The sequence below is a fragment of the Cynocephalus volans genome, chromosome 5 (assembly GCF_027409185.1).
Source record: "Cynocephalus volans isolate mCynVol1 chromosome 5, mCynVol1.pri, whole genome shotgun sequence".
Taxonomy (NCBI): domain Eukaryota; kingdom Metazoa; phylum Chordata; class Mammalia; order Dermoptera; family Cynocephalidae; genus Cynocephalus; species Cynocephalus volans.
In genome coordinates, this window is record NC_084464.1 from 144815913 (window position 1) to 144888001 (window position 72089).

Below are 72089 nucleotides of genomic sequence, written 5' to 3' on the forward strand. Positions count from 1 at the left end.
AGGTGGCTTTTTATTTCTTTGTTTTTTTAAACTGGAGAATTTTCAGAATATTTATCTGGTCACATTGCCAGAAGGGAAAGTCCAAAATTGTTTCTAAATATCACAGCAAGTTAAGGATAAAATAGGTGTTGTTTCAGTAAAATCATTCCAGGTAGCTACCCTTGATAGGCTTATTGAATGCTAGTTCCTGCTCATGAAGAATGTTCATTCAGCAACCTAATTGCTACCGTTTACTATAATAGGCCAACTTGATCATGGATCCTCCAGTCCCACTCAAATCTTCAGATTGCAGTCCATGCCGAGATCTGACCAAAATCTCATTCTGACCCAGAACAACCCAGCCAAGCCACTCCCAAATTCATAACACACAGAAACTGTGAAATATAATAAGTGCTTGTTGTTATTTTAAGCCACTAAACTTTGGGATAATTTATTACACAGCAGTGATAACCAACACACAATGTCATTGTTAAACTATTAAAATCCATTATTTTTCTGACAGAAAATATGTACCTAAGTCTCTAAGTTAAAATCAGTTTGACACTTTAGTTTCTTCGTGGATAGTACAATCAGACCTTAAGCAACATATTTGGATGAATAAATAAATAAGGGCCAAACCTTGATCATTCCCTGAGGCAATCAAACAAATGCCCAGAAGCAAATCTCATGCTTGACTCAATAGGAAAATATACACTCCCTGTGAAGATAGGCACTACAAGAAACTGATGAACACGTTTCTCATATTCTTTTTCTCAGGAGAACTATAAACATCTAACTAACAGAGCTCCTGTACTTTGTGTGCACATTTACATTTTCTCCTGGAAAACAGAGCAGTACAGAATTTGCAAATGACACTTTTGGATTCATTGTGATTTCAAGTAGCACTATTAGCTGAGATAATAATAATAAATTATATCATTATTTAATGCGACACCATTCAGCATTTTTTTCCCAGGTTTAATGTTAAGGCTTAGAAGAAATCATATTGAAAAAATATAATAGTTTGCAATGAAGTTACAAATGTCTCTACATGGTGAATATAATGATCACTGTTAATGCTTAAAATATATGACAATCTTTTAAATGGAGCTCTCTTTGCTTGATCTACTTTTCATTACAGTGTGCAGGTAACAATAAAGGCTGTTAAGAAGTGGTATATTTGATCATAGTCCATGAGACCCAAAGAAGATCCTCTATTTATTTAAATAAAAATTATTGTTGAGATTTTCAAGATGGCGGCGGCTGCGGAAGCTGGCGCGGAGCAGCTGAGGTGGAAAAGGCGGCCACTGGGCCTCAGGCAGCCGGGAAACTTGTGGACCTTCCTCTGGCCATCTCTTAAGGGAGGACCGCTGCTGCTGGCCGGTCGTGGGGGCTCAACGCCACTTTGCCCCCGGCAGGAGAAGCTGCCTCATTTACAGGCAACAGCTTTGAAGTGTGGAGCAGGAAAAGAACTGATTCTTAGCTGCAAAAGCGAGTCTTGAAACAGGGAACACAGCGCCAGGGCTGCTGTGGATGCAGCCAGGATCCCGGAGGCTGGGGCCGCACTGAAGGAGGCCAGCTGCCCTATCCAGGATTCGAGGTTTCAGGCCGGCATTAAAGAAGATTCCTGGGAGCGCCCGAGCGGCGCCGTGACTGAACAGCCTGAGGCGGCAGCGCCGAGAACACGGAAGGCAACAAACCAGAGACAGAGCGAGCGCCCGACCTGGCACAGCACTGTGAGTGATCCCTGGCACAGCTCTGTTCGGGGGGTGGATGCCCACACGGCTCCCGCCTGCACCACCAGGCCACTCACTGCCCCGGTGCTGCCTCCATTTTCCCAGGTGCGGGCAGCTCCGCCCTGCTCGGCCATCACTGAGCCCATTTGCTTGGCCTGGCACGGGGCTTTCCGGACCCTGCGGGCCGGCCTCCTCTCCCACTCCCTCCGCGGTTCTCTGGCGGGGCTGGGGGTGTGGGGCATCCCGACCAGTGTTGGGAGGGCTAGGAAATACGGGCGGGCCGACTGTCACTCCACCACACCCTGGACTCCGGCCCTGGTAAACTTCCTGTTACTGGGAGGCAGATACCATCTCTGCGACCACCAGTTTGGAAAAAAGCCTAACGAATTTCTGGTTGGGAATAGTGTGGTAGGAGAGTTCCCAGGTCCGCTTGAACCTGCCGGAGAGCAGGCTGCAGGCGGGCACTAGACTCGGTTTATACCGGGGGGATACAAAGGTGAACAAGACCCGAGAAAGATCTACACAGTGCTACAAAGGCACCCAGAGAGACCGGTCGTCTGTGCCTAGCAGAAACCTGGTAGACTTCCTGGGCGAGGCTGTGCTGAGCAGGGTCTTGAAGGCCCAGCTGATAGACGAGGGGTGCAGAAGACACACCCCAGCCCAGCACAGTGTGCACAGAGGGGGGAGACGTGCGGCCAGGGAGGCGGAGACTCAACAGAAACCAGACACCCAGTGGGGTCGCCACTGCACGATCTAACAGCCTGGGCCAGAGCACACGGAACGGGGAGAAGTCCTGTACAGAAAGTGAAAGCTCAACAGAGATCACACACCCTGTGGTACGTGATCCACCAGCCCAGCAGAGTACAAGCTGACCAGAAAGGTGGATCCCCGGAGAAGCCCAAGACCCGAGGCAACCACACACACAAGACACTAGAGGCCAACTGAGCAGTCACGGCGGGAGCCATACCAAATTGGCAACCACAGCAACATCCTAGTTAGTCATTAGTCTCAAACCGGTGGACTGTGAAACCCCCTGCCACAATGAATAAACACCAAAAAAAAGACACCAGAAATACAAAAAATCAAGAAAGTACACCACCAAAAGTTAATAAATCTCATACTCTAGATCCTATAGAACAAGAAGCCCTTGAAATAACTGACAAGGAATTTCGAGTGATAATTCTAAGGAAACTGAATGAGATACAAGAAAACTCAGCTAGACATCATGATGAAATGAGGAAAAGTATACAGGATCTGAAAGAGGAAATATACAAGGAAATCAATGTCCTGAAAAAAAATGTAGGAGAACTTGCTGAACTGAAGAAGTTATTCAGCGAAATAAAAAACACAACAGAGAGTTTAACCAGCAGGCTTGTCGAAGTTGAAGAGAGAACCTCTGAACTTGAAGATGGGCTGTTTGAAATAACACAAGCAGACAAAAAGAAAGAAAAAAGAATCAAGGACATGGAAGAAAATCTGAGAGAGATATCAGACAACCTCAAGCGCTCAAATATCCGAGTCATGGGTATTCCAGAAGGGGAGGAAAATGGAGATTCCATTGAAAACATATTCAACAAAATAGTGGCAGAAAACTTCCCAGGTATAGGAAAAATCACAGATCTTCAGATCCAGGAAGCTCAACGATCTCCAAACGTATTCAACGCAAAAAGGCCTTCTCCAAGACATGTCATAGTCAAATTGGCAAAACTCAGAGACAAAGAGAGAATCTTAAAAGCTGCAAGAGAGAAGCGTCAAATCACCTATAAGGGAGCCCCAATCAGGTTAACATCAGACTTTTCATCACAAACCCTAAAAGCTAGAAAGGAATGGGATGATATTTTCAAAATACTAAAAGACAAAGATTGCCAGCCAAGAATACTCTACCCTGCAAGGCTATCCTTCCGAAATGAGGGGCAAATAGTATATTTCTCAGACAAACAAAAACTGCGGGAGTTCACTACCACAAGACCACCCTTACAAGAAATCCTCAAGGGAGTACTGGGTTTGGTTCCTGAAAAATAACTACCACTGCCATAAAAACCTAAGAAAAATCTAAACCCGCTAGTACAATAAAAATGGCATTCATGAAGAGAAAACAAGCTAACAAAAACACTATCTACAACCTAAGGAACCAACAAACAAAGAAACCAAACAGTAAATCAGAAAGCAAGGAACAAAAGACACCTAAGACAACCAAACAACCAATAAAATGCTAGGAATAAATCAACACCTTTCAATAACAACTCTTAATGTTAAAGGCTTAAATTCCCCAATTAAAAGACACAGACTGGCTGACTGGATCAAAAAGCAGGACCCAACTATATGCTGCCTACAAGAGACCCACCTCACCCATAAAGACTCACACAGACTAAGAGTGAAAGGATGGAAAAAGATTTACCATGCAAACAGAAAAGAAAAACGAGCTGGAGTGGCTATTCTTATATCTGACAAAATAGACTTTAAACTAAAAACCATAAAAAGAGACAATGAGGGACACTACTTAATGATAAAAGGACTGATCCATCAAGAAGACATAACAATCATAAATATGTACGCACCCAATGTTGGAGCAGCCAGATTTATAAAACAAACTCTATTAGACCTAAAGAAGGAAATAGACACTAATACCATAATAGCAGGGGACCTGAACACTCCACTGTCAATATTAGACAGATCATCTAGACAAAGAATCAGTAGAGAAATACAAGATCTAAACAAGACTCTAGACCAATTGGAATTGGCAGATATCTACAGAACATTCCACCCAACAACCTCAGAATATTCATTCTTCTCATCAGCACATGGATCATTCTCCAGGATAGATCACATATTAGGTCACAAATCAAGTCTCAATAAATTCAAAAAAGTTGGAATTATCCCATGTATCTTTTCAGACCACAATGGATTAAAACTAGAAATTAATAACAAACAAAACTCTGGAAACTATACAAACACATGGAAATTAAACAGCATTCTACTTAATGACATATGGGTCCAAGAAGAAATAAAGCAGGAAATCAAAAAGTTTATTGAAACTAATGAAAACAATGATACATCATACCAAAACCTGTGGGATACTGCAAAAGCAGTATTGAGGGGAAAATTTATTGCATTAAATGCTCACTTCAGAAGAATGGAAAGATGGCAAGTGAACAACCTAACACTTCACCTTAAAGAACTAGAAAAACAAGAACAATCCAATCCTAAAGTTAGCAGACGGAAAGAAATCATTAAGATCAGAGCAGAACTGAATGAAATTGAAAACCAAAATCAATTCAAAAGATCAACGAATCAAAAAGTTGGTTTTTTGAAAAGATAAATAAAATTGACAAACCATTAGCATGGCTAACAAAAAAAAGAAGAGAGAAGACTCAAATAACAAAAATTAGAAATGAAAAAGGCGATATTACAACTGATTCATCTGAAATACAAGGAATCATTCGAGACTACTACAAACAACTATACGCCAACAAATTTGAAAATCTGGAGGAAATGGATAAATTTCTGGACACACACAAGCTCCCAAAACTGAACCGTGAAGATGTAGAAAATTTGAACAGACCAATAACAATAAAGGAGATTGAAGCTGTTATCAGAAGGCTCCCAACAAAGAAAAGCCCAGGACCAGATGGATTCACAGCAGAATTTTACCAAACATTCAAAGAGGAATTGACACCGATTCTTTACAAACTATTCCAAAAGATTGAAACGGATGCAAATCTCCCAAACTCATTCTATGAAGCAAACATCATCCTGATACCAAAACCAGGTAAAGATATAACCAAAAAAGAAAACTACAGGCCGATATCCTTGATGAATATACATGCAAAAATCCTCACTAAAATACTAGCAAACAGAATACAGCAACACATACGAAAAATTATTCATCACGATCAAGTGGGATTCATCCCAGGGATGCAAGGTTGGTTCAACATAAGCAAATCAATAAATGTGATACACCATATTAATAAACTCAAACACAAGGACCATATGATCATCTCTATAGATGCTGAAAAAGCATTTGATAAAGTTCAGCACTCATTCATGACAAAGACCCTCTATAAGTTAGGTATAGAGGGAAAGTATCTCAACATAATTAAAGCCATATATGCCAAACCCACTGCCAATATCATCCTGAATGGGGAAAAGCTGAAAGCTTTTCCTTTAAGAACAGGAACTAGACAAGGATGCCCACTCTCACCACTCCTATTCAACATAGTGTTGGAAGTACTAGCCAGAGCAATCAGAGAAGAGAAGGAAATAAAGGGCATCCAGATTGGAAAAGATGAAGTCAAACTGTCCCTGTTTGCAGATGACATGATCCTATATATCGAACAGCCTAAAACCTCTACAAAAAAATGTTGGAATTGATAAATGATTTCAGCACAGTAGCAGGATACAAAATCAACACACAAAAATCAGTAGCATTTCTTTTCTCCAATAGTGAACATGCAGAAGGAGAAATCAAGAAAGCCTGCCCATTTACAATAGCCACCAAAAAAATAAAATACTTAGGAATTGAGTTAACCAAGGAGGTGAAAAATCTCTATAATGAGAACTACAAACCACTGCTGAGAGAAATTAGAGAGGATACAAGAAGATGGAAAGATATTCCATGCTCTTGGATTGGAAGAATCAACATAGTGAAAATGTCCATACTACCCAAAGTGATATACAAATTCAATGCAATCCCCATCAAAATTCCAAAGACATTTTTCTCAGAAATGGAAAAAACTATTCAGACATTTATATGGAACAATAAAAGACCACGAATAGCCAAAGCAATGCTGAGCAAAAAAAATAAAGCTGGAGGCATAACACTACCTGACTTTAAGCTATACTACAAAGCTATAATAACCAAAACAGTATGGTACTGGCATAAAAACAGACACACTGACCAATGGAATAGAATAGAGAATCCAGAAATCAACCCAAACACTTACTGCCATCTGATCTTTGACAAAAGCACCAAGCCTATTCATTGGGGAAGGGACTGCCTCTTCAGCAAGTGGTGCTGGGATAACTGGATATCGATATGCAGGAGAATGAAACTAGATCCATACCTCTCACCGTATACTAAAATCAACTCAAAATGGATTAAGGCTTTAAATGTACACCCTGAGACAATAAAACTTCTTAAAGAAAACATAGGAGAAACACTTCAGGAAATAGGACTGGGCACAGACTTCATGAATACGACCCCAAAAGCACGGGCAACCAAAGGAAAAATAAACAAATGGGATTATATCAAACTAAAAAGCTTCTGCACAGCAAAAGAAACAATTAACAGAGTTAAAAGACAACCAACAGAGTGGGAGAAAATATTTGCAAAATATACATCTGACAAAGGATTAATATCCAGAATATATAAGGAACTCAAACAACTTTACAAGAAGAAAACAAGCAACCCAATTAAAAAATGGGCAAAAGAGCTAAGTAGGCATTTCTCTAAGGAAGATATACAAATGGCCAACAGACATATGAAAAAATGCTCAACATCACTCAGCATCCGGGAAATGCAAATCAAAACCACATTGAGATACCATCTAACCCCAGTTAGGATGGCTAAAATCCAAAAGACTATGAACGATAAATGCTGGCGAGGCTGCGGAGAAAAAGGAACTCTCATACATTGTTGGTGGGACTGCAAAATGGTGCAGCCTCTATGGAAAATGGTATGGAGGTTCCTTAAACAATTGCAAATAGATCTACCATACGACCCAGCCATCCCACTGTTGGGAATATACCCAGAGGAATGGAAATCATCAAGTCGAAGGTATACCTGTTCCCCAATGTTCATCGCAGCACTCTTTACAATAGCCAAGAGTTGGAACCAGCCCAAATGCCCATCATCAGATGAGTGGATACGGAAAATGTGTTACATCTACACAATGGAATACTACTCAGCTGTAAAAACGAATGAAATACTGCCATTTGCAACAACATGGATGGACCTTGAGAGAATTATATTAAGTGAAACAAGTCAGGCACAGAAAGAGAAATACCACATGTTCTCACTCATTGGAGGGAGCTAAAAATTAATATATAAATTCACACACACACATACACACACACACACACACAAACCGGGGGGTGGGGGAGAAGATATAACAACCACAATTATTTGAAGTTGATACAACAAGCAAACAGAAAGGACATTGTTGGGGGGGAGGGGGGGAGGGAGAAGGGAGGGAGGTTTTGGTGATGGGGAGCAATAATCAGCTACAATGTATATCGACAAAATAAAATTTTAAAAAATAAATAAATAAATAAATAAATAAATAAAAATTATTGTTGCTAATGTAAAATGAAAAAAATATTCTGTGTAATCTTTACTTGGAGAAAATAAGGAGCTCTGGCCCATTAGTAAGCATAATGCATGAAAACCTCACATACACTTGGAGAAAAGGCTTTGTTCAGAAAAAACAACATACAGCTATTTAAAGCAGAAATTTCCTGAAACTAGATGACAGAAAATACAAGGATCCATTTTGCTTTAAGAATCTTTTTCTTTTGGGCCAAGCCCGTGGCGCACTTGGTAGAGTGCTGCGCTGGGAGCGCGGCGACGCTCCCGCCGCGGGTTCAGATCCTATATAGGAATGACGGGTGCACTCACTGGCTGAGTGCCGGTCATGAAAAAATGACAAAAAAAAAAAAAAAAGAATCTTTTTCTTTTAAACCACTATCAATAACTACAGTCAGCTTTCAGCTCTCTCTTTGTCACTCATCCATACTCTTTGTTTCTTTGCATTGATTATTTATGCCTTAAATTATAGCTACTCTTTCCTCTTTTATCTGTGGCTTAAAGAACAGCTTCAAGGACAAGTGTGAAAAGAAATGTCTGAATGAGGTACTTGGCAGTGCACAGATAGCTCCTGATGTGAGTTAGATTTGTCCCCCAAAAGTTCACTTAGTAGAAACTTGACCCTCATTATAACAGTGTTATGAAGGTGGGAAACTGATTATGGTGTTTGAAAGGTGGGGCCTTTGGGAGGTGATTAGATTGTGAGGTCTGTGCCATCATGAATAGATTAATCCATCCATGGAGAAATGGGCCTGATTCTGATGGCTTGAAAAGGACAGTGAGTGAGCAGGTGAACTCTCCTGCTCAGCCCATTCTCACCATGTGATACCCTGAGTTGCTGTAAAGAGTCATCCAACCAGGGAGGAGACCTTCACCAGATGTGCCTCCTGGTCTGCGGACTTCCCAGTCTCCAAAACTGTAAAAAATAATTTTTTAAAAATAAATCACCCAGTGTCAGGTTTTCTGACAGAAACAGACTAATACAGCTCCATAAGAAATAAAACTGTTGTCCTGACACACACCTTAGGACCTATCATTCTCTTAGTTCACATAATCCTCATCAATGTATTTCCTATATGTTAGTACTGTACCTACACAATGTCAATTAGAAGAGCAAATGGATAACCATAAGCTCATCAAAGTTTTTTCTTTCCTTTTTTTAAAAAGAAGAAAAAAATCAAAGCAGTGTTTCTTAGCATGGAATAGTCATTATTATTTAAACCTGTTTCCTAAGGTTGGAAGTAGCTTTAAAAATCATTAAGTTAAACACACTATCCGGTGTTTGAAATCTTGCTGTAGCATAAAAGCCAATTGTGTAGTTAGTCCATGTTTGAATTCCTTCAGCATCAGTCAGCTCTGAACAAACTCAGGTAGCTTATTCAATCTTTACTTAACTGTCACAGGAAGAAAGTTTCTACACCTTTCCTGAACAAAGATAGGTAATTTGATTTTCCCTCCCTTAAAACAAAGCTAGAAACTTAAGAAAAGTTTTTTTAGTCTCTTATTTTTGAGATTGGTATTTGAAAAGGTGAGAGAATCATCACTCTATGATTTCTCTAAAATGTAAGTGGTGGTATTATTTCATTTATTCTCTTACCTAAAAGTAATGATTAAAAAGACCTCATACTGTTGTTAAGGAAGTGAATCATCCAGGGATAAAATTTGCTGCAATATTTAAGGGTGACTTTGGATCAGAACTCCAGAGAAAAACGAGCAATTCCATGTTAGTCAAGAACAAGTCGTAATGGTAAACAAGGGTGCCTGAGCACAGACTTCCACACGATAGTCTTGAAAACATTAGCTTCCTCATCATGACTTGCTTTGTACCTAATTTATCTTTCATGCCATTCTGGCTAACACCACAATCAAACCCTTCATCTCTAGTTTGTTTTTATGGTATCTCACACATCCAGTAATGGACCTCTGCTTCTTGGAGGTTTGCCTCATAGAAACTATCTGAATAACAATAGTAGTTCTATCTGGGTTTCTAAAAGTCTGTCTGAGATGGAGAAGCAGCATTAAGAAGTTACACTAACAAACATATCTTTCTAATGAGAAGACTATATCTTATGATGCCATGCAAAAGTTAAAAAAATAAATTTGTTATGTTGAATGTCAGTTTTGCATACTACTGATGGGATTGAGCTTTTAGATGGATAGGTTGGTTCCTTTGGAAATCACCCAGAGTGTCACATACCTGATCAGAAACAGCTGAGAATGGTTACAGAAATTCTGAAGAATAAATGGACTTTTCTGCTGTTTGTTTGTAATGATTTAGAATGCAGATAACAGTATTTAGGTAACAAATATTTAGTTCTGCAATACACTTAGTAAGGCTTAAATTTCAGCCCCCTACCCCCCAAATGTATTAACCCTTGTCAAAGCTTTGAGAGGTATCTTCATGATTTTGCACTATTTTTCTAATAAAACACACCAGACTTCTTATGAACTTTGGTTTCCATGAAACCTATATCTCCCTGTGCACTGAGTACTGAGTGACTAGATATTCTGAAACATTTTTTAAAAAATCTATGTTCACCATCCTCAAAAGGGTAACAATCCTGTTGAAGAAATAATATTTATACACATCAAAGAATTGTCTGTTATCATGTAAAAAGTTTGGAGTGAGAAGATAAAATCTCCAAATCCCAGCTTTATCATTTATATTCTGCTATAAGATCATGGCCAAATAAATTACTTGTCTGATTCTTTTTATTCATACTAAAAAAGATGCACATAATACTTAAATGACAAGGTAGCTGAGGGGATTTAAAGAAATAAATATGTAGAAGCAAAATGTCTTGCATTTACCATGTCCACATAAATGTTATCTGAATCACCAAATCTCATGTTATATAAAACCAAAAAGTTTAATTTAACCCTGTCCCCTTGTTCCATGTTTAGATTCTCACTACAATATCCCAAAGTCATGATTGTCTATACTCTGAATATATCCGGTGATTAGGACTATGGCAGGCCACTTTATATAATCAATGACTTAAATATATGGAATAAATTTTTTGGTTTTTATTTTCATTTTTTTGTTGTTGTTTTGGTATCCAGATATAGGTGTCTGGTTCCCAACATTTAAAAAAAAAATACTGGCACTGAGGACTGGAGTATAGGCTAGAAATTCCCTTTGGACTATCCCAGCATGTGGATAGCAGTAAAAACCAATGGAGCAGTGGGTTTCTCATCACACGTTACTGCATGACAAAGGAAGGTTGCCTGGGATCCAACCTTGGGCCAGTCAATGAAATTATGATGGAAACATTTATAATGCCTGAGAAGGAATGATCAGAGAGAAGAGAGGTCACCAGGAGAGAGCAGTGACATGAGACTACTTTAAAACCAAAGAGAAGTTTTAAGAAGAGGAAGTGGATGGTAACTTCAAATGCTGCTAAGAAATTATTCTAAAACATGTTCTGATGATTATGAACCAAATTTATGATCTACAAGATTGTTAGTGAAGTGGCAGGTAATGGAGTGGGATTGAGTTGTGAGGCAAGAGTGGAAACAGAAAGCATGGGTGGGACAGGGCAGCAGCCCAGCGGCACTTCCGAAACACATGTGAGTGAATCACAAACTGCTGGAAAGGGAGCAGGCAGGGTTGAAAATACTTATAAAGGAGGTAACAATACATGGATTGAGGTGTTGGTCCTGAAGCAGAGAAAGGCAAAAAGACCCACAGCACAAAACTCGGGTTAACCCTGAGCAAGTGAAGGGACGGTTCTGCTCTTAACATTAGAGAAAATGGTACAATGAGATATTTCTAGAGAAGTTCACAGCTTTGGGGCCAAAAAGTCAAGAGATTTCATGCTTGTGAGCTTCAAGCAGGCTCAGAATTTCTGAGCATCTACTGATATGTGGACCAGGGCAGCAACTGCAGCCAGTGCTTGCAGATTCCAAATTGAGAATTCCTGAGAGGTTTTCCCAAGAGATGAAGCTGAACACGAGTTGCAGCAGGTTGGAGGAGGGAATGTCCCCAGAAAAGACTCTGCCCAGGAACTTGAAGTAGGAGATGCTAAGGATACTCACCTCGAAACTTTATCTTCTAAATATATTTAAAATCTGTCAATCTCTGTCTACTTCCACTACCAAGACCTAGTTTAAACTCCAATATTCCCTTCCACATACAGCTGGCTGCAGAATGCCTCTCAATGGGTCTCTCCATCCACTTTTGACCCCTCCCACTGGCTCTTCACACTATAACCAGGCTTAACTTTATTTATTTATTTACTTTTTATCTCCTTTATTTCCTCCAGAACCATAAAAAATATATATATGTTTCTTGAAGATATCTTTTGCGGTTATATTTTCATGCATCAGCCTTCACTTTAGTTGTTCTGAATTCTTCAAGTCCAAAAATTCACCTCCAAAGACATTCCTCTTTTTAAAGACTATTGCAAAGCAGCAGCAATAATTCAACCATGGGAACAGAGGCATCCCGGAGATTTCACTCAGCATCTGGGGGGGGGCTGGAAGAAGGGAGCACCAGGTACTCAGGATTATGTGGTCAGGGCTGCACAGCTGTGGAAGCAATTGATGAAACTCATTGTAGAATAATCAAGATGGGAGTCAGATGCTTTAGGTGAAATTTTAAAGAGGAATCCTCTGTCTTCTTCCTGAAGCAAATATTCTGTTGGTTTGTTGCCTAGATGATCTGTCCAATGCTGAGAGGTGTGTTCAGGTCCCCCAATATTATCATAGAGTAGATGGTTCTTCTGTCACTCTGGAATGGGCTTTGTGGAGAGAGACATCCTCTTCTTGTCTTTGGTCTCTGCTGGTGTCAATGCACTCCAGCGGCTGGAGGACCATCTGCGTGGTGGTTGTGGCATCTAGCCACTTTTGCAACAGCTGTGGTTATTGTGGTGGCTGTGGTGGGCCACTCACATGGAGGTAATGTTTTTGGCATGCTCCTTGGCACTGGTGGTATGCCTGGTTGTGGGGGGGTGGGGTCTGATCCCTGGCTCCATACCTCAGGGGCCTGGTTGGGCCCCAAGGCACTGGCAGTGTGTCTGGTTGTGGGTGGGTGGTCTGGTCCCCAAATCTATGCCTCAGGTCCCCTGGCAGGCCCTGAGGCACTGTTGGTGTGCCTGGGCTGGAATTAATTTTTTTGTCCTTTGCTTAATTCCAAAATTGGGGAGCTTCCTGTGGGAACCAGGTTGAGCTAAATTGCTGCTTTGCTGCTGTTTCCCTAAGGAAGGCTTTTTGTACAGCTCAGGGTTTAATGCTTGACCTTATAGGTACTTCTGGCTCTCCAGAGACCCGGTGCACCTGGGTTGTGTAGAAACTCTGATCTGGGCCTGAGTTTTTTCATCAAACTGCACCCCATGTAATTCTATATTCCTGACCAGTCTCCTCTGAGTGGTCCTGCACCGATTGGGGGTTGGATTGGCTGTCCTTGCTGTGTCCCAGAGTTCTCCCAGTGGGCCTGTCTCCCCCACTGCCCATGCTGCAAACACTTCCCATGGGATGGGTTGTGCATTTGTCCCTTGCAATGACTCACCAGCCTCTGAGTGGCTCCTTTTTTTCAGTTATTCTGGCTCCTCGCTCCTGTTTGGGTCCACGGGAACCCTATTAGTGGTCCTGCTGGCCTGCGGGCCATCAAGGCCCTCTTCTCCCCTGCCACCTCCAAGCAACTTTATCTGAAGGGCACAGATGTGGCTTTTGCTGGCTCCTGTTCTGTGCACTTAGCAGCTCCAGCTGTAAAGCAGCCATGGCCCAAAATGCTCTGAGCAGTTTTTTCTTTCTTTCATCGTAGCTTCTCCCGCCTTCATAAACTCTGTAGGTCTCTCCTCCTCTTCCCCTGAGCTCTAGTGGCACCAGCTTGGCTGTTATTGCTTTTTTATAGTTGTAAATTGGTTGATTTGTGGGAGAGACTGATGTTGGAGACCGTCTATTCTGCCATCTTGACTAGAAGTCCAGGCTTAACTTTTAAAAGTGCAAATCTGATCTTGTGTCTTTTCTGAATCAAATGTATAATGTTTTCACATTGCTCTTGAGATAAAGAAAAAAAAATTAGCATGGCATGCAGGTCTTTCCACAGCCCTGCTGCCTTTCTCATCTATTCCACGCCACCTCCCTCTCTGAGTTCCAGCTGAGTTGGCCTTTTCAGCATAATATGTTTTTTCCTAACTCGTGCTGTTCCCATTACCTGTTCTGGCACAGTTAAACCCTATGTATGCATTATTCAGATTAAGTTCAAAATTCATTTTCTGAAGGGATCCTTCTTAATGCTTCTATATAGTCTCATACTTATACTTTCAAATCATAAGCTTACCATAGCTTATAATTACCAATGTTTATCATTATTTGATTAATGTCTGTATCCTCAACTAGACTATTAGTTTCTTAAGGAGAGCATTCATGTCTGTTCTTATTCATCATTCTCTACGAGCACAAAGTCAGTGCTGGGCTCATAGCAGACACTTTGGAAATATTGTTTTATGCATGAATGAATGAATGATTTAGTGTTAGCCAGTGGCTTTGAGATATGGGTTTTGCCTAATGGAAGACCATAGTTCATACTCTACCAATTTCACAACTGCTTTATAAAGAGTAAGCAAAACTCTACAGAGAAAAATTGTTTATATGCTATTGTCTTTATCAGGGTTACAGGGGAGCCCTTCATAGAAATGTGTACAGTGGGGAAAGGAATTAATTTAACCAAGATAAAGAGTTCCATTAGGAATCGAGCTGAAGCCTGCAGTGTGCTCTTTCTTCTGGGTCTTTTCTCTCTGTTCCTTGGAGCATGAAAGCAAAGGGGCCTGATTGATGACTGCCTTTCTGCTCACATCCTGACAGCATAAAATCATTCCTGGTAACATGAAAAGATGTTTCTTTTAGCCCACTGGCATATGAACTCAGAAAAATTATAGTTTCCAAATGAAGTAGACTTTGGTGTAACAGACATCTGTTTATATAACAATTTATGTAATTAGAGTTTGGTAAAAAAACTTGTGAGCTGGTATGACAGAATTTCCTTGAAAGCTGTAGAACAATCATTTATATGGATGTTCCAACTGTTCAGAGAGATAGTCATCAAAACATCCCTCATCAAAGCCCTTTGACTGAAGTAAATAAAATAGGAGCGGCAGTCTTGATTCCAGAACATGTAAATCCTGTTCTGTTTGATTTCTATGGCTTGAATTTTGATGTTAAAACCCAAGTAGGGGTGAGAAAACTGCAAAGACGAAACAACTTAGAAGTCATAACTTCAGCCACACAATCTGAGCAATGTGGTGGCTAATGATTTATCTGAATATCTGATAACTACACTGAGCCATGCATACATGTGGAACAGAATTGTCCACCAGCAAGGGCATGGAGGGCTACTGACCAGTCTCTCTCCTGGTCTACCTCAAATGGTGCAGTAGCATTTTCCAGGCTAGTCAGTAGACAAAGGGATAGGACAGTAAGGGTGGCTCCTGTGGATCTACTCCAAATTTGCTCATGTAAACTTCTGACTCCTGAGATCTGCAGACCTTATTTATATATATTTCTAATGCTCTCCCTTGTATTCCTACAGGCTCAGATTTCTACCTTCCAAGGATGAACAGAGCTAATAAATTCCTCTCTAGCATAGGAGAAAATGACCTTCTACTAGACCCACAAATTTGTCTTCAAAATTACTTGTTCACAGTTTGCCTTCATCGGCTTTCGCCCTTCTAACAAATGTTCTCAACCCTAATTGGTCTAATTGGTCTGAGAAACATAGACAGTGCCCATAGTCATCCCTCCACCCTTTTAAAAAACGAACAAAAAGGAAAGAGAAAATGGAAACAGAGTACACTGCCTTTATCGAAGGCATTCACAGTGTAGAATTGTCATGTGGTTTTACGCAATGTTTTTGCAGCTCAAAGTTAGTGGGCTAGCCAGAGGTGGGAAAGGGAGAGGTAGAGGGGGGTTAGCAAGAAATTGGTAAAGGGATACAAAATATGGTCACATTGTGTAATGTTCAATATACTAACTATCCTGATTTGAGCATCATATATTACACATAGGTATTGATATTCAATGCTGTACAATCAATTATATTTCAATTTTAAAAAAAGTTAATGGGCTAGCATTGATGATTGGGGTAGCTCAGGTTTGGTTTGTAGAAAATGTCAGGTGGGTTAGATGTATACATTCTATAAATCCTATTTGTTGGTAAGGGTATACGTGAAGATGCTAGAAAATTTGACTAGGCTCATCAGTCATTTCAATGAGCTACATTTCATGTGTGGCAGTATTCAATGATTCACATGATATTTGCAATAATAATAACTAACATTTTCTAAATGCTCACGATGTACCAGGTACCATGCTATTAGTCACTTAACTTTTACAAACAGATGTTGAGAGGTTTAGTGATATAGATTCAGACTCCTGCTATTACTGAGTCATAATAGTAACCACAAAAGTCCTAACATTCAAATGAATTTAGAATGAACCTGATAGAAAAAAACTTTGAAATTTTGCTTTGTGTCCAAATTATGGATCTGACAATATTCCTAGGGGTACTACAGTGTTGCTTTGTGTTGCTTTGCCCCCCACAGATTTGTCACCCCAATTCCCCTGGGTGATGGAGATGCAAAGGATTACTCAAAGCCCATCTCTTCTGAGCAGTGAGAGGCCCCAAAGCAGTTAACTTCCCTGGGAACGCTTCCTCGGGAAATTAACCCTGATTTGGGGTTCTCTTCCTGCATTTGTTTTCCAGACCAGGAAGTTACAGGAAGAGAACATAGGTGGGGTTGTAGTTTAACAGTATAGGCTGGTAACTTTCAGTGAAACAAGCCAGATGACATTCCAGTAAGGCTATCAACAAAAGCTTGTTCTTTGCAAACATTCTTTCCTATAGCAATTTCTCAGTATCTTTACATAACAATCAGTAACTAGTCTGTCCTTGAGCCGGCAACCTTGCTGTGCCAAAAATCTTTATCTTACAACAGAGACTTATAGCCTGAGAAAACTTCCTGTCCTCTGCGAGGTCAATATTTGAAACTGCAAGGCTTTGGAAAACCAGGCCCTATGAAGTACATATGCTTTATAGTATATTCCACACTACAGAAGGTTGTTTACCTGAATGGCCGTGGATATTTTCAAGGAGGAATAGCCTTAAATGGCCACATGTGGTCTTTACTCTCCTGCTTTTTGTTGTTCCAATTAATTATTCTACTTCCTGAATTGTTTCTGTCTGTAGTATTGTGTGGCCACCTGGTGGAACTGCCACTGGTAGGGAACACTGAGGTAACTGTTAGACTTGCCTGTCCCAAATCACGAAGCTGGACTTCACTTCAGAAACTCTAGAGAAGAAACTTAGCATTTGGCGGCAATTATTTAGACAATACCTATTTTTACCTCGTGGGAAGGGGTTAGGGAGGAATGGGTTTGAAGAATATTGTTCTGTTGGGTGGGAATGCATCTGCATGATGCTTATGAAGTTTTTCTTCTCCGTCTGAGCCTAAACCACTCATCACCTATTCCCCATCTTCCATGACATATAAGAAGGTTAGTAAAATCTCCGAGTCATTTCTGTCTTAGTTTTTGTTTTGTTTTGTTTTGTTTGAGTAATCCAGAGTCCCAAGGACAAGATCTTGAAGAGGATAGGGATAGGTAGAAGTAACAGCTGGCGATGTTACTTATTATTCTCATTTTATAGATGTGGAGGCTCAGACTGGAAGAGTTTAAATACTTGTCCAAGGTCTTGAGCTTCAGAAGAAGGGAGAGTTGGGAATTGAACACTGAACAGCTGAACTGTAAAGCTCTTGCCCTTAAACAATAGAAGATATTTTTATCATCCAACTGGGCACTGAGGGCATCAAGGCAAAGAAGGCATGAATACAGGTAAAGGTAAGAGTTTGAAAGTGGGATAAAGCACAAAGCGATCTCTTTGAGAGTCAATAAGAAAGGCAGGTGTGAAAGAGTTTATTCAAAGGAAAGAAACCCTTTGGAGTAGGTGTCAAGCTGAACTAAGGTGGCAATGAGGAAGAAATGGGAATTCCTCTGATGTCTGAGCATCTTCCTGCTGTCCAGGGTTGCCAGCCAGACGGAACATAGCCAAGTTTGCCTTCCAAGGCCGCCATCTGCCATACAGCTCTGGCCAAGTCCACTCCCAGGCTGCCTTGTTTCCAGAGTTCTTTGCTTTTGCAAAGTCATCCCAAGGTGAGCCACAGAGAAGTGTCCTCTGAATGACAGCACAACCCCAAATAAATGACTTCCCTGAAGAAGAGATGACAGCTGAGGAAGTGGCTCCCAGGGAGGACATCTCACTCACTCACCTGCACTCTCTTCCTCATCCCCAAACAGCACAAGTCAGCTGCCCTCTGCTCTCCATCTGGCAAAAGGGGGAGAGGAGTGGCAGCCTTATTAAACATGGGCACAGTGCCAGCCCTGCTCAGGCTGTCTTTATTATTCTATCTTGGGAAAGCACCTTGAAAATAAACAGTGACTGTCTCCAATCATGTATGTAGTACTTAGCAAATGGAAAATGGTTAATAAAAGTCAGTAAATCCTACATAAATCACGTCTATTAATATATTTGTTTGATACAAATTGACTATGCCAGTCAATAAGAAAACTAACATCATGGGATGTTAGGTTTTCACTGAATAATTATTATATTGACTTGAACAATGATTTTAATGCAGATTCATGGTAAGTAATATTTATTACAAATATGCATTAAAATGATTTTGAATGCATAATTAGTTTGTAGAGCACTGATTATAAATGAAGGAAAAATTAATTTTAGCTTTAGCTTTGCCACATCCCATTTAAATGTTTTTTAATGATGCTCCCATTACAAGGCTAACATATAATTCATAAATGAAAACCCTAATCTACAGATGATCATCTGTCCTTTCTATTAAAATTATTCAATAAATGTTAGTATTAATATAGTACAAAGAGTGGGTAGAGGAAAACTTTAATGTGGTAGGGTTTTTTTCCTGGTCCATTTAATATTGGCATTTATAATTTTTTATTTTGAAATAATTTCAAATTTATGGAAAGTCACGAGTATAGTGCAGAGAATTCCTATATATTTACCCTGATTACCCAGCTGTTAAAATTTTACCATATGTGCTTCATCTCTCTTTCTCTGTCGTTTATCTCAAGTGACAAAGTTATTTTCAAACTTCAAGTACAAATCCCAATTGGTTGAACATGAGAAGGAATTACCTGGACAGAAGACCCCCTGAAAAGGGCATCATACTAAGAGTTGACTGGCTTTGATTCCTACTATGAAATATGCTTTCTGTGGGTTGACTGAATTGTATCCCCCAAAGTCCATATATTAGAAGCTTAATCCCCACTGTAACTTTTGAGGGTGGGAAATCCTATTATGGTAATTGAAAAGTGGGGTCTTGAAGAGGTGATTAGATTGTAGAACCGTGTAGTAGTGAATGGATTAATAATGGTGGTCAGGAGCATGGTTTAGAAGGCTTTAAAAGTAGAGTGAATGAGAAGATTGGTCCCTCACTCTCTCTGCTCTGCCATTTTCTGCCATGTGAGACCCCCGTGTCACTGTCTCCACCATCAAGGCCTTCACCACCTGGACTTTGGACTTCCCAGACTCTGAAACTGTAAGAAATAAATTTTGTTTTCTGTGTAAATCACCTAGTTTCAGGTATTTTGTTAAAGCAACAGAAACAGACTAATACAATGCCCCTCCAACTGAAGTTATTACTTGCAACAGTTAATCTACTGTCAAGAAATATTGAAAAATAAGGCAGAACCGGCATCAAAGGGCCTTATGGTAGAATAGCGAATTTCCCTTTGGTACAAGGAAAATGGTTGATTTGTGTTGTGTTGGAGTATGGTATGTAATTTTTGTATGTTTTTTAATGAGCTCCTTGTAGTGTAAATAGGAGATCTAATCACTGATTTTGATATAAAAATTATTAGATCACTTTTGGGAAGAATTTTTAATAATTATTCATACGCCTTATTTTTTGATCCAGGAATTCCACTCCTGGCATTTTTCCTCAAATAAATAATTCTAAGTAAAGCAAAAGCCTGAGACACAAAATGTTTATTACATCATGATTTGTAATAGTAAAAACAAAAACAAAACACCTAAAAGTCTAAAAGTACAGGAAAGTCAAGGTAAATTATTGCATATCCAGAGGGTAGAATGGTATACAGCTATCAATAAAATCTATTCATTAAAAATGTGTTAGCAATGCAAAGTACTTATGTAGAGAAATTTAGTAAAATATCAGTTTTATTTTATTATTTTTGTTCTTAATGATTTTTTAGTTTTTATTTATTCATTTCTGAAACATAATTGATTATACACATTTGTGGGGGTACAGAGTTGAAGATCAATACCTGTGTACAATATGTGTTGATTTTTTTAAAATTAATTAATTAATTAATTAATTTTTTTTTCTCAGTTTCTTCTTTTTTTTATTTTTATTTTTTAATTTTTATTTTGTCGATATACGTTGTGGCTGATTATTGCTCCCCATCACCAAAACCTCCCTCCCTCCTCCCTCACCCCTTCCCCCCCAACAATGTCTTTTCTGTTTGCTTGTCATATCAACTTCAAGTAATTGTGGTTGTTATATCTTCTTCCCACCCACCCCCCCGGTTTTGTGTGTGTGTGTGTGTGTGAATTTATATATTAATTTTTAGCTCTCACCAATAAGTGAGAACATGTGGTATTTCTCTTTCTGTGCCTGACTTGTTTCACTTAATATAATTCTCTCAAGGTCCATCCATGTTGTTGCAAATGGCAGTATTTCATTCGTTTTTATAGCTGAGTAGTATTCCATTGTATAGATGTAACACATTTTCCGTATCCACTCATCTGATGATGGGCATTTGGGCTGGTTCCAACTCCTGGCTATTGTAAAGAGTGCTGCGATGAACATTGGGGAACAGGTATACCTTCGACTTGATGATTTCCATTCCTCTGGGTATATTCCCAACAGTGGGATAGCTGGGTCGTATGGTAGATCTATCTGCAATTGTTTGAGGAACCTCCATACCATTTTCCATAGAGGCTGCACCATTTTGCAGTCCCACCAACAATGTATGAGAGTTCCTTTTTCTCCACAACCTCGCCAGCATTTATCATTCAGGGTCTTTTGTATCTTAACCATCCTAACTGGGGTTACATGGTATCTCAGTGTGGTTTTGATTTGCATTTCCCAGATGCTGAGAGACGTTGAGCATTTTTTCATATGTCTGTTGGCCATTTGGATATCTTCCTTAGAGAAATGCCTACTTAGCTCTTTTGCCCAGTTTTTAATTGGGTTGCTTGTTTTCTTCTTGTAAAGTTGTTTGAGTTCCTTGTATATTCTGGATATTAATCCTTTGTCAGATATATATTTTGCAAATATTTTCTCCCACTCTGTTGGTTGTCTTTTAACTCTGTTAATTGTTTCTTTTGCTGTGCAGAAGCTTTTTAGTTTGATATAATCCCATTTGTTTATTTTTCCTTTGGTTGCCCATGCTTTTGGGGTCGTATTCATGAAGTCTGTGCCCAGTCCTATTTCCTGAAGTGTTTCTCCTATGTTTTCTTTAAGAAGTTTTATTGTTTCAGGGTGTATATTTAAATCCTTAATCCATTTTGAGTTGATTTTAGTATACGGTGAGAGGTATGGATCTAGTTTCATTCTCCTGCTTATGGATATCCAGTTATCCCAGCATCATTTGTTGAAGAGGCAGTCCCTTCCCCAGTGAATAGGCTTGGTGCCTTTGTCAAAGATCATATGGCAGTAAGTGTGTGGGTTGATTTCTGGATTCTCTATTCTATTCCATTGGTCAGTGTGTCTGTTTTTATTCCAGTACCATACTGTTTTGGTTATTATAGCTTTGTAGTATAGCTTAAAGTCAGGTAGTGTTATGCCTCCAGCTTTATATTTTTAGTCAGCATTGCTTTGGCTATGCGTGGTCTTTTATTGTTCCATATAAATGTCTGGATAGTTTTTTCCATTTCTGAGAAAAATGTCGTTGGAATTTTGATGGGGATTGCATTGAATTTGTATATCACTTTGGGTAGTATGGACATTTTCACTATGTTGATTCTTCCAATACAAGAGCATGGGATATCTTTCCATCTTCTTGTATCCTCTCTAATTTCTCTCAGCAGTGGTTTGTAGTTCTCATTATAGAGATTTTTCACCTCCTTGGTTAACTCAATTCCTAAGTATTTTATTTTGTTGGTGGCTATTGTAAATGGGCAGGCTTTCTTGATTTCTCGTTCTGCGTGTTCACTATTGGATAAAAGAAATGCTACTGATTTTTGAGTGTTGATTTTGTATCCTGCTACTGTGCTGAAGTCATTTATCAATTCCAAGAGTTTTTTTGTAGAGGTTTTAGGCTGTTCAATATATAGGATCATGTCATCTGCAAACAGGGACAGTTTGACTTCATCTTTTCCAATCTGGATGCCCTTTATTTCCTTCTCTTCTCTGATTGCTCTGGCTAGTACTTCCAACACTATGTTGAATAGGAGTGGTGAGAGTGGGCATCCTTGTCTAGTTCCTGTTCTTAAAGGAAAAGCTTTCAGCTTTTCCCCATTCAGGATATATTGGCAGTGGGTTTGGCATATATGGCTTTAATTATGTTGAGATACTTTCCCTCTATACCTAACTTATAGAGAGTCTTTGTCATGAATGAGTGCTGAACTTTATCAAATGCTTTTTCAGCATCTATAGAGATGGTCATATGGTCCTTGTGTTTGAGTTTACTGATATGGTGCATCACATTTACTGATTTGCATATGTTGAACCAACCTTGCATCCCTGCGATGAATCCCACTTGATCGTGGTGAATAATTTTACGTATGTGTTGCTGTATTCTGTTTGCTAGTATTTTAGTGAGGATTTTTGCATCTATATTCATCAAGGATATTGGCCTATAGTTTTCTTTTTTGGTTATATCTTTACCTGGTTTTGGTATCAGGATGATGTTTGCTTCATAGAATGAGTTTGGGAGATTTGCGTCCATTTCAATCTTTTGGAATAGTTTGTAAAGAATCCGTGTCAATTCCTGTTTGAATGTTTGGTAAAATTCTGCTGTGAATCCATCTGGTCCTGGGATTTTCTTTGTTGGGAGCCTTCTGATAACAGCTTCAATCTCCTTTATTGTTATTGGTCTGTTCAAATTTTCTACGTCTTCATGGTTCAGTTTTGGGAGCTTGTGTGTGTCCAGAAATTTATCCATTTCCTCCAGATTTTCAAATTTGTTGGCGTATAGTTGTTTATAGTAGTCTCAAATGATTCCTTGTATTTCATATGAATCAGTTTTAATATCGCCTTTTTCATTTCGAATTTTTGTTATTTGGGTCTTCTCTCTTCTTTTTTTTGTTAGCCATGCTAATGGTTTGTCAATTTTATTTATCTTTTCAAAAAACCAACTTTTTGATTCGTTGATCTTTTGAATTGTTTTTTGGTTTTCAGTTTCATTCAGTTCTGCTCTGATCTTAATGATTTCTTTCCATCTGCTAACTTTAGGTTTGGATTGTTCTTGTTTTTCTAGTTCTTTAAGGTGAAGTGTTAGGTTGTTCACTTGCCATCTTTCCATTCTTCTGAAGTGAGCAATTAATGCAATAAATTTCCCCCTTAATACTGCTTTTGCAGTATCCCACAGGTTTTGGTATGATGTATCATTGTTTTCATTAGTTTCAATAAATTTTTTGATTTCCTGCTTGATTTCTTCTTGGACCCATATGTCATTAAGTAGAGTGCTGTTTAATTTCCATGTGTTTGTATAGTTTCCAGAGTTTCGTTTGTTATTAATTTCTAGTTTTAATCCATTGTGGTCTGAGAAGATACATGGGATAATTCCAATTTTTTTGAATTTATTGAGACTTGATTTGTGACCTAATATGTGATCTATCCTTGAGAATGATCCATATGCTGATGAGAAGAATGAATATTCTGAGGTTGTTGGATGGAATGTTCTGTAGATATCTGCCAAATCCAATTGTTCTAGAGTCTTGTTTAGATCTTGTGTTTCTCTACTGATTCTTTGCCTAGATGATCTGTCTAATATTGACAGTGGGGTGTTCAGGTCCCCTGCTATTATGGTATTAGTGTCTATTTCCTTCTTTAGGTCTAATAGAGTTTGTTTTATAAATCTGGCTGCTCCAACATTGGGTGCGTACATATTAATGATTGTTATGTCTTCTTGATGGATCAGTCCTTTTATCATTAAGTAGTGTCCCTCATTGTCTCTTTTTATGGTTTTTAGTTTAAACTCTATTTTGTCAGATATAAGAATAGCTACTCGATCTCATTTTTATTTTCTGTTTGCATGGTAAATCTTTTTCCATCCTTTCACTCTTAGTCTGTGTGAATCTTCATGGGTGAGGCAGGTCTCTTGTAGGCAGCATATAGTTGGGTCCTCCTTTTTTTTTTTTTTTAATTTTATTTTGTCGATATACATTGTGGCTGATTATTGCTCCCCATCACCAAAACCTCCCTCCAATCTCCCTCCCCCCCACCCCCCAACAATGTCCTTTCTGTTTGCTTGTCGTATCAACTTCAAGTAGTTGTAGTTGTTATATCTTCTTCCCCCCCCCCCGGTTTGTGTGCATGTGTGTGTGTGTGTGTGTGTGTGTGTGTGTGTGTGTGTATTTATTTATTAATTTTTAGCTCCCACCAATAAGTGAGAACATGTGGTATTTCTCTTTCTGTGCCTGACTTGTTTCACCTAATATAATTCTCTCAAGGTCCATCCATGTTGTTGCAAATGGCAGTATTTCATTCGTTTAAATAGCTGAGTAGTATTCCATTGTGTAGATGTACCACATTTTCCGTATCTACTCATCTGATGATGGACATTTGGGCTGGTTCCAACTCTTGGCTCCTTTTTGATCCAGTCAGCCAGTTTGTGTCTTTTGATTGGGGAATTTAAGCCTTTTACATTAAGAGTTGTTAATGAAAGGTATTGATTTATTCCTAGCATTTTATTGGTTGTTTGGTTGTCTTAGGTGTCTTTTGTTCCTTGCTTTCTGATTTACTGTTTGGTTTCTGTGTTTGTTGGTTCCTTAGGTTGTAGATAGTGTTTTTGTTTGCTTGTTTTCTCTTCATGAATGCCATTTTCATTATACTAGTGGGTTTTGTTTTTTCTTGGGTTTTTATGGCAGTGGTAGTTATTTTTCAGGAACCAAACCCAGTACCCCCTTGAGGATTTCTTGTAAGGGTGCTCGTGTGGTAGTGAACTCCCGCAGTTTTTGTTTGTATGAGAAATATACTATTTGCCCCTCATTTCGGAAGGATAGCCTTGCAGGGTAGAGTATTCTTGGCTGGCAATCTTTGTCTTTCCATATTTTGAATTTATCATCCCATTCCTTTCTAGCTTTTAGGGTTTGTGATGAAAATTCTGATGTTAGCCTGATTGGGGCTCCCTTATAGGTGATTTGACACTTCTCTCTTGCAACTTTTAAGATTCTCTCTTTGTCTCTGAGTTTTGCCAATTTGACTATGACATGTCTTGGAGAAGGCCTTTTTGGGTTGAATACGTTTGGAGATCGTTGAGCTTCCTGGATCTGAAGATCTGTGATTTTTCCTATACCTGGGAAGTTTTCTGTCACTATTTTGTTCAATATGTTTTCAATGGAATCTCCATTTTCCTCCCCTTCTGGAATACCCATGACTCGGATATTTGAGCATTTAAGGTTGTCTAATATCTCTCTCAGATTTTCTGCAATGTCTTTGATATTTTTTTCTTTCTTTTTGTCTGCTTGTGTTATTTCAAACAGCCCATCTTCAAGTTCAGAGGTTCTCTCTTCAACTTTGACAAGCCTGCTGGTTAAACTCTCCATTGTGTTTTTTATTTTGCTGAATAACTTCTTCAGTTCAGCAAGTTCTGCTACATTTTTTTTCAGGAAATTGATTTCCTTGTACATTTTCTCTTTCAGATCCTGTATACTTTTCCTCATTTCATCATGATGTCTTGCTGAGTTTTCTTGTTTCTCATTCAGTTTCCTTAGAATTATCACTCGAAATTCCTTGTCAGTCATTTCAAGGGCTTCTTGTTCTATAGGATCTAGAGTTTGAGATTTATTAACTTTTGCTGGTGTACCTTCTTGATTTTTTGTATTTCTGGTATCTTTTTTTTTATGTTTATTCATTGTGGCAGGGGGTTTCACAGTCCACCGGTTTGAGACTATTGACTAACTAAGATGTTGCTGTGGTTGCCAATTTCATATGGCTACCTCCGTGACTGCTCAGTTGGCCTCTAGTGCCTTGTGTGTATGGTTGCCTCGGGTCTTGAGCCTCTCCAGGGAGCCACCTTTCTGGTCAGGTTGGGCTCTGCTGGGCTGCTGGAACACGTACCACAGGGTGTGTGATCTCTGTTGAGCTTTCACTTCCCGTGCAGGACTTCTCCCTGTTCCGTGTACTCTGGCCCAGGCTGTTGGATCGTGCAGTGGCAACCCCACAGGGTGTGTGGTTTCTGTCGAGTCTCCGCCTCCCTGGCCACACGTCTCTCCACTCTGTGCGCACTGGGCTGGGCTGGGACGTGTCTTCTGCAACCCTCGTCTATCAGCTGGGCCTTCAAGACCCTGCTCGGCACCGCCTCGCCCAGGAAGTCTACCAGGTTTCTGGTAGGCACAGATGACCAGTTGCTCTGGGTGCCTTTGTAGCACTGTGTAGATCTTTCTCGGGACTTGTTCACCTTTGTATCCCCCCGGTATAGATCGAGTCTAGCGTCCGCCTGCAGCCTGCTCTCCGGCAGGTTCAAACGGACTTGCGAACTCTCCTACCACACTATTCCCAACCAGAAATTGGTTAGGCGTTTTTCCGAACAGGTGGCTGCAGAGATGGTATCTGCCTCCCAGTAACAGGGAGTTTACCAGGCCGGAGTCCAGGGTGTGGTGGAGTGACAGTCAGCCCCGCCCGTACTTCCTTGCCCTCCCAACACTGGCTGGGGATGCCCCATGCCACCAGCCTCACCAGAGAACCACGGAGGGAGTGGGAGGGGGGGCCGGCCTGCAGGCCCCGGTAAGCCCCGCACCAGGGCAAACAAGTGGGAACGCTCAGTGAGGAACCGAGCGGAGCCGGGCCGGAGCTGCCAGCACCTGGGAAAATGGAGGCAGCCCTGGGGCGGTGAGTGAACCGGTGATGCAGGCGTAAGCCAGGTGGGCATCAGCCCCCCGAGCAGGGCTGGGCCAGGGGTCACTCACAGGGCTGTGCCAAGTCGGGTGCTCACTCTCTGCCTCTGGTTTGTCGCCTTCCCCCAGGATCTTGTCTGCATCCACAGCAGCCCTGACGCCGTGTTCCCTGTTTAGAGACTCGCTTTTGCATCTAAGTAACAGTTCTTTTCCTGCTCCATACTTCAAAGCTATTGCCTGTAAATGAGGCAGCCTCTCCTGCCGGGGGCAAAGTGGCGGTCACCCCCCACGACCGGCAACCAGCAGCGGTCCTCCCTTAAGAGATGGCAAGAGGAAGGTCCACAAGTTTCCCGGCTGCCTGAGGCCCAGTGGCCACCTTTTCTACCTCAGCTACTCCGCGTCAACCGCCGCAGCCACCGCCATCTTGAAAAACTTAATTGAGTTTTGATCAGGGTGCCAAGGCCATTCAATACAGAAAAATAGTCTTTTCAACAAATGGCATTGGAACTTATAAGGTTGCTGTGAGGACTAAAGCATTCCACAGAATTCCTGACACATGGCAAATGCCCAATAAAGAATAACTGGTATTTGTAATAGCAGTATTAAAAATAATTAAGCTTACCCCCACCTTCTCCTAGGGAGTTGAATGTGGCCTCAGTGGCAAGAGAAGTTCCCTGTTGTAAATTCTCCAGAGCACTTTGGAAGGTAATAGTGACCACCCCAGTTTCAGCACCAGGTGCCAAGGATCCAAGGTCAAATGGCCTCCAGCAGACCACGAAGTTGTGTTCCCAAAGAAGAGATAAAATCAGTGGGAACAATCAGCCGTGACTATGAAGAAAAGTCCCACAATAGGGCATTTATATACTGGATGCTGGTAGCGTGGCTCAGTCCAAGTCCAAAGGCCTCAAAACCAGGGAAGGTGATGGTGTCCTTGGTATAAGTCCTGGAACCCAAAAGCTGAACAGTCTCGAGCTCTGATGTCCATGGACAGGAGAGAAGAGTGTGTCCCAGCTCCAGCGGATCAAGAGCCAATATGTGTTGATTAAATCAGGATAATTAGTATACTTATCTTTACAAAATGTAATCATTCTTTGTTACTATTAACCAAACTCTTGCAACATGGATGAACTTGAAAAAAAATATTTTAAGTGAAACAAGCCAGGCATAGAAAGAGAAATACCACATGTCTTCATTCATACATGGGAACTAATAAATAAAAATAAATAAATAAGAGATACCCAAGGACCCCAGCAGCCATGGGCAGCCACCTGTCCAACCAACAGACGGCAGAAAATGTGCTCAGGGACGTCAGCAGACATTGGGCAGCCCCACCACTGCTGCAGACACTGATGCCTCACATGTGGACCACTGCAGCCACTGCCACAGCCACTTCCACCACAAAGATGGCTCACTTCTACAGCAGCAGCCACCACCACCATGCAGGTGAGCCACCAAATGCTCGACTGCATTGACACAAGGAGAGTCACCAGCAGAGTTTAGGGAAAGAGGTGAGCGAGCACAGACCCACAATGCAGTTGACACAGGGAGAATTTTGCTGCCACATGTGGCAGCACACCTGGGGGTGGGAGATACATGCACAGCTCTCATGAATGCCTTGATCTGGGAAGAGACACACACAGAGCCTACCAAGAGGGCAGAAACCAAGATACACAGATAGAGAAAGGTAGAAAATTCCCAATCATCACTGACCCATTCCCCGACCCAAAAGGAGCCTCTGCTTGTAGGAAATAAGAGAACCCCCCATCCCCAAGGTCACCCATTCAAACTGAAGAGCTACAGTATCCCCAATGCACCCTTTAGGGTCATGGAACACTAGCTAGGGTGCCAAAAAGCCTGCCCACAGTCACCCAACCGAACCAAAAGTGGCAGGGGACCCAGGGACTTCTCCCAAGAACTTGAGAGCTCACCCATGTTCCCAATGAACCAATACAGCATCACTAACCTCAGCAAGAAAATAGTAAGCGCCCCAATGCCTGTGCTACAGAGGCACTCACACACAACTGCAACACTGAATACAACCAAGGTACCCACATGGAGACTACACTGCTGAATCTACCTGGAAACAATACTAAAACACCCTATTCAATGGTCAGTATATCGGTCAAGATGGCAGAATAGACAGTCCCCAGCATCACTCTCTCCCACAAATCAACCAATTTACAACTATTAAAAAGCCACAACAGCCAATCTGGAGCCACTAGAGGTCAGGGGAAGAGGAGGAGAGACCTACAGAGTTCATGAAGGTAGGAGAAGCCACGATGAGAGAAAAAAAACCACTTGGACCATTTCAACCCCCAGCTGCATCCAGGCTGGAGCTGCTGAGTGCATGAAGCAGGAGATGGCAACAGCCTCAGCTGTGTCCTCCAGATGAAGTTTCTTGGAGGTGGCAAGGGAGAAGAGGACCTTGGTGAACCCCAGGACAGCAAGACTACTAATAGGGTTCCCATGGACCCACATAAGAGTGAGGGGCCACAAAAACTGAGGAAAAAGAGCCACTCAGAGGCTGGTGAGTCATCACAAGGTACTGATGCATGGCCTGTCCCATGGGAAGTGTTTGGAGCACAGACAATGGGGGAGACAGGCCTACCGGGAGAACACTGGGGCACAGCAAGGACAGCTGATCTGCACCCCTATCAGTGAAAGACCACTCAGACTGGTCAGGAGTATAGAATTGCAAGTGGTATAGTTTGATGAAAAGACTCAGGCCCAGACCAGAGATTCGGATCTCTTGAGAGTCAAAAGTACCTATAAAGTCAACCATTAAAACCTGAGCTGCACAAAAAGCCTTCCCTAGGAAATCAGCTGCAAAGCAGCAATCTAGCTCTAACACAGAGCTTAAGTACTGGTTCCCACAGGAAGTTTCCCCATTTTATTTTATTTTATTTTATTTTTTTTATTTATTTATTTTTTAATTTTATTTTGTCGATATACATTGTAGCTGATTATTGCTCCCCATCAAAAAAACCTCCCTCCCTTCTCCCTCCCCCCCTCCCCCCCAACAATGTCCTTTCTGTTTGCTTGTCGTATCAACTTCAAATAATTGTGGTTGTTATATCTTCTTCCCCCCCCCACCGGTTTGTGTGTGTGTGTGTGTGTGTGTGTGAATTTATATATTAATTTTTAGCTCCCACCAATAACTGAGAACATGTGGTATTTCTCTTTCTGTGCCTGACTTGTTTCACTTAATATAATTCTCTCAAGGTCCATCCATGTTGTTGCAAATGGCAGTATTTCATTCATTTTTATAGCTGAGTAGTATTCCATTGTGTAGATGTACCACATTTTCCGTATCTACTCATCTGATGATGGGCATTTGGGCTGGTTCCAACTCTTGGCTATTGTAAAGAGTGCTGCGATAAACATTGGGGAACAGGTATACCTTCGAATTGATGATTTCCATTCCTCTGGGTATATTCCCAACAGTGGGATAGCTGGGTCGTATGGTAGATCTATCTGCAATTATTTGAGGAACCTCCATACCATTTTCCATAGAGGCTGCACCATTTTGCAGTCCCACCAACAATGTATGAGAGTTCCTTTTTCTCCGCAGCCTCGCCAGCATTTATCGTTCATAGTCTTTTGGATTTTAGCCATCCTAACTGGGGTTAGATGGTATCTCAATGTGGTTTTGATTTGCCTTTCCCGGATGCTGAGTGATGTTGAGCATTTTTTCATATGTCTGTTGGCCATTTGGATATCTTCCTTAGAGAAATGCCTACTTAGCTCTTTTGCCCAGTTTTTAATTGGGTTGCTTGTTTTATTCTTGTAAAGTTGTTTGAGTTCCTTATATATTCTGGATATTAATCCTTTGTCACATGTATATTTTGCAAATATTTTCTCCCACTCTGTTGGTTGTCTTTTAACTCTTTTAATTGTTTCTTTTGCTGTGCAGAAGCTTTTTAGTTTGATATAATCCCATTTGTTTATTTTTCCTTTGGTTGCCCGTGCTTTTGGGGTCGTATTCATGAAGTCTGTGCCCAGTCCTATTTCCTGAAGTGTTTCTCCTATGTTTTCTTTAAGAAGTTTTATTGTTTCAGGGTGTATATTTAAATCATTAATCCATTTTGAGTTGATTTTAGTATACGGTGAGAGGTATGGATCTAGTTTCATTGTCCTGCATATGGATATCCAGTTATCCCAGCACCATTTGCTGAAGAGGCAGTCCCTTCCCCAGTGAATAGGCTTGGTGCCTTTGTCAAATATCAGATGGCAGTAAGTGTGTGCGTTGATTTCTGGATTCTCTATTCTATTCCATTGGTCAGTGTGTCTGTTTTTATGCCAGTACCATACTGTTTTGGTTATTATAGCTTTGTAGTATAGCTTAAAGTCAGGTAGTGTTATGCCTCCAGCGTAATTTTTTTTGCTCAGCATTGCTTTGGCTATTCGTGGTCTTTTATTGCTCCATATAAATGTCTGAATAGTTTTTTCCATTTCTGAGAAAAATGTCTTTGGAATTTTGATGGGGATTGCGTTGAATTTATATATCACTTTGGGTAGTATGGACATTTTCACTATGTTGATTCTTCCAATCCAAGAGCATGGAATATCTTTCCATCTTCTTGTATCCTCTCTAATTTCTCTCAGCAGTGGTTTGTAGTTCTCATTATAGAGATTTTTCACCTCCTTGGTTAACTCAATTCCTAAGTATTTTATTTTGTTGGTGGCTATTGTAAATGGGCAGGCTTTCTTGATTTCTCCTTCTGCATGTTCACTATTGGAGAAAAGAAATGCTACTGATTTTTGTGTGTTGATTTTGTATCCTGCTGAAGTCATTTATCAATTCCAAGAGTTTTTTTGTAGAGGTTTTAGGCTGTTCGATATATAGGATCATGTCATCTGCAAACAGGGACAGTTTGACTTCATCTTTTCCAATCTGGATGCCCTTTATTTCCTTCTCTTCTCTGATTCCTCTGGCTAGTACTTCCAACACTATGTTGAATAGGAGTGGTGAGAGTGGGCATCCTTGTCTAGTTCCTGTTCTTAAAGGAAAAGCTTTCAGCTTTTCCCCATTCAGGATGATATTGGCAGTGGGTTTGGCATATATGGCTTTAATTATGTTGAGATACTTTCCCTCTGTACCTAACTTATAGAGGGTCTTTGTCATGAACGAGTGCTGAACTTTATCAAATGCTTTTTCAGCATCTATAGAGATGATCATATGGTCCTTGTGTTTGAGTTTATTAATATGGTGTATCACATTTATTGATTTGCGTATGTTGAACCAACCTTGCATCCCTGGGATGAATCCCACTTGATCGTGATGAATAGTTTTTCGTATGTGTTGCTGTATTCTGTTTGCTAGTATTTTAGTGAGGATTTTTGCATCTATATTCATCAAGGATATCGGCCTGTAGTTTTCTTTTTTGGTTATATCTTTACCTGGTTTTGGTATCAGGATGATGTTTGCTTCATAGAATGAGTTTGGGAGATTTGCGTCCGTTTCAATCTTTTGGAATAGTTTGTAAAGAATCGGTGTCAATTCCTCTTTGAATGTTTGGTAAAATTCTGCTGTGAATCCATCTGGTCCTGGGCTTTTCTTTGTTGGGAGCCTTCTGATAACAGCTTCGATCTCCTTTATTGTTATTGGTCCGTTCTAATTTTCTACGTCTTCACGGTTCAGTTTTGGGAGCTTGTGTGTGTCCAGAAATTTATCCATTTCCTCCAGATTTTCAAATTTGTTGGCGTATAGTTGTTTATAGTAGTCTCGAATGATTCCTTGTATTTCAGATGAATCAGTTTTAATATCGCCTTTTTCATTTCTAATTTTTGTTATTTGAGTCTTCTCTCTTCTTTTTTTTGTTAGCCATGCTAATGGTTTGTCAATTTTATTTATCTTTTCAAAAAACCAACTTTTTGATTCGTTTATCTTTTGAATTGTTTTTTGGTTTTCAATTTCATTCAATTCTGCTCTGATCTTAAGGATTTCTTTCCGTCTGCTAACTTTAGGTTTGGATTGTTCTTGTTTTTCTAGTTCTTTAAGGTGAAGTGTTAGGTTGTTCACTTGCCATCTTTCCATTCTTCTGAAGTGAGCATTTAATGCAATAAATTTCCCCCTTTGTATTGATTTTGCAGTATGCCACAGGTTTTGGTATGATGTATCATTGTTTTCATTAGTTTCAATAAATTTTTTGATTTCCTGCTTGATTTCTTCTTGGACCCATATGTCATTAAGTAGAATGCTGTTTAATTTCCATGTGTTTGTATAGTTTCCAGAGTTTCGTTTGTTATTAATTTTTAGTTTTAATCCATTGTGGTCTGAGAAGATACATGGGATAATTCCAATTTTTTTGAATTTATTGAGACTTGATTTGTGACCTAATATGTGATCTATCCTGGAGAATGATCCATATGCTGATGAGAAGAATGAATATTCTGAGATGGTTGGGTGGAATGTTCTGTAGATATCTTCCAATTCCAATTGGTCTAGAGTCTTGTTTAGATCTTGTGTTTCTCTACTGATTCTTTGCCTAGATGATCTGTCTAATATTGACAGTGGAGTGTTCAGGTCCCCTGCTATTATGGTATTAGTGTCTATTTCCTTCTTTAGGTCTAATAGAGTTTGTTTTATAAATCTGGCTGCTCCCACATTGGGTGCGTACATATTTATGAGTGTTATGTCTTCTTGATGGATATGTCCTTTTATCATTAAGTAGTGTCCCTTATTGTCTCTTTTTATGGTTTTTAGTTTAAAGTCTATTTTGTCAGATATAAGAATAGCTACTCCAGCTCGTTTTTATTTTCTGTTTGCATGGTAAATCTTTTTCCATCCTTTCACTCTTAGTCTGTGTGAATCTTTATGGGTGAGGTGGGTCTCTTGTAGGCAGCATATAGTTGGGTCCTGCTTTTTGATCCAGTCAGCCAGTCTGTGTCTTTTAATTGGGGAATTTAAGCCTTTAACATTAAGAGTTGTTATTGAAAGGTGTTGATTTATTCCTAGCATTTTATTGGTTGTTTGGTTGTCTTAGGTGTCTTTTGTTCCTTGCTTTCTGATTTACTGTTTGGTTTCTGTGTTTGTTGGTTCCTTAGGTTGTAGATAGTGTTTTTGTTTGCTTGTTTTCTCTTCATGAATGCCATTTTTATTGTACTAGCGGGTTTAGATTTTTCTTGGGTTTTTAAGGCAGTGGTAGTTATTTTTCAGGAACCAAACCCAGTACTCCCTTGAGGATTTCTTGTAAGGGTAGTCTTGTGGTAGTGAACTCCCGCAGTTTTTGTTTGTCTGAGAAATATACTATTTGCCCCTCATTTCGGAAGGATAGCCTTGCAGGGTAGAGTATTCTTGGCTGGCAATCTGTCTTTTAGTATTTTGAAAATATCATCCCATTCCTTTCTAGCTTTTAGGGTTTGTGATGAAAAGTCTGATGTTAACCTGATTGGGGCTCCCTTATAGGTGATTTGACGCTTCTCTCTTGCAGCTTTTAAGATTCTCTCTTTGTCTCTGAGTTTTGCCAATTTGACTATGACATGTCTTGGAGAAGGCCTTTTTGGGTTGAATACGTTTGGAGATCGTTGAGCTTCCTGGATCTGAAGATCTGTGATTTTTCCTATACCTGGGAAGTTTTCTGTCACTATTTTGTTCAATATGTTTTCAATGGAATCTCCATTTTCCTCCCTTTCTGGAATACCCATGACTCGGATATTTGAGCACTTGAGGTTGTCTGATATCTCTCTCAGATTTTCTTCAATGTCCTTGATTCTTTGTTCTTTCTTTTTGTCTGCTTGTGTTATTTCAAATAGCCCATCTTCAAGTTCAGAGGTTCTCTCTTCAACTTCGACAAGCCTGCTGGTTAAACTCTCCATTGTGTTTTTTATTTCGCTGAATAACTTCTTCAGTTCAGCAAGTTCTGCTACATTTTTTTTCAGGACATTGATTTCCTTGTACATTTCCTCTTTCAGATCCTGTATACTTTTCCTCATTTCATCATGATGTCTAGCTGAGTTTTCTTGTATCTCATTCAATTTCCTGAGAATTATCACTCGAAATTCCTTGTCAGTCATTTCACGGGCTTCTTGTTCTATAGGATCTAGAGTTTGAGATTTATTAACTTTTGGTGGTGTACTTTCTTGATTTTTTGTATTTCTGGTATCTTTTTCTTGGTGTTTATTCATTGTGGCAGGGGGTTTCACAGTCCACTGGTTTGAGACTAATTACTAACTAGGATGTTGCTGTGGTTGCCAATTTGGTATGGCTCCCTCCGTGACTGCTCAGTTGGCCTCTAGTGCCTTGTGTGTGTGGTTGCCTCGGGTCTTGGGCTTCTCCGGGGAGCCACCGTTCTGGTCAGTTTGGACTCTGCTGGGCTGGTGGTCACGTACCACAGGGTGTGTGATCACTGTTGAGCTTTCACTTCCTGTTCAGGACTTCTCCCTGTTCCGTGTGCTCTGGCCCAGGCTGTTAGATCATGCAGTGGCTACCCCACCGGGTGTGTGGTTTCTGTCGAGTCTCTGCTTCCCTGGCCACACGTCTCCCCACTCTGTGCGCACTGTGCTGGGCTGGGGCATGTCTTCTGCACCCCTCGCCTATCAGCTGGGCCTTCAAGACCCTGCTCGGCACCGCCTCGCCCAGGAAGTCTACCAGGTTTCTGCTAGGCACAGATGACCGGTCTCTCTCGTGCCTTTGTAGCACTGTGTAGATCTTCCTCGGGTCTTTTTCACCTTTGTATCCCCCCGGTATAAACCGAGTCTAGCGCCCACCTACAGCCTGCTCTCTGGCAGGTTCAAGCGGACCTGTTAACTCTCCTACCACACTATTCCCAACCAGAAATTTGTTAGGCTTTTTTCCAAACTGGTGGCCGCAGAGATGGTATCTGCCTCCCAGTAACAGGGAGTTTACCAGGGGCCAGAGTCCAGGGTGTGGTGGAGTGACAGTCGGCCCGCCCGTACTTCCTTGCCCTCACAACACTGGCCGGGGACGCCCCACGCCACCAGCCCCACCAGAGAACCATGGAGGGAGTGGGAGGAGAGGCTGGCCCGCAGGCTCCGGAAAGCCCCACGCCAGGCCAAGCAAGTGGGAGGGCTCAGTGATGGCCTAACAGGGCGGAGCTGCCCACACCTGGGAAAATGGAGGCAGCACCGGGGCGGTGAGTGGCCTGGTGGTGCAGGCGGGAGCTGGGTGGGCATCCGCCCCCCAAACAGAACTGGGCCAAGGGTCACTCACAGGGTTGTGCCAGGTCGGGTGCTCGCTCTCTGTCTCTGGTTTGTCGCCTTCCGTGTTCTCGGCCGCTGCCGCCTTGGGCTGTTCAGTCGCGGCACGGCTCGGGCGCTCCCAGGAATCTTCTTTAATGCCGGCCTGAAACCTCGAATCCTGAATAGGGCAGCTGGCCGCCTTCAGCACGGCCCCGGCCTCCGGGATCCTGTCTGCATCCACAGCAGCCCTGGTGCCGTGTTCCCTCTTTCGAGACTCGCTTTTGCAGCTAAGAAACAGTTCTTTTCCTGCTCCACACTTCAAAGCTGTTGCCTGTAAATGAGGCAGCCTCTCCTGCCAGGGGCAAAGTGGCGTTCAGCCCCCACGACCGGCTACCAGCAGCGGTCCTCTCTTAAGAGATGGCAAGAGGAAGGTCCACAAGTTTCCGGGCTGCCTGAGGCCCAGTGGCCGCCTTTTCCACCTCAGCTACTCCACGCCAGCCGCCGCAGCCACCGCCATCTTGAAACTAGTTTCCCCATTTTAGAAGTAAGCAAAAGACAATAAATTAGTTCCAGCACAGAGTTTAAATGGTGGGAACAGCAAATAATCAAATACAGAACTGAAAGAAAAAACAAAGTACCTGCAACCACAGACAAAGTTTCATATTAGCTAGTAAAGATTTCATTTCACCAAAGAACACCTATAACACATAGAAGGACTGGAGGTCCCCTGGATACCAAGCCAGAAAGGAGGAAGGACTGGGGGCCTCATCAATGCCCCCCAACATCTGCAACCAATCCTGAGAGTGGGGGTTGAGGGCCTCGGCTATGCCCCACTGACACACGCAGCTAGCCCAGTGGTGACCACAGAGCCACTGCAAGTGCCCCGACTCTCCCAAGCTGGGGTGATGGGGGGCCCAAGGACCTTGGCCACGACTGCCTGACACCTGCAGCCAACCCAGCAGTGATCAACAAGCCACTGCTGGAAGTGCCCTGAGTTCTCCCAAGCAGGGGCAGTGGGAGGCCTTGGGCCTTGGCCATGCCCCCCTGACATGTGCAACCAGCCCAGTGACAACCACGAAGCCTCAGCAAGAAGAGCCCTGGGTTCCCAACCTGGGATGGTGGGGGGCGAGGGCTCTTCCACAACCCCCTGACATCTGCACCCAGCCCAGTAATGACCAAGCCACTGCTGGAAGCCCCCCTAGTCTCTCCTATGGGAATGATGCATGTGCCGCAGGCTTCAATCCTGCCCCTCCTCCTCCCTCCTTCCTCCATCCCATTTCCTTCCCCTTTCCCATCTCCCTCTCCCTCCTAACTGCTCCACAACAATATCCTAGAATGTAAAACATAATATTAATAAAATTTCATTTTCTTAAAAAAAAAAAAAATACACATGTACAGGAGGAAATCTCTATCCTCAAAGGCCAATCAAGAATAACAGAAGAAGCAACTGCTCTACCAGATGACTAGACATCAACATAGAGATAATAGAAATATGAAAAAAAAAAAAACAAGAAAATATGACACCACCAAAGGAATACAATAATTCTCAAGTACCAGACCCCATAGGGTACAAACCTTTACAATGACTGAAAAGGAATTCTGAGCAACAATCATAAGGATACTTCATGAAATAAAAGACCCAGTTAGATGACACAATGAAACAAGAAAAGGTATCCAGGATACGATGGAGGAAATCTATGTAGAGATTAATAATTTAAAAAAGAATGTAGCAGAACTCCTGAAACTCAAGATTCATTCAACGAAATAAAAAAACACAATTGAGAGCTTAAGCAACAGGTTAGAGCAAGCAGAAGAAAGAATTTGTGATCTTGAAGATATCTTTTCAAAATAACCCAGGAGAAGGGCCAGCCTGTGGCTCACATGGGAGAGTGTGGTGCTAATAGCACCAAGGCCATGGGTTTGGATCCCTAGGGATGGCCAGTTGGCTCACTCAGGAGAGCATGGTGCTGACAACACCAAGTCAAGGGTTAAGATCCCCTTACCAGTCATTTTTACATAATAATAATAAAAAAAAAAAACAGGGGAATGAAAAAAAAAAGACAAAAGAATTTTTTAAATGAAGAAAATCTAATAGAGCCTTCAGACAACCTTAGGCACACAAAAGTCCAAATCATGGATGTTCCAGAAGGGGAGGAGAAAGGGAAAGTCATTGAAAATATATTTTGCGAAATCATAGCAGAGAACTTCTCAGGTTAAGGAGAAATATGAACATTCAAGTCCAGGAGACTCAAAGATCCACAAAGAGATTTAATCCAAAAAGGGTCTGTCTGAGACACATTATAGCCAAACTGGCAAAACTCAAAGACAAAGAGAGAATCTTAAACAAAAGCAAGAGAACAGTGTCAAGTCACATTTAAGGGAGTCCCCATTAGACTAACAGCAGACTTCTCAACAAACGCTCTACAAGCCAAAAGAGAATGGGATGATATATTCAAAATACTAAAAGAAAAGAAAAAAAAAACCTGCTAGCCAAGAATACTATATACAGCACATCTATCCTTCAGATTTGAGGGAGAAATAGTATTTTTACCAGACAAACAAAAACTGAAGGAATTCACCACCACAACACCAGCCCTACAGGAAATCCTCAAGTAAGTCCTGTATCTGGAACCCAAAGAACAATCATCACTACCACCAATATGCAAGAAAGAACAAAACCCACTGGCAGAAGAAAAATGCAAATGAGAAAGAAAAAGAAATTGTATCTTATCACCTTGAAAAACCAACAAACACTGAAGCAAATAATAAGAGGGGAAGAAAGGAACAAAAGATACTTAAAATATCCAAATGCAAATCAATAAAATGCCAAGACTGGTATGATACATTTCACTAACAACCCTAAATGTAAATTTATTAAATTTCCCACTCAAAAGACACATACTGACTGATTAGATTAAAAAGCTAAACCCAACAACATACTGTCTACAAGACACTCACCTAACCTGCTAAGACACACACAGACTAATAGTGAAGTGATGGAAAAAGATACACCTCACAAATGAAAACCAAAAATGAGCAGGACTAGCTATTCTTAAATCAGATAAAACAGACTTCAAACCAAAAACTATAAAAAGAGACAAAGAAGGCCATTATATACTGATAAAGTGATCTATTCAGCAAGAAGACATAACAATCATAAATATATATGCACCTAACACTGGAGCACCCAGATATATAAAGCAAACACTATTATACCTAAAAAACAAAAAAACAAACAAAAAAAGAAAGACCCTAATACAATAATAGCTCTGGACCTGAACACCCTTCTCTCAACATTTGACAGATCATCTAGACAACAAATCAACAGAGAAACACAGGATTTAGACTACACTTTAGACCAATTGGACCTGCCAAGTATCTACAGAACATTTTATCCAACTATAGAATATACATTCTTCTCATCAATGTTCTATGTACAACATTCTTCAGGATAGAACACATGGTAGGTCACAATCAAGCCTCAATAAATTTTTAAAAATTGAAATGATTTTGGGCTGACCCCATGACTCACTCAGGAGAGTGCGGTGCTGGGAGTGCAGCAGCGCTCCTGCCGCGGGTTCAGATCCTATATAGGGATGGCCGGTGCACTCACTGGCTGAGCGCAGTCACAAAAAAAAAAAAAAAAAAAATTGAAATGATTTCAAGTATTGAAATCATTGAAAATTTGAACAGATTAAAACTAGAAATCAATAACAAGCAAAACTCGGCAAACTATAGAAACACATGGAAATTAAACAACATGCTCCTGAATGACCTATGGGTCCAAGAAGAAATTAACAGGAAATCAAAAAATTTCTTGAAACCAATGAAAATAAAAACACATCATACTAAAATCTGTGGGGCACTGCAAAAGCAGTGCTAAGAATAAAGTTAATTGCAATAAATACATACATCAAAAGAATGGAAAGATTTCAAGTAAATAACAGTGCTACACCAGAAAAAACTGTAAAAATAAGTATAATCAAATTTCAAAACTAGCAGATGGAAAGAAATAATTAAGATCAGAGCAGAACTAAGTGAAATAGAAACCCTAAAAATGATTTTAAAAAAAGGTCAATGAAACAAAAAAGTTGGGGTTTTTTGAGAAGGTAAATAAAATAGACAAACCATTAACTAGGCTAACTACAAAAAGAAGAGAGATGAACCAAATAACAAAAATCAGAAATGCAAGGGGAGACATTACAACCAATACCACAGAAATACAAATAAATCATTAGAGACTATTATGAACAAGAAACCCTGGAGGAATGGATAAATTTCTGGACACATGTAAACTACCAAGACTGAACCAAGAAGAAATAGAAAACCTGAACAGAACAACAGCAAGCAATGAGATTGAAACAGTAATCAGCAGTCTCCTGACAAAGAAAAGCTCAGGACCAGATGGCTTTACTGCTGAATTCTACCAAATATTTAAAGAGGAATTAATACCAATTTTCTTTGAACTATTCCAAAAAACTGAGAGTCCATTCTGCCGAACTCATTCTGTCAGGCCAGCATCACCCTGATACCAAAACCAGACAAAGATGCCACAAAAAATAAAACTACTGGCCAATAATTCTGATGAGCATAGATGTAAAAATCTTCAAAAAAACATTAGCAAACAGAATACAGCAACACAGCAAAATACACACACACACACACACACACACACACACACACACACACACACCACACACACACACACACACACCATGATCAAGTGTTATTCATCCCAGGGATGCAAGGATATTTCAACATATGCAAGTCAATAAATGTGATACACCACATTAGGAAAATCAAGGACAAAAACGATATGATTATTTCAGTAGACGCAGAAAAAAGCATTTGATGAAACTCAAATCCCTTCCTGACAAAGACTCTCAGCAAATTAGGTATAAAGGAAAGAATCTCGACATAATAAAATCCATATATGACAAACCCACTGCCAATATCACCTTGAAGAACACGAACAAGATGAGGATACCCACCTCACCACTCCTGTTAGCACAAGTATTAGAAAGACTAGCCAGAACAATTAGGCAGGAGAAAGAAATAAAGGGCATCCAGATTGGAAAAGATAAAGTCAAACTGTTCCTGTTTGCAGATGACATAATCTTATATATAGAAAAACCTAAAGACTCTACCAAAACACTCTTAGAATTGATAAATGATTTCAGTGAAGTTGTAGGATACAAAATTAACATGCAAACATCAGTATCATTTTTATTCTCCAATAATGAACTAGCAGAAAAAGAAACCAAGAAAGCAAGCCAATTGACAATAGTCATCAAAAAAATAAAATATGTGGAATCAATTTAACCAAGGAAGTAAAAGATCTCTACAATTACAACTACAAATCACTGCTAAAAGAAATTAAAGAGGATACAAAAAGGTGGAAAGATATTCCATATTCTTGGATTGGAATAGTTAAAATTTGAAAATGTCCATACTACCCAAAGTGATCTAAAGATTCAATGCAATCCTCATCAAAATACCAGTGACATTCTTCAAAGAAATAGAAAAAGACAACCCTAACATTCATATGGAACAACAAAAGACCTGAGTAGCCAAAGCAATCCTGAGTAAAAATAAAAAATAAAGCTGGAGGCATAACACTACCTGACTTTGAATTATACTACAGAGCTATAGTAACCAAAACAGCATGGTACTGGAATAAAAACAGACACTAGGACTAATAGAATAGAATAGAAAACACAGAAATTAACCACATACTTACAGCTTACTGATCTTTGACATAGGCAACAAGAACAGACATTAGGGAAAAGACTGCCTCTTCAATAAGTGGTACTAGAAAAACTGGATGTTCTCATGGAGAAGAGTGAAAATTGATCCTTACCTCTTGCCATATACCAAAATCACCTCAAAATGGATTAAAGAGTTGCATATAAGATCTGAAACTATAAAACTCTTAAAAGAAAACATAGGAAAAGCAATTTAGTATATAGGACTGGGCAAAGTCTTCATGAATAAGACCCTAAAAGCACAGGCAACAAAAGAAAAAATAAACAAATGGGATTTTATCAAAGTAAAAAGCTGTGCAGCAAACGATTCAATTAACAGAGTGAAAAGACAACTGAGAGAATGGGCGAAAATATTTGCAAATTATGCATCCAAGGGATTAATATCCAGAATATACGAAAAATACAAACAACATAGTAAAACCCAAGTGACTCAATTAAAAAATGGGCAAAGGAACTGAGTGGGAATTTCTTAAAAAAAGATATACAAGTAGCCAACAGACAGATGAAAAAATGCTAAGCATCACTAAGCATCAGGGACATGTAAATCTAAATCAAATTGAGATATCATCTCACCTCAGTTAGACTGGCTATTATCTGAAAGACAGAAAACGACAAATACTGATGAGGATATGGAACCCTCCTACACTGTTGACAGGTCTGTAAATTAGTTCAGCCATTATGGAAAACAGTATGGAGGTCCTCAAACAACTACAGATAGAACTGCCATATGATCCAGAAATCCCACTGCTGGGTATATACCCAATCTAATGAAAACCATAATGTCAAAGGGATATCTGCACTCCCACGTTTATTGCATCTCCATTTACAATAGCCAAGAGTTGGAACCAACCTAAATGTCCATTGACAGAAAACTGGATAAGAAAAATGTGGTATATATACACAATGGAATACTACTTTGTCATAAAAAAAAAAAAAAAAATTCTGCCATTTGCAGCAATATGGATGAACTTAGAGAAAATTATGTTAAATAAAATAAGTTGAGCACAGAAAGAGAAATACCACATTTCCTCACTCATAAGTGGTAGCTACAAAAATAAACAAATAAATTAAGAAAAAGAAAGAAAGAGAGATACAGTAGTCACAATAATGTGTTAAACTTTCAAAAGAAGAGAACAGAACTAAGGTCACCAGAGGTTGGAAAGAGAAGGGGGTGGGGGGCTATGAGAAACTGGTAAAGGGCCACAAAAAATGATTACATTGTGTAATGTTGAATATACTAGTTACCCTGATTCAAGCATCACTTATTGAACACAGCTATTGATATTCAACACTGTAGCCAAAGGTATGTACCATCAATTTTGTTTGAGCAAAAATAAATAAATAAATAAATAAATAATAAAAACACAAAAGAAAACTGAATTTAATATGGTTAAATAATATATTAAAGATATTCTAGCTAATAAGTAGTAGATATAAGAATGATATATTGTTTTATGTAAATTACATTTAAAACTTAATATTTACTCTACTAATAATATAATCTCTTAGTATTTTTCAGTAAAATATTTTATATTAAAATCAGATTATTCTCATAAAAGCCAATTAATCAGATTTTTTGATAAGACAAAGAAATTAATTAAAAAAGAAAGAAAGAAACAACAATCACAATGATACATTGAACTTCCAAAAAGAGAGAACAGAACTTTAGTTATTAGAAGTGGGGAAGAGGGAGGGGAAGGATGGTTAGTGAAAAATAAAATTTTTTAAATTGATTATGTAATATGATCTCAAGCATATGAAAAGAAACATGAAGAAAATAAGTCATCCTGTGAAAGGGATTGTATCTGGGTCACACAAATCCTCTGCTTGTAGTGACAGGCTTTGAGGACTCTGCTTGAGCTCCACCTGGAGTCTGCAGATCTGATTACTATTAATCAGGCCAAGGAAGCCAAATTGGCTGGCCCATTGCTGATCTTGTTTCAAACTGGCCCACTCTCCCACTCCTGATTCTGTGAAATAGGATCAGAGAGAGCAGATCAGAAAGGAGCGACTAGGGTCCAAGAGTTTTGCTGTGAACACCACAGAGAGCATCTGGGCAGCCCTTATGCAGTCAGTAGGTGCCTGGTGGGTAAATGTTGAGCTTGTTAAAGATACAGACACTTGATAGATAGGGTTGGTATTATTAGTAATTTTTTTCCTATTTTTCCATATGATCCAATTTTCACAAAAGAACCATTACTAGTTTTATAATAATAATTTGTAAAAAAACTTAAGATGAGCCCTTTGCTAAATATCTTACATGGTACATAAAATGATTTGCATTGAAAGAACAGAAGGGAAAATATTTATTGAGTATATCCATGTGGTTGGTACTTTGCAAAGTACTTTAAAAGTAATGTAAAAATGCAGTCTCATTTAATACCATATTCTACTTCTGTGTTTTGATTATAATGGCACCAGATCATACACAGTTGTTCAAGCCTAACATCTAGAATCATTTGGGTGACTCCATTTTCTTTATTGCCACAATAAATCAATTACAAACTCCTGCCAATTTTTAAATTATTTTTTTCTAATTTTTCCCCTCCTTTGCATTCTTCATTATCTTTTGACTAGATTGTATTAAATTCCAAGTTTATTTTTCTCACACACAGTACAGGCTTTTCCTAACTTGTGGGTCTACCACCTCAACAGCATGTATTGTTAAGACATAGTGGACAGCCACGATGGAAAATCTACTCATTCCCATTGGATTTTGTGGTGGCGGAGAGGTCCCCACACACCAATCAATCAGTTCTGCAGTAGACACCAGCTGGGTGTCCTCTAATTCAAATCTATTCTGACACTATAGTGTCAGATTCCACAAGTTAAGGTCTCAGATTCCAAGACTGCTTCCACTTCAGATGCTGGCTGCAAGTCCAGGCCTCTCAAACTTTTCACCAACCAGCTATAAATTGGGGTTTCCACAACCCCCTCGTCAGGTTCCATTAATTTGCCTTATCGTTTTGTAGAAGTGAATTTTTCAGATGGTTGATCAGAATGCACACACATGCATGTACATAAATGAAAAATATTTTAAACTGTAATAAAAATGCACAAATATTGAACATATAATTTCTTGTACTAAAGTTTGCATTTAACAAAAATACACATTGTTATCATTGTCCTTTATAAGAATGTTGAAAATTTAAAATACACTTATGCTGGTAACATTTTACTTTTATTTGGTCTCTGTCATTGACATCCCAAGTAAGATTTTATTATGGGGAGAAGAAGGGGTTGTCTTAGTCAGTTCGAGCTGCTGCAATGAAGTACCATAAACTGGGTGGTTTACGAACAACAGAAATTTATTTCCTGTAGTTCTAGAGGATGGAAGTTTTAGATGAGGGTGGGAACCCAGCATGGTGGGTTCCGGTGAGGGCCCTCTTCTGGGTTATAAAAGGCCAACTTCTTGTTATATTCTCACACATGAGGACAACAAGAGAGCTCTTTGGGATCCCTTTTATATAGGCACCAATCCCATTCATGGGGGCTCCACCCTCATGACCTAATCACGCTGCATAGGCCTTACCTTCTAATATTATCACGTTGCAGGTTAGGACTTCAACATATACGTTTAGAGGGGACACAAATATTTAGTACCTATTAGGGGTCATATAGCAAAAACAAAACAAAACCCAAATGGCAAGCACAGATCAGTACGCTGAACTACAATCACGTGGGAATTGTCTCCATGGCTCTCAGCGGCCTGCCTTCAACTTGTGTCTTCAGCCTGGCTCCTTGCCACTTTCAGCTTCCCAAATCATTCTCTAACAGTCATGAATTGTGTGCAGTTTCTCAAGGGTATCAAATCATTTCCTCTTCCTAAAGCAACATTCCTTTCCCACCTCACTTTACCCAAACAAATCCCTACCAGTATTTTAAGACTCTAATCAGACATCATTGTTTGGGCTTCTATGTTCTCATAGCTCCCTACATACTATACATTTAGAATTTCTATTTATAAATTTTCTCCTACTTAGTTTCTTGAGGATTGTCTTTGATCCTTAAACTACAGCCCAGAGCTGGCCTATAGTAGTTTTTGAATATATATGTTTTAGCTAAATTGCTAAAATGCACACTGACTTATTCTGTCATTCAACAGAATTTTAATGAACACCTATGATATTCCAGGCACACTGTTCAATGTACTGCAAACTAGGAGTTGAATAAGGCAAGTCTGTTGTCCTTGAGAAATACACAGCATAAAATGGCTACAATCCTAAGCATCAGACATCCTCCATATGAATCATGTTCATCATGCACGGCAATCATTCAATATCTGAAACTTTCTCATAAGCAACAAGATTTTCACAGTGGTCGCCACATTATTAAATGAAGAAAAGTAAACATCAGGAACTCAGATGAATAAGTTTATTCAGAAATTACAGAAAAGTACTCGTCAAAATGCTGGTGCAACAACATCTATGACATAGAAGATTCCAAAAGCCTGGAAACCATTTTTGTCCCAGAATAGTTCTTTTCAAACAAGATTTCTTAAATGAGGATTGTTTTTTCTGATCAAAAGTATTTGGTATTAAAAGTGATTTGAGGAAACAGATTCTCAAGTTTAGGCACCTGGTATTACTTACCTAAACTGGTTAAACTTGATGGCAGTAATGACTTCATTGCTAGCAGTAATATGAACATCGATCATTCATGGCTTGCAAGTGGCAAAGTACTTACTTAAATTATCGACTGTAGTGTCCAGATATAAAGAGCCTACTAAGCCTTTTTTGTCAGCAGAGCCAGCCTCCTCTCCTAATTAGGCAACCATCCCTATAATTAAAAACTCTCTAATAACCTTACTGGATTAATCGAATAGGATGGGCTATGATTCAGTAACAACAACCACAAAACCTCAGGGGCTGAACATACCAAAAGTGTATTTTTCTTTCATGCTGCATGCCCAGTGCGGATAGGTAGGGGACTCTATTCCAGCAGATTAGTCGAAGTTCAGTCATCCCTCACCTGAACTGGAGCACATGGTAGCTGCCACTGGGGAAGAGATGGGGAGGGTTCTAAACCAGCTCTCAAATGCCTCAGCCTAAAAATGTCACATAGTACTTCTGTTCAAAACATATTTTCCAAAACTAGATACGTGGTCCCTTGTAACTGTAAAGAGTCTGAAAAATATGGTGGAGCAGCGGTTATTTGATGAGAATAAAATATCTTCCACATCACTAAAGGCAGTTGCCTTGCCAGAAGGTGCTGGTATTTCTTAAGACCTATCCCCATGACTCCACATTGCCTCTGGGCTCCATGACTGAGTCAGATACCAGCAAACTCCAGTTGCTTGAGCACACAGTTGAAATCAAGGAGAGACTGATTATAAAATGATGTAATTGAAGGATTCTGACAATCTATATTAGGAAAAATATGGGGAGTATGCTGGGAATAAATTCTAAGGGTATTAGAACAGGGAAAAATGGACATAATGTTGTTTCAAGTTAAATTTATTGATATATGTACATGCACTAAAAATTGTGGATTCAATATGTTAGCTTGAGCAGCTAGATGTGTTTTTAACAATCTGATGTAATAATATTTTTTTTCCTGTGAAACCTAGATTTGACCATGTTGTCTTCAATAATATAAAGCAGTGTTTCTCAACTGGGGGAAATTTTGCCCTCTGTAGTGAATTGAATTATGTCTCCCCAAAACTCATTGAAGCTTGAATTGTGTCCCCCAAGTTTTATGTACTAGAAACTTAGCCCCCACTACGACTGTTAAGAGGGTGGGAAATCCTATTATGGTAATTGAAAGGTGGAGCCTTAAAGAGGTGATTGGATTGTAGGACCGTGCAGTAGTGAATAGATTAATAACGGTGGTCAGGGATGTGGTTCTGAGGGCTTTAAAAGAAAAGGAGAGTCTGTCTTTCTCTCTCTGCTCTCTCTGCTTCCACCGTCTTGCAGTGTGAGATCCCTGGGTCTCTTTGCCGCCACCAAGTGGACTTTGGACTTCCCAGCCTCAGAAACTGTAAGCAATAAATTTCATTTTCTTTATAAATCACTCAGGTTCAAGTATTTTGTTATAAGCAATAGAAACAGATGAATATAACCTCCCTCCCCAGGGGACATTTGTCAATGTCTAGAGATGTTTTTTATTCTCATAACCGGGAAGGGCTTCTAGAATCTAGTGGGTAGAGACCAGGGATGCTGTTAAACATTCCACACTGCATGTGGAAGCCTCTCATAACAAAGAGTCATTTGGTCCAAAATTATTAATAGTGCCAAGGTTGAGAAACCCTTATATAGAGAAATTAGAAGTCTTAGGTGATGAGGTTTTGAGTGAATTTATCATGGCAAGCCACTCATCTACCCCTAACTCCTAGGACAGCCCAAAGGACACTTCCTTCTCTAAGGTATTAAGAAATACATTGCTGGGCCGAGCCCGTGGCACACTCGGCCGAGCCCGTGGCACACCCGACGCTCCCGCCGCGGGTTCGGATCCTATGTGGGAATGGCCGCTGCACTCACTGGCTGAGTGCCGGTCACGAATAAGACAAAAAAAAAAAAGAAATACATTGCTGGAGAGCACTGGTATATTTGAAAAGCTCTGCACTGGTTGTCTTCTGTAGACTGGTAATAACAGTGAGATAAACTGCCACTAAAATGGATTTCCTAATATCAATGTGGATGATGGAATCCTGTGGTGCAGAGGCCGTTCAGTAGTCAAAGATAAAGAGATTGTAGGAACTGAAGGCAGCAGGGCTTGAGCAATAATCAGGGATCTGTAGGCATCCCTGGTAGTAACTACAAACTTGTCATGGTGTCTCTAGAACTGAAATAAATGGGAAGCTACTAAAATCTTCCTTGTTCTTTACAAACCAAAAACTAATAGGTAGTGTAAACGGAGATCAGATTGAGGCCTGTCTTAGCCCATTTGGGATGTCATATCAGAATATCATGGACCAGGTGGCTTTAAACAACCGAAATTTGTTTCTCACAGTTCTAGAGGTTGGGAAGTCCAATATCAAGGTGCTCGCAGATTTGGTGTCTGGTGAGGGCTCACGTCTCTAACTTCACATGGCATAAGGGGTGAGGGGTAAGGGGTGTCTCCGAGGTCACTTTTATAAGGGCACTACTCCCATTCTTGAGGGCTCTGCCCCTGTGACCTAATCATCTCCCAAAGGCCTCACGTTCTAATACCTAATATCACTTTGGGGATGAGGATTTCAACATATGAATTTGAGGAGGACATAAATACTAAGACCACAGCAAGTCCCTACAATTTACAGCTCCTTACTAAATTCTCACATTAGAGCCAGTTCACACTTTATAGTCCTTTAAATGAGGGAAATGCAGATCCCCAATGAGGAAGGACCCTAAGATAAGCCACATATTTATATAGTGAGTTTTTCTCCTAGCTTTCACAAAGGGACCTGCATCTACTTGCCACAGTGACTATGATTTGGGAGGAGGGGAAATACCAATACATTCTGAAGATTGCTGGACAGAGGCTCTGAGCTGACACTCAGACACCTAAGGATCTAATGCCGCTAGGAGCAACCCAGTCAATACTACTCATGGAGGCCAGTTGGTAACTGCCCTTCTCTAAGAGGGTAGTCAACCAAAAGTTACCATATCCCTGGGAGAACTACAGCAATTACTGCCATCAAAGACTTGCGAAGTTCAGGGTTGGTGATTTTTAACCACATTCCCGTTAATTTTGTGTTCAGAGTTATGTTTATGGATGGATCTTTGAGATGGATAGTGCAGTATCATAAACCCAATCAGGTGGTGACTACAATTGTAGCTACTGTTCTCAAGAAACAGTTCTGGGGAAGGTGAAAGAATTTCCAGAAGAGGAATTGAATCTGTAAGTGGACTATTTCAGAGGCCCAACTAGAAATGAACCTTGCCTCTTTGAAGACCTAGAAGCCAAGAGAAACTTAAAATTCAGCCAATGCCTAGTGATATAATTAGGGAGGGTTAAAAGCTGGCTAGAAAACAGTCATCCCAAAGATCAAGGTAGGGGTGGAAGACAGAGAGCTAATAGAGCACTTTAAACTTGTGCTATCATCACAGGGCAGCCATCCTATGGGACTGCCGTAGTTTGTGCCCAGAGATTCTCTCACTGGAAGAAAACAATATATAACTTTGTACAATTATTAGAGAAGGGTATGGATAGAGAAGAGAAAACAGATGATAGACCTTGGATCCCTAGAGTCTGAACTTCGGACAGCCTTGGTCTCCCAGGCAGAGCTATAAAAGAGTTGCCTCAATAAAAAACAGGAGGTTCTTTAAAAAATTAAAAATTGAACTGCCATATTTTCCAGCAATCCTGCTTCTGGATATTTATCCAAAAGAATTGAAATCAGGATCTTGAAGAGATATTTGCACTCCCATGTTCGTGGCAACATTATTCACAATAGCCAAGATGTGGAAACAACCTAAATGTCCATCATTAGATAAACGAACAAGAAAAATTCATATATACATACAATGGGATATTATTCAGCCATAAAGAAAGGAGATCCTATCATATGTGACAATATGGTTGAACCTTAAGAGTGAAATAAGCCAGTCACAGAAGGACAAATACTACATGACACCTCTTTCATGAGGTATTGAAAATACCCAAACTCATAGAAACAGAAAGTGGAAGGATGGTTGCCAGCGGCTGAGGGGAGGGAGAAATGGAGAGTTGCTGTTCCATATGTGTAAAGTGACAGTTATACAGCTGAGTAAGTTCCAGAGAGCTATTGTACAATGTTGTGCTTATGATTAATAATAGTGTACCATACACCTAAAAATTTGTGAAGAGGGCAGATCTCATGTTATGTGTTCTTATCAAAATAAAAATAAGTAAATAAAAACAAAAAAAAAGATCACAAATGAAAAGGGTTGCTTCAGGCAAGTGACAATAAACACCCAAGGGATCCCTGTGCTTGGAGCCTCCCCAAGGAGCATCTCAGTTTATCACAGAGGGGCCCAGATATGACTTTCCCGAAGACTTTATTATTTTCATATAACCCATTTTCACAGGCAGAAGAGCTTCAAAAGGCATAATGTAAGAACTGTTTAAATAGCAATAGACATAAATTATTTCTGTCATTGTAAAAGACTACCTAATTTATATGATTGGTAGGCAATATCTTTAATATGCTCAGTTCAGCAGTGTCTATGAAAGGGAGACAATGAAGCACTAAATGGATAGTGTATTATGCCCGGGAGTCAGGCAGGCACTTAAAGATGCACATTAAAAAATTTCAGGCCCTATTTGGACAGAAATATGGGTCCTCTAGAATTATGGTGAATTATCATAAACTCAATTAGGTGGCATCTCCAGTAAAATCATGTGCTACACTGTAGAAATTAGAATTCTGCAACTGGATCCATGAGATACAATAATAAAAATAAACACTCGACTTAGAGTAAAAAGTCATTTTAGCCTTCAATGGGGAAATCACTAAGGCCCCTCCAATTGATAAACCACTTAAAAATTTTGCCTCCTGTTATCATCCATGTACCATAAACCATGTATCCATAAACCATAACACTAATTCAGTGTTTCTCAAAGGCTCAAAGGACTTCATAAATTATTTTAAAAATCACAATTTACATCTAGAGAGTGACCTAAGCATGAGGTGGATTACTATTCTACATATAATGAATCATCCATCATTTTTTAATACTCAGTTACCTACATTAGAAGTCTTTGGTTGGAATAAAGATCAGTGTTTAGTATTCTCAGCAAGAGAACTTTAGCTGATTCCAGAGAAGTGGAGAGATGCACTTTGTTATTTGGGTGATTTATCTGGGGCACCTTGATTTTTAGCCTTCATTCCAAAATGGGTGCATCTTGTCGTTTAATAACATCTTACCGTTCATGCTGCTCAGCCGATTCTGAGAAAGGATGAATCCATTTCAGCATGAGCAGCAAGATGGACCCTCCTGTGGAGCAGACGTGCACTCTTCTCTGTAATTACTTTCAGTTCTTGCTTTGCCCTTTACTGTATACTTGAAATTTAACCTTAATGGAATCAGAATGGCATTTACCTAGGGATCAGCTCCATATTGTGTGTAACTCACAAAAATAAAGGTTATGACATAGTAAGTCTACTAATCACTTTTTGTGGCTGGAATTGGCTAAATTACCTTTAAGTAGAAAAGATTAAGAATGCCACATATTTATCCTGAAGTAAGAGAAATTAATAATTCCTCTTCTCATTTTGCCCCCTGCCATCAACCACCATGTTAGCCGAGGCTAGGACCTCAGAGTACCAGTTCAGAACTCTGACAGCATAAAGGACAGCCCATTCTACTGAAATAAACGACGTAACTGTGAGATGCCAACCAGAAATCCAGAAGGAGAGAATGAGTTGGCAGCTGGAAAGGCAGGGCTGGAGTGCGAGAGAAAAGTTGAAGATTGAGTCCCCAAAGAGGAAAAAAATGGATTTGAGAAGAGTCCCAAACGTTCTGCTGCTATCGAAGATGCTGTCAAACCCCAGTCTTGGAAGAGAGCTGAATTCTCATTTTCCTTTTACTTTATTTTTCCACGAAAAGAACAGTGCTTAAATTTTATTCCTTCTTTGTGTGTGTAGTGTTTCCATTTTTAAACAAAGTTACCATCTGTACACTTCAAGAAAACAAACAACAGGAAGCCATTTTCCACATATCCTTCTTTTTCTTTTTAATAGTAACAGCGAGATGTGCTTACTCAAGTACTTTATAAATACCACAAGGTGAAGAATGTTTTATTTAAACAGTTCCTCTTAGAAGAATTGTCATCTTGTGGAGTAATATCTTGATAAGTGATTTGGGGTAAAAGCTCTACTAGGGCTCTATTTGGGGGCATCTTCCAGATTTCAGAGGAGAGAGAAAGCTTGTGTGTATGATCCAGCACAGAGCTTTGACTCCAGAAAGTGTACGGTAGAGAAAAGGCACGAAATAAATAGTGAGGAGAAGCAACATGGAGACCTGGAGACTAGGAAACGCCATGGAGAATTAGGGCAGGAGCAGCATCGCTGCTGTTCTTTTCAGGGCTGTTGGTATTGTTAATAGAACTCCTCCCCCAACTTCACTCTTCTCCCTACCAGTTTTCAGTAAAAACCATTTAGTCATTGTTAACTGTATTTTTAAATTAAAAAAAAAAAATTGAAGAAGCTACAGAAAGAAGAGTGGTCCTCACTGGGGCTGCTGCAGTGCAGGAGGTAGCTGAGGAGCACACAGAAGAGGGAAACCACAGTGACCCAGAATGCAAGATCTCAGGAGAGCACAGGAGACTAGAGCAAGCTGTCAGAGTTGTAGATTGTAAAACTGGCCAAGGTTTAAGCCAGTAGTCAGTCCTAGATCTTGAAGGACAGGTAGATCCCAGGTTGACATTCAGGTAAGGAAGTCATCTCATTACATCCTCACAGGAAGCTTCTGTTGTCTGCTGCATTCTGAAGATGAGGAAATTTAGACCCAGAGTTATTCCCAATGCCACTTATTTAGAAAATTGCAGAGCAGGATTGCAATACTACTTTAACTCCAAAGGGTAGTATATCAACCAATGTAACATAAAGCTTTTTGCCTCGTGTTGTGAAACTGAATCTTCACATAGCCAAATCCTACCTAACCTTTAAAGTTACTTTCCCTTCCTCAGACTACACTGATTATCTCCCACTCTGAAATTCCACATACTTCATTGACCCTTTCAAGTTCTTTCCCTTCAGCACATAAACAATCAGAGCTCAACCATCTTTATTAAAAACAACTTCTTCCCCCCTCAGTGTTGACTAACGAGTACAAAACTATGCTATGCGAATCATTGCACAGTATATGCATGTATTGAAACAACACACTGTACCCCACAAATATGTACAAGTAAATGTGAAAATAGAAAAATAAATAAAAACTTCAACCATGTTTTCCTAATTCCTTTTTCTCATAATCAAATGTCTTTAAATATCATCTGTCTTTTCTCTCTCCTCTCTCTTCCATTCACCTTTCTGCATGCTGCATGTGCCTGTTGTCTCCGCGAGGTAGGTGGTGTTGGTCTTCTAATCTCAACACCAAATGGACACCTTCCACCTTCACTTCATTTGCTTTCTCCACAGCATCTAACTCTTCACAAAGCCCCACAACCATCTCTGTGGCACCTCTTAGACTTGGTTTCATAGTTGCATCTTTGACCCTTTCTCTATCTTTTCTTTGTGCTCTCTTTTTCAAGCTATTGTGAAAATTCTGACATACCCATTGGTGTCTGCTACTCTCAATCTCTACCTGGGGTATTTATCCTGGAATCTATACATGAGTCTCTTAGTGGTATGGGAGCTTTCCTAAATTCATACCAATTATTCTGTATATGTGCACATTTTTTAGGCCAAGTCTTCTCTCACTCAATAGTATTTATTTCCACAAATACTTATGGAAGACCTACATTGTACCAGGTACTGTTCTGTGTTCTTGAAATAAAGCAATTTTAAAAAACCAAAACAGCAACAACAAAAACCCTTAAAATCCCTGTGAACTTGTATTAGGCAATAAGCTGTGAACACAACAAATAAGTAAATTACATAATATCTTTAAACGGCTACAGGAAAGATAGAACAAGGTAGAGGGGATCACCTGGGCCAAAAAGGAAGGTGAGGGCCGCTGGTAATCCTGAAGGGGGTAGTTAGAATGAACTTTATTGAGAATGTGATGGTTAATCAAAGACAAAAGATGTGAGGAGTTGCCTAGTTTTTAACTAGTCAGGCAGAATGAACAGCAAGTGCTAAGAGTAGCAAAAATGACAGTGAAAGAGAAGGTCATTTTAAAAATAGAGAACTATTTCAGTTTGTATGTTGATGGGAATGATTGGGCAGAGAGTGAGAAACTGATGAGATAATGAGAGAAGAGATTTCAACAGTGATGTCCCTGAGCAGGCGAGAGGACGTGAGGTCTTGTATCCATCTGAAATGTCTGGCTTTCATAAGAGTGTCGAGACTTTATCACATGGACAAGAAAGCAAAGTATGTGTGCTAGATTATGATGGGAACATAGATGTAGTACAGGGATCCAATAAAACTTTTCATGTAAATTCTCCAATTTTCTCAGTGAAACAGAAAGCAAGTTCATCCCCTGAGAGTGAGGAAGGGATAGGGACTAGAAATAAAAGGTTGGAGGAGATAAAAGATGTAAAATCACCATCTAGTATAGGAGTATAATAAGAGATAAGGAAATCTTATCTGATTGCCAGGCAGCACTGGAAAAACCCACTTGAAATCCAATGTCAAAAATGTAAAACTAAGATGAGTCAGCATGGTTGTGTTTTTTTTTGGCCACAGTCAGTAGAACAGGTGCAGACACAGATAGTAATGAAGAATTGGACATAACCAAGGCTATTGTTTTGTCAAGTAAGTACAGTGAAGCAAGAGGGAACAAGTGATTAGAATAATTGACCATAAATTTAAGTTGCAAAAGCAGGATTGTGAGCATTGAAGGAGTAAGGGACAGTGAAAATATGGTAGATGAAAATATAACATTGTTGGTCCCAGTTGGGATAGAAGCATTGTTGAAGTTAATAACTACAGGAAGTGCACTGGAAATTCAGGAAGTAGTGGTCACAGATTGGGATAAATAAAATTAAAATTCTGGAGGGGTTGAATGTATTGATAATGACAATGTTTAGAGTATGACCAGGTTGTCAAAGAATTTAATATCTAAAAAAGATGAAGATCTACGTCACTACACCTTTCTCATATTACCTATCTTGACTCTAAATGTTGCATGTTTTGAGATGACTTCCTGTGTATACATCCTACTTAAGTACTCTCTAAACTTGTTGGCCATCTCTACACAGATGTGGAACAAGTACTTCAAATGTAACATGTCTTGGGATTAACTCATTTTATCCTTCTCCTGTCCCCGCCATCAGCTGCCCCAAAGAATAGTGTCATTCATCCAATCCACCTAAGGTAGAAACCAAAACTTAAATAGTCTCTTCCTTCCATTACCATCAACATTAAAATAATTAACATCTCTGTTGATTTGATATCCTAAATCTATATTTTATTTTATTTTTATTTTTTATTTTTTAATTAATTAATTTATTTTTTTTAACTGTCCTCTTTCTCCAGTCCCACTCCCACAGGCTGAAATTTATATCCTTACAATTTCGAAACTGGATTATTGCTGTAATTTCCCAGCCTCTTTGCTCTGGTTTTGTCCATTGTCAAACCAGTTGGCCATATTCCATTTGGATTATTCTTTCTAAAATGCAAATCCGCTTAAAGTGTTTCCATGGCTTTATATTGCCTTCAGGATAAAATCCATTCTCCTTAGCAAAACTAGGCACCTGCTTATTATCTTGTGCCTGCCTAACTCCTGACTAGTTTCCTATCACACTATGCTCACATAATGCTCCAGCCACTTTGAACTACAATCAGCTCCTCGAAGATACTCTCCTTTCTCACAATTCTTTACTTTGCAAAGGTAGGGTCTCTACTTTTCTCTCTCTCAGGAATGCTCACCCCATCCAACCACCTTCTTCATCTAGCTAATTATTATTCATCCTTCAAAGTCGACTCAAGCAGAGGTCATTAGTCATTTTTAATTTGTCTGACTCCCCTCTAGACTGTGCGCTTATGTAAACAGAACTTTGTTTTTCCAGTTGAAATTTCCATAGTTTTTAACATGCTGTTTGGGTACATAAATAGGTAAACAATACGGGTATTCCAAATGAATGATTGGCATTTAATTGAATCCTACCTTCATAGTGGTTTAACTATATGTTCACATCCTGGGATCCCAATTACATGAACATTCTTGGAGATAGCAATTCTTTTGTAGTTCTCAAAGTATATAGAAAATATTGGCAACACAGAGCAGGCACTTAGTAAGCTGTGAACTGAATTGACACAGCAGGGTCAGCTCCTGTAGGATCTTTGCTCAGGCTAGCTGACTTCAGGTCTACTAGAATAGAATATAACTGAGTACAGTGGACTAATATAGCACAGTTAGGGTTGAGTAGATTGGTTTCATTTCGTTATGGCAAATATTTGCCTCCAGACCCAGTAACTTTCTTTCCGCTAAGTGGAGAAAATTACTTTTCTACGTTAAATTTACACAGAATAAAGAAGCAAGTGAACTTGATGACTGAAATAAGTACTAAACTCCAAAATAAAATCTTCTATATTTTTTGCAACAAATTGCATGTGGTTATCATCATTTTGTGATAAATTTGGTAAAAGACTCCTGAAAACTACCAAACAGAAGGAAATAATCATCACATTGAGGTTAAAAAAATAAACTGAATTCTCTGACTTAGGCAGGTGCCAATTGCAGCAAATCACCTTCACTTACTTAGCCAAAGGTTTTCAGCTTCTAGCTGCTTCTGCTTCTTTCCAGACAGTTCTGAAGCGGAGCTGCAGCAGCTGAGAACATCAGCACAACTGACTTCTAGCATGGGCTTGCCTGTTCTTCCTTCTCTCCTGATCAAGGAATGCAGTGGGATTGCATTGGAGGAACCAGCGTGGCTGGAACTATCTGAGATATTCCTTCAAGATCAACAAATGGACTTTATTATCAAAAACAGACAGATGAGAGAGTAATTGAATTGCAGGTTTTAAAGGTTTATTACTATAGCTTTGTTTTAGTTCATTCACCATTATTGAATTCCAAGTTAGTACAGCCTGCTTTCAAACTGTGCTCACTAGACACCGGGGATATATAACAGAGGAAGGCATTGAGAAAGAAGTTTAGCAAGGGAGAGCTTGTGATTTAAGGACAGGCAGACCTGAACTTGAATTTCAACTCTGCCTACAACTCACCACCCACATGATTGTGCCAGTTATCCAGCCTTGTTAGGCCTGAATTTCCTCATCTGTAAAATAAAGAAGATCATGTCTTGGGGCTGTTGTGAAGAGTAACTGAGATCACACAAATAATCTGCCTAATAAAGGTCCTGACATAGCTGACAATCAATAAAGAATTATCTGTTCTCCTGAGGAGTTTACAATTCACTTGGGAGACAGAAATTTACATAATTAGTCATAATTAAGTGTTATAAATATTATTAAGCAAACCCAATGGGAATAGAGACAAGGGAATAATTAATCCTGCTGGAAGAGGGTGATAGGGAAGACTTTACAACCAAGCCTCTGGATTTTGTTTGATATTAACACTGATCCATTCGGCTGTGTAACCATCAGCTGGCAAACATGTTCTGCTAGCTTCATTGTAAAAAATAAATAAATAAATCTTCCCTTACCCCTTGCTCATTTTTCTCTCCCCTTCATAGCAAAACATGGAAAGATTTGTCCCCTCCACTTCCTTTTTTTTTTTCAACCCACTCCCGTCTGGCTGATGTACTTTCCACTGAAATGATTCTTTGCTCCACATCGGCCACCCTTCTCAGGTTCACACCCAGCAGCTCTTCCTCTGCGAGGGCCCTGTCAAGGTGCTCTTCTATTCTCTCTACATTCTGTCCTTTAGATTATCTCATCTAGTCCGTTGACTTAAATATAATTTGTTCTGGACCAGAAAGGTGCCCCCCAGAGAGGCCCAAGACCCGCAGTGACCACACACCCTGAGGCGCCCGCACAACAAAACTGGTAGGCCTCTCCACTGCTGGACCCCATCCCCAGCCTGGGCAAGTGTGCACCAACCAGAGAGGCCCGTCACTGAAGCAGCCATGCCAAATTGGCAGTCCTGACAGGATCCTAGACAGACATTAGTGTCAAACCAGTGGACCGTGAAATCCCTTGCCACAATGAGTAAACACCAAAGGAAAGATACTAGAAATTGAAAAATCTAGAAAGTACACCACCAAAGGGGAATAATTCTCAAGCTCTAGATCCTATAGAACAAGAAGCCCTTGAAATGTCTGACAAGGAATTTCAAGTGATAATTCTAAGGAAACTAAATGATATACAAGAAAACTCAGCTAGACAACACAATGAAATGAGGAAAAGTATACAAGACCTGAAAGAAGAAATGTACAAGGAAATCAATGCCCTGAAAAAGAATGTAGCAGAGCTTGCCGAGCTGAAGAATTCATTCAGTGAAATAAAAAACACAACAGAGAGTTTAACCAGCAGGATTGCAGAAGTTGAAGAGAGAACTTCTGACCTTGAAGATGGGCTGTTTGAAATAACAAAGGCAGACAAAAAAACAAAAACAAAAAAGAATTTAAAACATTGAAGAAAATCTAAGAGATATCAGACAACCACAAGCCCTCAAATATCCAAGTGATGGGTATTCCAGAAGGGGAGGGAAAAGGAGATTGCATTGAAAACATATTCAACAAAATAGTGGCAGAAAACTTCCCAGGTATAGGAAAAGACACAGATCTTCAGATTCAGGAAGCTCAAAGATCCCCAAACGTATTCAACCCAAAAAGGTCTTCTCCAAGACATGCTATAGTCAAATTGGCAAAATTCAAAGACAAAGAGAGAATCTTAAAAGCTGCAAGAGAGAAGCATCAAGTCACCTATAAAGGAGCCCTAATCAGACTGACATCAGACTTTTTATCATAAACCCTAAAGCCAGAAAGGAAAGGGATGATACATTCAAAATACTAAAAGACAGAGATTGCCAGCCAAGAATACTTTATCCTACAAGGCTATCCTTCTGAAGTGAAGGGCAAATAGTATATTTCTGAGAAAAACAAAATCTGTGGGAGTTCACTACCACACGACCACCCTTACAAAAATTCTCAAGGGAGTACTGGGTTTGGTACCTGAAAAATAACTACCACTGCCATAAAAACTCAAGAAAAATCAAAACCCAATAGTAAAATTAAAATGCTAACAATGAAGAGAAAAAAAAGTCTATCTACAACCCAGGAAACCAACAAATACAGAAGACAAACAGTAAATCATAAAGAAAAGAACAAAAGACACTTAAGACATCCAAACAAAAATCAATAAAATTCTAGGAGTAAATCAACACTTCTCAATAACAACTCTTAATGTAAAAGGATTAAATTCCCCAATCAAAAGACAGACTGGCTGACTGGATTAAAAAGGAGGACCCAACTATATGCTGCCTTCAAGAGACCCACCTCACCTATAAATACTCACATAGACTAAGAGTGAAAGGATGGAAAAAGATTTACCATGCAAACAGAAAAGGAAAACAAGCTGGAGTAGTTATTCTTATATCTGATAAAATAGATCTTAAACTAAAAACCATAAAAAGAGATAAAGAGGGCCAGTACATAATGATACAAGGATTCATCCATCAAGAAGACCTAACAATCATAAATACATATGCACCCAATGTCAGAGCTGCCAGATTTATAAAGCAAACTCTATTAGACTAAAGTAGGAGATAGAGAGTAATACCATAATAGCAGGGGACCTAAACACCCCACTATCAATATTCAACAGATCATCTATGCAAAGAATCAGCAGAGAAATGCAAGATCTAAACAGCACCCTAGACCAATTGGACTTGGCAGATATCTACAGAACATTCCATCCAACAACCTAAGAATTTCATTCTTCTCATCAGCACATGGATCACTCTCCAGGATAGATCACATGTTAGGTAACAAAGCAAGTCTCAACAAATTCAAAAAAATTGGAATTATCCCATGTATTTTTTCAGATCACAAAGGATTAAAATTAGAAATCAATAAAAAATGAAATTCTGGAAACTATACAAACACATGGAAATCAAACAGCATTCTACTTAATGACATATGGGTCCAAGAAGAAATCAGACAGGAAATCAAAAATTTATTGAACCTAATGAAAACAATGATACGTCATAATAAAACCTGTGGGATACTGCAAAAGCTGTACTAAGGGGGAAATTTATCACATTAAATGCTTACTTCAGAAGAGTGTAAAGATTGCAAGTAAACAATTTAATACTTCACCTTAAAGAACTAGAAAAACAAGAACAATCCAAACCCAAAGTTAGCAGATGGAAAGAAATCATTAAGATCAGAGCAGAACTTAATGAAACTGAAACCCAAAAAACAATACAAAAGATCAATGAATCAAAAAGTATGTTTTTTGAAAATATAAATAAAATTGACAAACCATTAGCATGGCTAACTAAAAAAAGAAGAGAGAAGACCCAAATAACAAAAATTAGAAATGAAAAAGGTTATATTACAACTGATACTTCAGAAATACAAGAAATTATTAGTGACTACTATAAACAAGTATATGACAACAAATTTGAAAATCTGGACAAAATGGATAAATTTCTGGACAAACACAAACTACAAAAACTAAGCCAAAATGATGTCGAAAATCTGAACAGACCAATAACAGTAAAAGAGATTGAAGCTGTTATCAGCAATCTTCCAACAAAGAAAAGCCCAGGACCAGATGGATTCACAGCAGAATTCTACCAAACATTCAAAGAGGAATTAACACCAATTCTCTACAAACTATTCCAAAAGATTGAAACAGAGGCAATTCTCCCAAACTCATTCTATGAAGCAAACATCACCCTGATACCAAAACCAGGTAAAGATACAACAAAAAAAGAAAACTACAGGCCAATATCCTTGATGAATATAGAGGCAAAAATCCTCAATAAAATACTAGCTAACAGAATACAGCAACACATACACAAAATTATACACCAATTAAGTGAGATTCATCCCAGGGATGCAAGTTTGATTCAACATACACAAATCAATAAATGAGATATACCATATCAATAAAATCAAACACAGCATCTATAGATGCTAAAAAAGCATTTGACAAAATTCAACACTTGTTCATGATAAATACTCTCTACAAGTTAGATATAGATGAAAAGTATCTCAACATAATTAAAGCCATATATGATAAACCCACTGCCAATATGATCCTGAATGGGTTCCCTTAAGAACAGGAACTAGACAAGGATGCCCACTCTCACCACTCCTATTCAACATAGTGTTGGAAGTACTAGCCAGAGCAATCAGAGAAGGAAATAAAGGACATTCAGATTGGAAAAGATGAAGTCAAACTGTCCATGTTTGCAGATGACATGATCCTATATATCGAACAGCCTAAAGCCTCTACAAAAAAACTCCTAGAGTTGATAAATGATTTCAGCAAAGTTGCAGGATACAAAATCAACACACAAAAATCAGTAGCATTTCTTTTCTCCAATAGTGAACATGCAGAAAGAGAAATCAAGAAAGCCTGCCCATTTACAATAGCCACGAAAAAAATAAAATACTTAAGAATAGAATTAACCAAGGATGTGAAAAATCTCTACAGTGAGAACTACAAACCACTGTTGAGAGAAATTAAAGAGGACACAAGAAGATGGAAAGATATCCCATGCTCTTGGATTGGAAGAGTCAACATTGTGAAAATGTCCATATTACCCAAAGTCATATACAAATTCAATGCAATCTCCATCAAAATTCCAATGACATTATTCTTAGAAATGGAAAAAACTATCCAGACATTTATATGGAATAACAAAAGACCATGCATAGCCAAAGCAATGCTGGGCAAAATAAATAAAGCTGGAGGCATAACACTACCTGACTTTAAACTATACTACAAAGCTATAATAACCAAAACAGCATGGTACTAGCATAAAAACAGACACGCTGATGAATGGAATAGAATAGAGCATCTAGAAATCAACCCACACACCTACAGCCATCTGATCTTTGACAAAGGCACCAAGCCTATACACTGGAGAAGAGACTGCCTCTTCAGCAAATGGTGCTGGGATAACTGGATATCCATACGCAGGAAAATGAAACTAGACCCATACATTACACCATATACCTAAATCAACTCAAAATGGATTAAAGAATTAAAAATACACCCTTAAACAATAAAACATCCTAAAGAAAACATAGGAGAAACACTCCAGGAAATGGGACTGGACACAGACTTCATTAATACGACCCCCAAAGCACAGGCAACCAAAGGAAAAATAAACAAATGGGATTATATCAAACTAAAAGGCTTTTGCACAGCAAAAGAAACAATAAACAGTTAAAAGACAGCCAACAGAGTGGGAGAAAATATTTGCAAAATATACATTTGACAAAGGATTAATATCCAGAATATACAAGGAACTGAAACAACTTTACAACAAAAAAACAAGTAACCCAATTTAAAAATGGGCAAAGGAGCTAAACAGGCATTTCTCAAAGGAAGATAAACGAATGGCCAACAGATGCATGAAAAAATGCTCAACGTCACTCAGCATTCGGGAAATGCAAATCAAAACCACACTGAGATACCATCTCACCCCAGTTAGGATGGCTAAAATCCAAAAGACTCTGAACAATAAATGCTGGTGAGGTTGTGGAGAAAAAGGAACTCTCATATATTATTGGTGGGACTGCAAAATGGTGCAGCATCTATGGAAAATGGTATGGAGGTTCTTCAAACAATTGCAGATGGATCTACCATATGATGCAGCTATCCCACTGCTGTGAATATACCCAGAGGAATGGAAATCTTCAAGTCGCAGGTATACCCATTCTCCAGTGTTCTTTGCAGCACTATTTACAATAGCTAAGAGTTGGAACCAGCCCAAATGTCCATCATCAGATGAGTGGATACAGAAACTGTGGTATATCAACACAATGGAATACTATTCAGCTATAAAAATGAATGAAATACTGCCGTTTACAACAACATGGGTAGACCTGGAGAGAATTATATTAAGTGAAACAAGTCAAGCACAGAAAGAGAAATACCACATGTTCTCACTTATTTGTGGGAGGTAAACATAAATAATTAAATACACAAATAAACTGGTGGGGGGGAGGGAAGAAGAAACAACAATTACATTTCCTTGAAGTTGGTAGACAAGCGAACAGAGATGAGGTGGTTGGGAGGGAGGGGGGAGGGGGTGGGGGAGGGAGGTTTTGGTAATGGGCCACAATAATCAACCGCATTGTATATTGATAAAATTTTTTTTAAAAAAATTAGCATTGGGATTGGAAAAAAAAAAAAAGTTATCCTAACCTGATTTTAATAATGCCCTCTTTCTCAAAAGCATTCTGGTTTAGATGGTCATTTAAATGGTCACACTCTCTATAATTGAATTTTCAGTTACATATCAATTAACTTATTAGTTAACCAAGGCCAACTGTTTCTTAAACTGTGTCCATTCTGGCTGTTTTATTGCTGACCCCCAGCATGGATTCAAAAAGTAACCACAGAAAGGAGGGAGTGTGGAGATTTGGGAAGTGATAGGTCAGACAAAGGGCATGAAGAAATATCACAATTTGTAAGAATGAATATGCTAATAATAAATTTAAAAATTTAAAAACAAATAAATAAAAATATTTATCTTAAAAAAAAAAAAAAGTAACCACAGAAGACATCCCACTTTCCTCACTCTTTACCTGGCAATCTCTTAGTTTCTTTTCAGGACCCTTTTCAGGACCTTCTCCGTGAAGTCTTTCCGAATTCACCAAAATAAAAGCAATCACTCCAACTCCCAAACAATTCTCCTCACACCTCGATATCAACACATTGCATTACAATGATATGTTTTTGTGCGTATCTTCCACAGCTGACTGTGAACGTCTCTGGAAAAAAAAGAATTATGAAAAAATAAAAATTAAAATTAAAAAATTAAAATTAAATAAATAAATAAATAAATAGAATTTGTTCCATAATGATCCCTGGATGTACATTTTCAGCCCTAATCTTCCTCTTACACAAGTATGTTCAATTGCTGATTTGACATGACCACACTGATGTCTAATAGGCTTCCCAAACTTAGTTCTCAAACAACTATTAATTCCTCCAAACCTCCCCTCAAAAACCAAAATGCAACAAAAAATACCTTCCTTAGTCCTCCCTGTCTTATAAATGACAATACCAGGAGCCACCATTGATTTCCCTTGTTCCTTCACTTCCTATTTCTGATCCATCATCAAGTCCTGTTTATTTCACCCATTGTTTATTTTCCTCTACCTCCCCTGCAATCACCATCATTCAAGCCATTGCCATCTCTCTCCTAGACCCTCGAAGTAGCCTCCCAACCCTTGTTATGGTGTCCAGTTTTGCCACCTCTTTAATCTCCACAAGGTAGTCGAAGTGATTTTCGAATAATGCCGATCATATGCTACTCGCTTTTTTAAAGCCCTGCAATGCCCTCTCATTTCACTTGGAAAAACATCTCAGTGCTTTATTATGACTTAGAAATCTCCATGCTATCTGGCCCCACCTACCTTTCTACCCCTATCATCCACCCATGTCACCCAGACACAAAGGGCTTCTTTCACTTTCTCACATGTTCTAGCTTATTTCTGTTTGGGAGAAAGTTGAATTTGTTCTTTTCTCTATTGCAACACTCTATCCCCAATCTCTGAGTGACTGGATCTAACTCATGTTTTAGGTGTCAGCTCAAATGCCACCTCCAACCATCTTTTGTAGTGGAGCCCTCCACCCCTGTCACTGATCACTTTCTGTCAAGTCATCCAATTTGTCTTCTTCGCAACACTCATTCCTTTTGAATCTGTGCTTTTCGTGTGCTTGTTTGTTGCCAGCAATCCCAGGGATAAACAACAGAAGGCTCCGAGGCACCTGGGAATCTTCTACTTCTGCAGCCTTTCTCTCTTTGGCATAGCTCCATTTTTGCCCCTAATTCGCTTATAAGCTTCTATTCCTCCCCCTGTCCCCTGCGGTCATGGAGAAAGCAGAACTCTGCTCAGTCCATTCCCAGTAAGTAACCACCTACCAATAATAATAATAAACTCATAGTATACCATATGGAGTTGCCTGCTTTGTTTGGTCTCAGAATACCTTCTCAGTTTGGTGAGCATTATATTATACTGTTAACAAGAGTTATTGGACTTATTAATTAAAATCAAACGATAATGTTCTTTATGGTTTCACATACCGATGCCCCTTATTCCACTAAAAAATTCAATTGAGAGACTGCTGTCTGGTGAAAGCAGTAGTAATGCTGGAGTGATTCTACTCACAATCTTTGTACTCCTTCAAGAATAGTCATCAGTTAATGGTAAACAATGAGGGCATAATTCAGGCTGCAAGGGTACCTTGCCCAGCTCTGTAAGGGTTCGTGCACAAAAGAGCATCTTTAAGGCATTTATTTACCTTGAGTGAGTGTAAGAGTACATTATTCTAAAACTTCTTTCTCCTAGATTGATGAGAAGTCAAGAACAATGCAAATGTCTTATATCTCTCCAAATGCTAGAGAAAACAATACCCACTTTATAGGAGAAATAGCTCTAGCAATTTAAAGGGTTTGGATAAATTAAAAGACAACCTAAAGCAGTCATCTCTACAAAAACGTATTCAAAGTATTCCTATCTGGAACACAAAACCCTTTCTAAGTTATGCAACTCACAGAAGTCCTCCAATGCTGTCACCACATGTATTTGTGCGAGGCAAGTCCAGTCAACATAAGCCCTGAGGCAGACCCTCCGCTGCTGCAGGAGAGGATCAGATCACCTCTGGTGAAGGAGCCAGCACTCTAGCTTTCCTCTGCTAACTGCCCAGTTACTGAAGCTTTTTAACAGTCTAGTCATGCAGTTCTGATTTGCTCTATCCTGAAAGAGAGTGTATCTTATTTGTAATCTTATGACCTCTAGAAAACTACATCCCTCATAAAAGGTCACTTGGTAATATATCTGCCTCCAACTCTAAGATGCCACCAGATCAGGTTACTAAAACTTTCTCTAATTCATCAGTGCAAAGGTGCAACCTCATCTCCAGGTGCTGTCTCCTTTAGTTGGTCACTGGCAATGTTGAAAGAATGCTGAACTACCAGAGCAGGCATGTGATTCTGTCACTAGCGGCCACTTCACACACCTAACTTGGCAGACAATCACTGCTCATCTCCTTCCGTCCTTCCAGGTAAAATATTACTTTCATATTAAAAATACAGGCAACAAAGAAAGAATAGATGAATCTACCTTCCATTGTCCCACTACTCCAAGTCAGGCACCCCCCACACACTTGATGCTGGGACATGCAGCATTGAACAAGCCAGGCAAGGCTCCAGAGAGTCAGTTTGTGACATCTTTATTACTGTTGCTTTAAAATGGACAAGGTAGAGTTGTTTTATTACATTCTGACAACCCTCAAGCAAGGTGAATACAATTCAAGGTGACACTTACTGTCAAGGAAATCTAGCTTCTTCTAGAAGAGTGCTTTTTCAACACTCTGTGCACATTAGAATCACCTGGGGAGCTATTTCTAAAAGTACACTGAAAGGTTGTGATTTAGTTGGTCTGGGGGGTGGATCTGATTGTGGGCATTTTTTTAAAGCTCCCCAGGAGATTCTAATAAGCTGCCATGGTTGAGAACCACCACTCTAGGAGAGCAAGCAGGAGCCTCCGGCTTTTGGAAGATCCAGTGAAGAGCAAGGCTGGGAGAGCAGATCCCGGCTTTGCAGCGATGACTTTGGAGCTAATAATACACAAATAAGGGACGATAAAGTAAATGAAGAAACACAGCTCAATTAGCACTGAAAATCAGTGAGGTAAGGAAGATCTGTTCTACAGTTAGAAGATCTTAAGTCACAATGTGTAATGTCTGCATTATTTTGGGTACCTTAAATTGAGTGAAAATGCTCTTTTGTTAGTAGTGTCTGTTGGTTTTGCTTCTCCCAATGAAGCTTTTGGTAACTTCATATTCATCTTGTGAACTTACCTTTTCCAAATTGACTTTCACAGCAGTGAAACTCCCTGAGTCATTCCTCTGCCTGAAGCCCTGCTTTGATGTGTTCAAGGTAGGGAAAAAAATCCTTTTAAATGAATTTCAAGGCTATGTCAAAAGCAGTTTAAAAGTTAGGAAAATATTGTCATAAAATTTCTAAAGTTAGAAATGTTTTGAAATTTCACAGCATCACAATGATCAGTTGAAAGTATCACTCAATGTGTATTTTGTGGTTCTTTGCTGGCTACTGGATTCTCAACTTCATCCTCTCAGAGTCCTTCTGCAGGGGCTGTTCTGTTTTGTTTTTGCCATTTCTACACCCAATTCCTCAGTTTATTACTAAGATAAGAAGTTTGGTCCCCCCACCCTCAATCAGGTCTTTATGTTCACTTGCTCACTCACACACAAACCACTGGGCTGTCTACATATGAAGCAGATACCACTGGCTAACCTTGGCAGTCATGGGGTTCTCTGCTAGCGGTGGGAAACTATTGGTACAGTCTTCCATGCACAGCCCCCTTGTCCTTCTCGGAACTGTGAAGACACAGGAAGACTAACCAAATGAGGAAAGTAAATGCTGTTTATTCTGAGCCTGCTATAGCAAAGAAGTCAGTCACCATCACTCACATTTTGACAGAATCAAAGAAGGGAAAAGGAGAGCGAAGGTTTTATAGGGGGAAAAAGGGAAGGCTTCGGGTGTGCCCTGATTGGATGCTGTTGGCATGGGGAAGCTGGAGGTGGGCTAACTAGAAGCAGGGCATCCATGCGATTGGTTAGGAGTGCATATTTGTCTTTCTCTAGTTGGTCCTAAGTTGGATGTGAGGACAAAAGTTAAGGAAACCGTCAGTTATTAGTCAAGTCCTGGCAATTTGATGCCAACTGTGACAGGGATTATGGTATAACTTCCTAGATTGTTATTAAAAATAGCAGTTTGACTTCCTGCAAGTCTGACATACAGGTTGGCTTCCTGGGTTGTTCATTGCAGATAAGGGGCTTGGTTTTCTGGGGAGGTTGTAGGTCAGAGCTCTATTTGTATGTACGGTCTGGCCATTGCCATTTGCATACACAGTCTCTCAAAACCAGCAGAACATGGGGTACGGTGGCTATTTATTCCTCTGTTTCCCAGCCTATCCCACATCCTGACTGCAGTTATTAGCCACAAATACACTGATAATTTTACTCATTAAATATAACATTTTTATAATGCAGAATAACCAGAGAAAGGCCCAGAAGTATTCCTTTAGTGATGTCCTTTATTATGATATTATGTTTCTGGGTAATCCCAAACTTTGGGTTAAAAGATAAAGAAGCACCTGAAAGCAGACACTGTCCTACAAGAGGACTTTCTTTACTGGATTTGTGCACATGCAGTGTGGGAATTTAATACGTGCTTAATAAATAACTTGGAAAAAAGAAGGAAGTAGCTATGGAAAGCAAGATGCCTGAGCAAGTAGCTTCCTGACTTCTTTGAATGCAAATCAGGCAGCTCCTCATCAAGAGCTCTTTATCACCCACTCTGCATTCTCTCTCTCTCTCTCTCTCTCTCTCTCTCTCTGGCCTCTTCGAGCACCACTTATCGGATGATAAGACCTGGAATAGCAATCAGCAGCCCTGGTTCCATCAAGTGGAGTGTCTCATACCACATGACTCCATCACCCTTCCAGTCAGCTCAAAAAGTTTGTAGTTGAAAAGAACACAGGCCAACACGTATTGAAAAGTAAACTGATTTATTTTGTTTTTTGAATATCTGAGTATTGTAACAAGTATCATACCAGACAATTAGTTGGGGACAAACCAAAGTGTTTGTAATTCTGGAATTTAACTTATAATTGTACTTGTGATCAATTTAGCCAGTAAATAGTAACCATGTAAAGTGCAAAATTTGAGGATAAACACTTTTAAATACACTCCTTAAAGTAACTTTTACAACCTCATGATACAAACATTATTCCCATTTCACAGATGAGTAACTGAGCCTCAGAAAGGCCCAAGGGAACACAGCAGATACATTGCACAGCTTTTGTTCCATGTACCAGGAATCCTTGCTCAAGAACACATTTAGAATAAGTTACAGAGACAGCTCAGCACCTCAGAGGGAGAGCAGGGTTTTGTACGTGCAGGAGCCCTCTCTATGCTGGCTAGCAAATCTTCCTTGGGTCCCTTTCCCCCAAATGGTAACATGCATTGCATCATGATAATAGAAGCACATGCAATAAATTCCATCTACACAAACTCACAGATCATATCCTGCCTCGGGAAGCAAAGTCATGGTATATTTATCAATGCTGCTGTCAAAACTGTCACTAAGGATTCAACTGTGCCACATTCCCTACCTTCACTTCAACTTTGTGGTTAATTCAAAATTACTTTTTGATTTTGTTATCTTTGGTTTTCCTTCAGGCATCTTAATAGTATATGTTTATATTTAATAAGGGGATTTTTATTTTCTTAGAACTTGACAGCAGCATTTGTCATAAAGAGAAGAGATCTACCACTGATGCTCAGAAAATATTTGAAACCCCTGGTTGTAGTGGAAGCAAAGGCCTGAGCGGAGCTAAATGTAAGGATTTTTCCTGCCAGATGCAAGGAGGGTAATTTGTTGTTTGCACTGGAGAGGGAAGAAGGAGCTAGAGAAGGATAGGAAATGAGGGAATGTCCACAGTTGTTTATAATTCCTTGTGGCTTTCCAAAACCCTTTAAGCCTAAACTAACATAATCCTCAGCTTGATTAAAACTTTTGTGAAAACTGGTGAAAGGGCTATGTTTTTGGTCCAGGTCTATAAGGGGAAGAAACAAGACAGCAAATCAGATAGATCTAGTAGTATTAACTATTGTTTTATTCTTTATATTCTAATGTTTTGACATCTGGGATCTGCTGACCCTGGAGGGATTGCCCCTCCCAGGGTTAGCAAATTCCTAGAGATGGTAAACGTAAGCGTGCTTTTCTAATGCAAACCAGCCAATCTAGAGTCCTAATCCCCAACCACCTCCTATCTCACACTCTGGGTCACTATGCACCTGTCCCAACCACCCCAGGGCCAGGTAGAAGACAACTGGAGACAGCCACGCCCCACCAGAGCCTGATGAAATTATTCAAACGAGCCAATCCTAAGCCTATTTACCCTGCCCTGCCTGTTCCTTCCCACAGGAATCACAATAAAGGCTCTGGCCCACAGTTTCCCCCCCGTTCCTTCTGCCTCCTGTCTGATGCCAGTGCTTCTCCATGTGCCCCCCATGATTTGCTCCTCCTGGGAACTGCTAGTAACAAACCATCTTTTCAATGACAATTGTCTCCTGATCTTTTGGCCACTTTACCTCGAATTTTATATCAATAAACTTTATTTTAAAACACTAGTAGAAAAAATCCAAAGGAAACCGCAAGGAAAAAATATGTTGGAATTTACTGACACTGACAGGGGTTCTGAATTCCCAGACACTGCAGCTGGGCTGAAGCCAAACTTACTTCAACCTCTGAGGAGCAGGCAGGCCCCATACTTGGTTCAGAAGAACGTGTTTTTGATTTACTCTTAGCACTACCCACTGCCCTTCTCCTCTTATCTGCTATGAATTACCAATGCAGTAAATTAACCCCTAACACTTTTCTTTCATGGCACCAGGGATTCTCATACACATGTGGGAATCATATAGCAGGAAGAGATCTTGAAGGTACATACGAGGATACTTCAAAAATTTCATGGAAAAATAAAATTGAAAGATAATTGACTCTTTCCATGTACTTTTTGAAGTACCTTCGTATCTTCAGCTCAGAACTAAACATGAGACTGCAATATTGCGTGCCCATTCAAGTTTGATCTGAATAAAGAATAAAACATTTTGGTCTTTAAGAAAATTTATCTTTTTGATAAAAAGGACATACTTTACAAAGCAAATTTCATACATGAGAGGAAGGGAAGAACCATAAAATAATAGTATGAAAACATTCATACTTTCCTAAGATCTCTTAACACCTAACTAAATGTTTAAGCACTTAGAAATTTCCTCTATACACACCTCCAAGCTTTAAAAAAATGTAAAAATTATTGGTGTGATAAATCCAGAGTCCTGAAGTCACTTAGAAGTTTGGATAACTTAGAGGGCAGGTCTATATGACAAAAATTATCTTCAATTTCCATTTAAAAGAATGCATTAAATTTTTAAATAATTATAATTATGCTAAATCTGTTCTTATTTCTGGTCCATCTCAAAGTAAAAATAGGCAATTCAAAGCCAAATATAAATTTTGGCTTCGAACTGGCAGAACTGACAGCCACTTCAACTGTATGTGAGGATATAACACTCAGTAACACACACAAGCACACATGTATGCACACACTCAATTTTTTTCTAATTCCTTTTTGACCTTAATCTTCTAAATATATACATAAAGCAATTTTAATTAAATTCAATATTTTAAAATTAAATTTAATTTAATGTTTTATTTTATTTATTTTTTATTGTAACATAGAGGATTGTACATATTTGTGGGGTACAGACTTGAATATTATTACCTATGTGCAATATGTGACGCTCAAATCAGGATAAATAACATATTCAACATTATACAATG